Source organism: Mastacembelus armatus, chromosome 6, assembly GCF_900324485.2.
Source record: "Mastacembelus armatus chromosome 6, fMasArm1.2, whole genome shotgun sequence".
Lineage (NCBI taxonomy): Eukaryota > Metazoa > Chordata > Actinopteri > Synbranchiformes > Mastacembelidae > Mastacembelus > Mastacembelus armatus.
This window is the reverse complement of record NC_046638.1, coordinates 24,811,730-24,883,818: the sequence shown is the minus strand read 5'-3', so window position 1 is coordinate 24,883,818 and position 72,089 is coordinate 24,811,730. Positions and strand designations below refer to the sequence as shown.

At 42.2% G+C, this 72,089-nt stretch overlaps 1 protein-coding gene across 1 annotated transcript; it reads right to left on the bottom strand.

Annotated features, from left to right (window-relative positions):
• Positions 1 to 17,617: 17,617 nt before the first annotated feature.
• grm3 (glutamate receptor, metabotropic 3) lies at positions 17,618 to 44,462 on the bottom strand. Its single transcript, XM_026311140.1, has 11 exons — positions 44,145 to 44,462; positions 40,308 to 40,451; positions 35,384 to 35,653; positions 34,272 to 34,881; positions 22,493 to 22,735; positions 22,192 to 22,381; positions 21,362 to 21,671; positions 21,081 to 21,274; positions 20,607 to 20,739; positions 18,954 to 19,131; positions 17,618 to 17,704 (listed from the first exon to the last, which is right to left on the bottom strand). The coding sequence occupies exons 1-11, from the start codon at positions 44,460 to 44,462 to the stop codon at positions 17,628 to 17,630; spliced, it is 2,667 nt and encodes an 888-aa protein (XP_026166925.1). The 3' UTR covers positions 17,618 to 17,627.
• Positions 44,463 to 72,089: the final 27,627 nt, after the last annotated feature.

Here is a 72,089-nt window from a genome sequence, read left to right as displayed (position 1 = left end):
CACCTGGGTGGATACCAGAGATATTCAGAACATCTGAGAGAGATAAACACCATAGGACACAATGGTCACACCGTAATCACCACCCCACACCACTGTCATATATCAAACATTGGGAGAGGTGGATTAACACCTACTGTGATTTGAAGGCTTGAGGGATCAAAAGGAACATTTGTAAACAGTAGAGTGTCAACATGGAGAAGCGTCGGACTGCGAGCTTCCATGTAACACTCCCAAGTAATGCATCGACCAAATTATATCCCAACAACAAGATTTGGAGTTACAGGGTACAGTTAGCCAGACCGATACAGTTGGATGACATGTATGAAGTTGGGCTTTCAGAGATCCAGTACCCTGCGACGTGGCTGAGCTTCCCCAAAGATGATGCATTTGATATAGATAAGAGCCCCTAGAACCGGGAAGGAAAATACACTCACAATTCCTGTAGGACAGTGTAGACAGAATAACACAGGAATTCAACAATGTGTGCACTAGACGGAAGCACTATGTTTATAAAAATGCGCTACAATCAGATTTCACACAGAGTTCAATTATCTGGTGCTGAAGGACTGGTGCTGAAATTTAAAGGCTGGCTTGCTAGGCTACTGGGGTTTGATCCGGATGAAGCAGCCCATAGTATCCCATCCTGGGCGAGAATATTTACAGCACCACACCCCGCGGATATTCATGCAGGATTGTATAATATTTTTGTATATACAGACATTATCGAACATCAGCTAGTGGGGGACACGTGTGCACCATTACTCAGATGCGTTAATATAACAGCAGAGAAATGAGGGAAGATACACACAGTCCACTTTGACAAGGTAGACTACGCCCGTGTCCGAAAGCACCGGATCGACTGCATAAAGCTGCCGTTGAAAAACGACCAGGACGAACACGTCCAGTTTCTCTTTGGAAAGGTTATTGTGAAATTACATTTCCGCCCCGTGAGACCATGACGAGGTGCCCATACACACCCGATAACGGCGACCAACTGCTGAGATATTATCAGAATCAGGCCGGTGGCGAGTTACAAGGTTTTGCCGGTGCACACACCCAATACAGAAACGGTCTCGGCGGGTTATTCCAGAATCTCTTTAGATGGGCGGTTCCGCTGCTCAAAAACGGATTTAATCTAGCGAAACCACATTTAAAATCAGCAGCGGCTAATATCGCAGGAGATGTGATGAGTAATATTTCACGCAAGTTGATGAATGGGAGACAGGAGGGGGGTGGTGTTGCGGTGTATGCGCCTTGGGGCCTTAAACGTCCTCCTGGGGAGCCGGCTAGTCAGCTTACAGTCAGACCAAAAAGAGGCATAAAACACCGAGCGGGTCTGTCAGACGGAGCAGAAAGTCTTCAGCTGTCAAGCGGCGCAGATCAAGATCTAACAGCAGAAGCGCGACTAAAGACATATTTTAACAATGTCGCTTATTCACAGCCAGTCCGCTGAATGTGTAAAGACGGAGCTGGATCTGTTTACGGTGCCGTGTACACAGACGAGCATCGAAAAATATACATTTATTGAAATCCCCCCGGTTTCTGCGATTAACGATACGGCACCTATTGAATTTTTCATCTCATACAGTGGTGAAGATTACCTTGATCTAAATGATACTCATTTGTATTTACGCGTGAAAATCACAAATCCCGACGGGACAAACATTGGAAACGGTGTAGACGCGGGGTTTGTGAATTATCCAGGATGCACACTGTTTTCGCAGGTGGATGTGATGCTAGGTGACAGATTAGTCACCCAGGCATCAAACACATATCCTTATAGGGGCATGATTGAATGCTTAATAAATTATGGTAGGGACACACTGGAGTCCCAGTTCAGCACCGCTCTATTTGTGAAAGATACATGCGGACATATGAATAACCACACCCTGGACTGTGAAAACAGGGGCTTAGGGGCCAGAGGCCGCTATACAGAAAACAGCAGGATTGTGGAATTAATTGCACCGGTACACGTGGGCCTGTTTTTTCAGGAAAAATTCCTGCTAAACGGACTCGACATTTCCATGAAATTCATAAGGGCGAAAGACGAATTCTGCCTGATGGCCGCACCCAACACACAATTCTGTGTTAAAATCCTGAGCGCCAGTCTTTTTGTGAAAAAGGTCACACTTTCACCTCAGATCAAACTGGCACACAGCCGAGTGCTGCAGCACGCTAACGCAAAATACAGCGTCGACAGAGTGCCGCTGAAAACACACTCGATTCCTCCCAGAACCCGGGTGTGCTGGCAGGACAATCTATATTTGGGCCACATTCCTAAATTTGTCATCCTGGGATTCGTCGACAACGAAGGGTATACAGGGAGTTTCACCAGAAACCCGTTTAATTTTGAACATATGGACCTAGAGAATTTATGTCTCTATGCTGACGGTCAGGCCCACCCTTGTAAGGCATTTCAGCCACACTTTCCCCGGGGACAGTACGCGCGCGAATATTATCAGCTAATCCAGACAACCGGACGCCATCTTAAAGACAGGTCGCTGTCCATTACACGGGAAGATTTTGGTCAGGGGTACGCCCTCTTCTGCTTTAACCTGGAGCCTGATGGTGGTGGAGGGGCGAATGTGTCTTTAATCAAAACCGGAAATGTCCAACTGGAAGCGAGATTCAGGACTCCTCTGGCACGCACTGTTAACTTAATCTGTTACGCAGTCTACGATTCAGTTATTGAAGTGTCAAACAGCAGACAGGTGCTGGTAGACTATTATTGAGACATGAACACGATCGAATTGACTGGCGCTGCTAAAAAGATAATCAGAGATAGAACCTATTTTGTGGGCGTGAAGCCCTGTGATCATCTGACCAGACTCAAAATAACCACACGTCCTGCCGCGCTGATTGTAAACACCGATCCTTCCACCTTGCCAGGGGAGCACTGGCTGGCTGTATATTTGACAAGTGACTGGCGAGCATATTTTTTTGACAGCTTTGGGCACGCCCCCGACAAATTCAATCCCCATATTGGCCGGTTTCTCCTAAAAAACGCTAACGGAGTGCTTTATTCACGTAGTCAGGTTCAGGCGCCCTTCTCGGTGACCTGTGAGGAGCACTGTCTGTTTTTCCTGAGACATATCCAGAAAGGCATGAGCTACAACAAGTTTATTAAAAAATATCGCACCAACCTCGCTTGCAATGACCAGATGGTCTCAAGCTTTGTCGCTGGAATTAGACCTGCATCTGTGCACAACAAGTTTACATGTGTTCAATGTGTATTTCTGAGATGATGATAAAGATATGTTGTGTGTATACTGATTTGTGGGGTGTTTTTATTTTAACAATGAGATAAAATAAAGACCTTGTACACAGAAATACATTCAAAATGTTAGAAAATTTATTACGGGTCACATTCATCAGGTCAGAAAATATTTCAAAAATACATTCAGCAGGATAGTAAATATTTCAAAAAATACATTCAACAGGTCAGAAAATATTTCAAAAATACATTCAGCAGGATAGTAAATATTTCAAAAATACATTCAACAGGTCAGAAAACATTTCAAAAATACATTCATCAGGACAACAAATACATTCAATATGGTGGTGACATCACAAACACATCTCACATTGACAGTAGCCCTGCAAATACAGCCACAGATGACAAATACATTTAGCATGTCAGGAATTTATTACACATTCAATATGAAAAATACATTCAATATGTCAGATCATCATCATTACAAATAACAGGGCAGAATAGTCTTAAATGAGTCAGTATTGAGCCCAGGGTACAGAGGAGTGTTTGTGACGTGCAGCCCTTATGGGCCTTGGTGGTGTTGTGACAGTTCTGCTTTTCTTTTCACTGGTGTATGAGGAGCTAGATTCTAGCTCATCTTTACCTGTCTTATACTCCTGTATGACCCGTCGTGCCAGGGTGTCTGATACTGCTGATAATGGTACATTCAGATCTGCAAGTGTTTTTAGAAACTGCTCCCAACCGTGAGGAGTCAGAGACCCTGAGACACGATGGGGTGCAGTGACTCTTTAAATTAAATCATATAGGTGTGTGCCTCTGATCGTCTGATTGTTGATTCTGTCTTTACCCTGGGCTGACCATGAAAACACATCTGGTGATCTAGATAGTGCAGACATGATGTGCTCTGCATTTTTTCTCTGTCTCTTGGGAACATCTTTCAGCCCCTCGTCAGCCACCAAATCATGCACCCTGCTGTCACTCTCATCGCCAGGTGCTCTCACACTCTCATCACCACCATCACCACCTCCTGCAGAGCCTTGCATGGGAGGCAGCGACAAAGTCAACACACTCTTTTCACGCTCGCCCTGTCTCACTAGTGTGAGATACCTCTGTAGAATCGCAGCATACTTTTTGGCCTTCTCATGCACATCAAGCCCTTGGTCATATAAAACAGCAGTCATCTCCCGGTCGAGGTCATTCTGAGCAGTCTGTCTTATGTTACCGCTGGCATGGTTTTGCTTAACATCTCCAGCTGGTGATGCGGTACAAGATACATTTTCTGAGCATGCTCCATATCTATCTATTGCTGATGAGGCTGATGATTGCAGGTAAGGCGGCTCCTAACAGTGGGATGAGGAAGCCTCCTGACTGATTGATAAGCTTCCTCTTCCTGATGCCTGATAGTTTCCTGTCAGCTACAAGTCTGATTACAGATTTGCGCTTTTTCAGCTGTGTATACTGCTTGTCACTCAGAGGAATATTTCCCTTTAACACATTGAGGGCAATCTCACACAGAGCGGTAATAAAGTCCTTATCACAGCTGTTTATGATGGCACGTCATTGCCTCGGTGCTGATTTATACAGGAGCACCAACAATGGTAGATTTCTACGCATACGGTGGAACTTTCTCTTATCACGTCTGATGGTGTCAGTCTCTGTGATGACGTGCTTGTCTGATTGCTGATCAGCCACAAATGATTTAACAAGCCCTGCTAGAGACTTCTGAGTCACAGCAGATGCGTTAGCTGAATTCAGAGTTACCCCTTTACATTTCACATGTCTCCTCCCTCTCTGACTGTGGTAAGCATAGCATTTGGGTCCACCTGAGACAAACTCTGTGATAAAATCATCCTCCCCGTCATCATCAACACACAGCTCGTCTGTCAAGTCACCTAGTAAGGGCCTAGACTCGGCATCCACTAGATGTGAAAATGACAGAATCAGTATCACAGTACAGTACACGCACCTGCAACTTGTCCAATAGCTCGTATAGCATGAGTCTGGCGTGGGCAGTTGTCACAGCCCCAATAAACACATTCACATCACTGGCCCTGCCATCTCGGTCATCACTATGACGCCACTGAACCATAGCTACTTCATCAGATATGAAGCAAAACTGTCTGACATCAAAATGGTCACTAAACATGAGCTCTGTGAATCGCTCAGCCTCAGTGATCAACTCACATGTGCCCATATTGGTCCTCATGCTGAAACGCCCCCACAACGAGTTTAGCAGCAGCTTGTTACAGCTTCTTACGGCTTTATTGACCATAATCTTAGTCAGGATTTAGTCTTATACCTTCATGGGCTTCGTAGTCCCGGACATACTTCTGCTTTTCCTCCTCTGTCTTGACATTTTTGGGGTACCCAGAGGCCTCCTGTTTACATTTCAAAAAGGTTTTAACATATTCCCGAAATAACGTGTTAGTCTTTTTCGGAAAATGCCACACTTCATCAATGCTCACAAGCTGGTAGCCCGTCTCAATAGCTTTTTCAAGCTCGAAGGACACCCACGTCCCCGTCAGCTGTCTCTCACAGTCGGTGTGACTGCAGGGAGTGTCCTGATTCAGCTCCTCGCAACACTTGCGACAGAAGGGGAACATGAGCTTGTGATGGCACCTGTATGGCAAAACAGGATGGTACAGGCCTCTAGGGGGGAGAACAGTACACTTGACAAAGCCAAAATAATTTTCAATGCTGTCAAAATTGCCTACAATTATCTCGGGATGGCCAATTGGATAATCTTTCTTAGACTGAACGGTAGGATACAGGCTTGTGAAATCATAGTAATGCACTTTTTCTCCCTCTGCACACTCTGTCACATGCAAGAGCTTCATAGCATTTGTCCTCCCGCCGAATAGTGCATCCCTCGGATTCAGACACTCAGGCTTCTTGTAGTCTGCAAGAAAGGCCTTGACGTCTGGATCTGTCTGCTTTATCAGATTCCACTCACACTCCTACATCACAACCACACTGACACTGTGACGGAGCCGTAGAGCTTCAACTTTGTTGTTAAACTGTGCGTAGAGCCCTACATTATTCTCGGCAGCGGATTCTGGGAAGCATTTTATACACCTGTGATAATAGCAGCCTGCAAATTCAAAACAAGTGTTTGAGGCAGCATCAAATCCATCAATACAGTAGGAGCCAATCTTGTGTTCACCACCTCTCAGAGCATGTCTGATCACCCTCTTTTCAGAATAGGCCACGTATTCGAGCCATTGCACAGACACATCTGAGAATGCTTTATTACATTCCAGATACATCCCATCATAGGTGAGCGGCAGTGTGTCCTGAGGCAGGAAGAGCTTCTTAAAAACACCCATAAATCTTGATGCCAGAGTCGTGAATGCAAAAGGGTTAGTCTCTGTACACTGCATAAATGCTGTGCGGTAAATCTTGCAGGCCTTGCGCAATACCGCAACATTTCGACAATAATAAGCCAACTCAGCCTGCATTTTAAAAGTAGCATCTTTAACTCCATTATACCACTGCATGAATTTCACCTGCGCACTCTGAGGCATTTTGTCATACCCATAATGCTCTGGCGAGGGGTAGGGGCCTTCATAAAATTCATTTTCAACAGTGTTGAATTTGTGAGGAAAGTACCCTTTGGCCATGTCTTCAAAGCCTAAGGCGGCAGGTCTTTTAGCCAGACTCATAGGCAGAAAGTTGTATGAATCGATCCACCGCTGTCTGTAGTCCTCGTCATACATCATAATGACTTGGCTACCTTTCATGATGACTAGGGGAGTAATCCGTTGTCTCACGAGATACTCGGCACAACGTAATTGTCAAAACCTGCTGTATTATGCGCAATGAACGTATAGCTCTTGTACCTGTTGCGTCTAAACTGCCTGATACATGCTGCCACACAACCAGCACCGGTGTAGCAAAACGGGTACGGGTCAGCCTTTTCATCCATCTCCATGGCACAGACATAATTTGCTTCATGTCTCCCATCACGGTATCTGGTTTCAAAGTCATACAGGATGTATTTTTCAGGGGGTTCCTCCTCTTCCTCTTTAGGCGGCAGCGGCTGGATATAGCACTGATGCACCATGTCCCCTCTAAGAGCACCGCAGTGTCTGCACCGCGGGGCTGCATATTTGTGTCTAGGGCTCTCTCTACATATCCTGTAAATTTTTCCACACCCCTCACAATATTTAACTGTAGCGCAGGGAATCATATTGTGTTTAGGGTCAGGTAATTTGTGATTCTGGAAGCACAGCATTGATTTACAAATGCGCTTGCATACATCACATTTGATTGTGGGGCCAGGTTGTTGTTCACATGTGGTGACGCAAACATTACACCTGTGTAGGCAATTATGCAGCAAGGGTGTCTCATAAGTGTTATAACAAAGTTCACAGCATGGTGCCGGCACCATGCTGAAGACCGTCAGGTCTGGAGCGAGTGTTAACAGTAGACCCATCTGTCAGAGGAGGGTCTGAGATCAGTGAACCAGCCACAGAGGCCTGCTGCCCCTGCAGCAGGTGAGGAGGCTCTGGACCAGCATCACCACCACGAGCAACAACATCAGCATCAGCATCACCAACACGAGCAGCACCAGCGACATCAGCAACACCAGCAACAGCTTCATCATCACATTGCATACGATGATCATATGGATCCGCAGCAGGTACTAGGGTCTGCTATCCCTGCTCGTATGTAGGACTAGTGACATGCATCAGACAAGTAGGCTCTGAATCAGCATCAACAACAACATCAGCTACTTCATCATCATCATCTGCAATGTCACATACAGCCCTCTCATCGTATGCTTGCTGAACAATGACTGCAACACCAGGGACATCAGGCGACAGAGCGGTGCGTTTAGCCGCGCCGCCCTGTGGAAGAAGGCCAATTCTTCTCTTGAGCTGCACAAACTTTTGGCGTGTGTTTTCAGCCCATCTGTCAAAATCTGTGGTGCTTAATGAGGCATTGAGATATTCTGTTTTTGGTGGTGGATGGATGTTCATCATGTTCATGAACTGTGTGTTTTTGGCACGCATCTCAACAGCCCAGCGTGAGAATTGATCATGTGTCATTGCTTTCATTGTTGAGCCATTATCAGCAGCAGCAGCAGCACCGCCAAACATGTTATCACACCCTGCCATTTTTGTCTAGAGAAGTGGAATACAGAGTTTGTGCGTCTGTTATGCAGTCGGCTAACACTGGTACTGCATGCGTAACATACGATTCTAGACGTGTGAGTTTTGTGTCATTGTGCTTCACTGCAGCACAGAGATTTGACAATAGTTCTAACACTGCTTGGTTTACGAGGGCCGTGTTATCACCAGCAGGTGCTACAGCAGCAGCAGCAGAATCAATATCTAGAGCTGACACACCGCTAATCTCTGAAGCCACAGAATAAGAATCACCATCTGACTCACTATCTGATGAGGAACAAGTCTCAGAGTCACTAGTGTATGCAGAATCAGCTAGCCGCTTAAGCATAGAAATCTGTTTACCTCCCTTCCGGACTGGATCAACAGGAGTAACATTAGGCGTATACAACAGTGACCTCTCACGCACCGCCTCAGCCGGCGGTGTGGCGTCCTGACTGTACAGCAACAAATCGTCAAAGTTTATGGTATGAAAACACACAGCCACATCACCTTGAGATGAAACAGCCGCATCCTCCTGCACGCCTCGAGTTGAGTCAGATGCTGCGGAATCCTCCTGAAGATGCAGTGGCCAGGCTGTAGCGTTCTCCACCTGAGGACACGTAAACTGTGGCTCCACCTGTTGCTGCTCCAGAAAGTGTGTGGCGGATGCAGTCCCCGTAGCCCACTCCGACCCCCACAGCTCGGTCTCCTTATTGACCAGCGGTGTCACTGTAACACAAGTATCGGTCTTCTTCTGCTCCTCCTTCTTCTTCTTCTTTGCAGATCTTGCAGGGGCGGCTCTCAGTCTCTTGGCTGGATGAAAATCATCTAGATATAAACACAGACAAACTGTTTGAAAACCATTTAAAAACAGTGTTATAAACAACCCGTTTATTTAAACGTGTTGAAATGAATTTTATATCAGTCTCATACGCTCACTATCGTAATCACAGAGCTGTTTGCTTATCACACGCTCACGACACAGATTCGCCCGGGGAGCTCGTCCTTCCTCTGCAGCCCTACCGGCGCTAGCGGACGCTCAGTGACTCTCGAGCGGCTGGCTAGCACAGGGCCGCTGGGGCTTCCTCCTCCTGTCCCTCCACTCACCGAGCTCTCGACACCCGCTATATTACCAGATTGAATAAAAGATAATCAGCTACACATCCCCGATAATACAATACTATTTTTAAATATAAACCCACTGTTACGCCCCAGCCTAGGGGTTGCCAGAGCGTAACACGATTGTGGAGTTTTCCTCCAAACCTCTTCCACTCTCAACAAACACGAACTAGACGAACTGCAATTAACAAGAATATTTATTCTGTCAAAATACAGAATACAACCATCCCAATTAGGGGAAGGTGTAAGAGCCATGTAGCGGTAATATTTTAAACCACCACTAGGTGTCACTGTAAAAGATTGTTATAAAGATAGGAACCTTCCCTCACTTGGTGTGTTTCTGGAGAGAAGGTGTTCACAGTTTTTTGACCGCTTTGTTTCAATACACGCAAGGTAAATAAATGAACATATTTTTGAGCATTTAACTACCTGTGTGGATATCATCCTTTTAAGGCGCGTCAACTACATGCACCTTCCAGGATCACCAAAGCTGCCTAAAGATAAACTTGGTTTTTCCACACTTACTACAATGTTAATTTTTCTAGCCTAGAAAAACAGTCTACTAACATATAAAAAGCTCTCCGTAAAGCCAGAACTGCATACTATTCATCACTAATAGAGGAAAATAAGAACAATCCCAGGTTTCTTTTCAGCACTGTAGCCAGGCTGACAAAAAGTCACAGCTCTGTTGAGCCCAGTGTTCCCTTAGCTCTCAGCAGTGATGAATTTAGGAGTTTCTTTACAAATAAAATCACAACTATTAGAGATAAAATTCAGCAGATGCTTCCTATACCTGCAATAAATGAATCTTCTACTACAGTAGCTCTTCAATCATCTGTAGGACCTCAGTTATGTTTGGACTGCTTCTCTCCCATAGATCTCTCTGAATTTACATCAGTAGTTGCTTCATCGAAATCATCAACGTGTCTCTTAGACCCCATCCCGACTAGACTGCTTAAAGACACCCTGCCATTAATGAACTCATCTTTATTAGACTTGGTAAATTTATCTCTAGTATCAGGCTACGTACCACAGGCCTTTAAGACTGCAGTAATCAATCCCTTACTCAAAAAGCCTAGTCTTGATCCAGGAGTCTTGGCTAATTATAGACCAATATCCAACCTGCCATTTATTTCTAAAATCCTACAAAAAGCTGTTGCTAAGCAGCTATAAGACCACTTACACAGAAATGAACTATTTGAAGATTTTCAATCAGGATTTAGAGCACATCATAGTACAGAAACAACACTGTTAAAAGTTACCAACAATCTTCTCTTAGCCTCAGATAATGGACTTGTTTCGATACTTGTCCTCCTAGACCTTAGTGCAGCATTCGACACCATTGACCACAACATCTTATTACAGAGACTAGAGCATGTGATTGGTATCAGAGGAACAGCGTTAAAGTGGTTCCAAACCTATTTATCGGACAGATTCCAGTTTGTTCATGTCCATGATGAACCTTCCACACGGACAAAAGTTAGTTATGGAGTTCCACAAGGTTCTCTGCTAGGACCGGTTCTGTTCACCCTGTACATGCTTCCTTTAGGATATATCATTAGGAAGCACTCTATTAATTACCACTGCTATGCGGATGACACTCAGTTATATCTATCTATTAAACCTGTTAACACAAACCAGTTAACCAGATTTCAAGCCTGTCTAACTGACATAAAGGCTTGGATGACCAGTAACTTTTTACTTTTAAACTCGGAGAAAACAGAAGTCATTATATTTGGGCCTAAAAATCTCAGAAATAACTTTTCTAAAATTATAGCTACTCTAGATGGCATAGCCCTAGCCTCCAGCACTACTGTAAAAAACCTTGGAGTTATTTTGGACCAGGACATGTCCTTTAACTCACACATAAAACAAATTTCTAGAACTGCATACTTTCACCTGCGCAACATTTCCAAAATTAGGAACATCCTGTCTCAAAATGATGCAGAAAAACTAGTCCATGCATTTGTTTCCTCAAGGCTAGATTACTGTAACTCATTACTATCTGGATGTCCTAATATCTTAATAAAAACCCTCCAATTAATCCAGAATGCCGCAGCCAGAGTCCTGACAGGAACTAGCAAGACAGATCATATTTCTCCTATATTGGCTTCTCTTCATTGGCTCCCTGTAAAATATAGAATAGAATTTAAAATCCTTCTTCTCACATACAAATCCCTTCATAATCAAGCTCCTTCATACCTTAAAGACCTCATAGTACCATATTATCCCAATAGACCACTTCGCTCTCAGAGTGCAGGCCTACTTGTGGTTCCCAGAGTTCTCAAAAGCAGAATGGGAGGCAGAGCCTTTAGCTATCAAGCTCCTCTCCTGTGGAACCAGCTCTCAGCCTGGGTTCAGGAGGCAGACACTCTCTGTACTTTTAAGGCTAGACTTAAAACCTTCCTCTTTGACAAAGCATATAGTTAGGGCTGGCTTCAGGCAACCCTGAACCATCCCTTAGTTAGTTATGCTGCTATAGGCCTAGACTGCCTGAGGACCATCGGTGCACTGAGCTCCCCTACCCTAACCCCCCCCCCCCTCCCCCCCCCCCCCCCCTTCTCTCCCACCTCATGTATATTCCACCATTGAATGTTACTAACCTTGTGCTCTCTCTCTACCCTAGTTTGTGCTCTCTCCCTCCCTCTCTCTCTCTCTCTCTCTCTGTACCTTCTGCAGGTGTCCCTGGTCCTGGAGCTGTTTATCGCTGATGTGCAGTTACTGGCCCCACCAACTTGCAGTGTCTATTTGTTGTTTATTGTTGCTGTTCTTTTCTCTCTGCTTTATCCACTCACCCCAACCGGTCGAGGCAGATGGCCGCCCAAACTGAGCCCGGTTCTGCTGGAGGTTTTTTTTCTTCCGTTAAAGGGAGTTTTTTCCTCTCCACTGTCGCCAAGTGCTTGCTCATAAGGGAATTGTTGGGTTTTTAGTTTTAGTTTTTGTAAAGTGCCTTGAGATGATTTGTATTGTGATTTGGCGCTATACAAATAAAATTGAATTGAATTGAATTATATTTGGGCCAAACAATTTTCTAAAATTATAGCTACTCTAGATGGCATAACCCTGGCCTCCAGCACTACGGTAAAAAACCTTGGAGTTATTTTTGACCAGGACATGTCCTTTAACTCACACATAAAACAAATCTCTAGAACTGCATTCTTTCACCTGCGCAACATTTCCAAAATTAGGAACATCCTGTCTCAAAATGATGCAGAAAAACTAGTCCATGCATTTGTTACCTCAAGGCTAGATTACTGTAACTCATTACTATCTGGATGTCCCAATATCTCCATAAAAAGCCTCCAATTAATCCAGAATGCTGCAGCCAGAGTCCTGACAGGAACTAGCAAGAGAGATCATATTTCTCCTATATTGGCTTCTCGTCATTGGCTCCCTGTAAAATATAGAATAGAATTTAAAATCCTTCTTCTCACATACAAATCCCTTCATAATCAAGCTCCTTCATACCTTAAAGACCTCATAGTACCATATTATCCCAATAGACCACTTCGCTCTCAGAGTGCAGGTCTACTTGTGGTTCCCAGAGTTTCCAAAAGCAGACTGGGAGGCAGAGCCTTTAGTTATCAAGCTCCTCTCCTGTGGCTAGACTTAAAACCTTCCTCTTTGACAAAGCATATAGTTAGGGCTGCCTTCAGGCAACCCTGAACCATCCCTTAGTTATGCTGCTGTAGGCGCCTAGACTGCCCGAGGACCATCGGTGCGCTGAGCTCCCTTACCCTACCCCCCCACTTGTGTTATCGGACCTGCTCCTGGGGATCATTGTTCCACACGGACCGTAATCACTGTCACACAACGCATTTCAGAATATAAATCGGCGCTATGGCAGAGAGCAACATCGTCTGTAAAAGGCAGAAATTGTCCAAAGTTTGGGATCGTTTCAAACTTAAGAAAGATGACAACACGGTGCGATGCGTTTATTGTAAAGTAGAACTGGCGAACCAACAGCACTTCGTCAATGCTACAACCTCTGGACAGAAAGCATCCAACTGTGAACCTGACAGGCTCATAAGGTAACGCCATTTCAAGGTAACCTGTCGTTTCTGTCATGCATCACACAATAGTGTCATTGTTTAAAAACTCAAGTCTGTTTTATACGATTACTCGAATAATCTCTGGACTATTCAGTAGTATATCTTTGTCTTAATATCAAGCAGAAATTGGGTATCTAAGAATCTGCAGATTAACCTGCAGCCAACCTATTAAACGTACAAGCTGCCCATGTATTTAATAGGGAATGGCTGTACATTGATGTTATTTGTGTAATGGTCACAACTTACCACTAGAGGGAGATCTTCACTAGGCTACAAAAAGAAGTCAATATCCAGTTCTGCAAAAGCAGAACTATAGGAATGACATGCAACGAACAAAGAGAAAAACAGGAATGAGCTGTGTATATTTATTATCTAAGGCTGAAAAGCATTTCACTGTACATTATTTTCATTAACTGAATAAACAAGTCTGACATGGACCTTTTTTTTTCTGCAAAAAATCCTCGTACCCACTACATACTGTCAGACTGCAGCCAGTAAATGACAGAAACTACCAATGGACACTGCTATGCTTCTTATCTGTCTCTTTTCTTGCTATGTGTTTCTTTCTTTAGATCATTCTCACTTCAAGCAGTACATTGTCCTAAAGCACATGGTCCTAAGGCAGGAGCACTCCACTAGATGGTTTAATTGGAGTGTTGTCACTTGGGGAGAACATTAGGCAGGAGTGTTAGAGACATCTTTCAACATTTGCCAGCTAATGCCTATGAATAGAGGCTGTGTTTGTGGAAATGTTGATGAAGAGCCGATAATGTTACAGAAGAGACAAATCTATCTACATTTGCGGTGAATATTCAGATTATTGCCACGATTTATAGACTGCACACAGGCAGGTTGAACTACAGACTGGAGGAAGAAACACCAGTTGTTTGGTTATTGCTATTTATTATGGTCATCACAGCCACGTACCATGAACACAGAATTACTGCTTTATGATTGGCCAATTCCAGAGTTCAGCTCAAACTCAGCTTTGTTTTGCTGGAGAGATCTTGTCTTGTTTTAAAGCCTCGAGGCCAAGGACACATTCTGTTATATGGTGGAGCCTACAGCACAGAAACCATTGTAGAGCACATGGCAGTTGGCAGAGGCTGAATAGTGGAGGAATGTCCATAGCGGACGGCTTGCTGTTTGAAAGGGATATTCATGAGTAAAGCCAATTAAGAAAGCTTCCAGAGAGAGATACTGGGTACACAAGATGATAAACTGAGTATAATGTGATGTGTTTCAAAGTGCTCCATATTCTTACTTCTGAATCCCATTTTTACTTTCCCATGTACTCTCAAACTCCTTTGTCTACGTTCCCCTTATCCCATTTGTGACCTCTATAATTCAGCGCTTCAGTGTAAGTGTGGGTTACCAGTCTGGGGGTCTGGTCTTGGCTGAGTCAAAGTCAGCAGCAAGTTTCACACATGAAGTGGAGATGGGGAAAACAAAAGTGCCAGGGGAAAGATTGAAGGGGTGAGGGCAGGTTGAGAAGGAGAGGGTCAGAGGAAGAGTGTGAGACTGTTGTCTGAGACTAGTCCCTGGACTAAATGAGAGAAGAATCAGGGTTAAGTGCGCTATTTGTGTAGCCATTAAAAGCTGAGAGTAGAGTACTGGGTCTTGCTGAGCCAAATCTCATCAGTCACTGCCAATTTGAATCAGAACCAGTAACCCGTCTCTTTATTTCCCTTCCCTCGCCCTCTCCTCATCCCTCCTCCCACCCACCCCTCCATGCAGGCAAACAGACATTCTTGGAACGGATGTGGTGCTGGTTGTCTGTAGCAACCTGCCATGCGGGATGTATCTTGTGGGAGCAGGACCACTGAGTGAATGGCTAAGCCTTCTGCTAACAAAGAGTGTGAATCTCTGAGATGCTTTGAGCTGCCATAGAAGTGCTGTGACTTCTGGTGCTTTACATAATCCAGCAGCAGCTCCCTTCTGCTCTGCCACATCACTTTCTCCTCCTGCTCTCTGCACCTAGCTCACACGCCTAATGTAGGTCGGCTCGCCTTGGCACTGCTTCTAAAATGCTTTCAGTCTATCATTCAGTGTGATAGTCTCAGGATGCTGTTGGAGAGCAGCTGTGCAAAGGTGTAGACTGGTCAAGAGATGAATGATTAGCAGTTCTTTCTGTACCAACTACATTCAATTCAATTAAATTTATATGAATTTTCACATGGAGAAAGTTGATTAAAAAGCCTTGTCTGGGTCTGATCACATATTTTATTAGAAATATCAAGTATAACAGTCACATTTTATTTTAGACCGCATATGTAACCATTAAGGATCAGTGTATAATTTCCTACCATCCTAAATGCAATGCAGAAAAGGACACTCTTAAAAAATTAAATATACTGTTATGCTGAGTTTGACCACTAATTTCAGCTATTTACGCAGGTTTTCTTTAATTTTCTTACTTTTATTCTTCATACATGTCACGCAGCAAGAGAGTATGTCACGTTTCCAGACACAAACAGAATATGATGGGAATTGTTGTTTTGATAAATGTTATGTACCTTATGCATCTGAATTCTACTCTAGCATCTCATTGTTAGCTGGGCTGTGCCAGCAGCTGACATTGTTCGCTCTGCCTTCTCATGAGCCTCTCTGGGACTGCTGAAGCCAGCTGCTCCACCGTGCCTCTCAACATCAACACATTTACCACAGATATGTAAACTGCACACTTCAATAAGTTCATGAGTCAGTGACGCCATCTTAATCGTACATGAGCTTCTCTTACCTCCATTCTTTTATTGGAGCTACTAAACTGTAAAAGAAATGTAAATGATGTGTATCTATCCATTTCATTTTGTTAATGTCAGAATGAAGGGGGGTAGAGAAAGTCATTTTAACCTAAGCATTCCTAAGAGCCATTGTTTCAACAGGTAAATGACAATCAATGACAGAAGGCTTGATGGGGAATAAAACTAACTGGCATAGTGCCAATTTTACCTTTTACCAAAGGATTTGCAAATGGTAATGTAAAACTGATGGCTTACAACGCCTACCTGGAGCACTATCAAACATACATTAAGGCACATAGCCATATTCAAAACATCATTATATCTATAGGGAACAAGTTACCACTTGTCTTGTAGTTGGAAAAATTTAACGTGTTCAGTGAAGTCATCAGTTTTCCATCATTAAAACTGATGTCATTTAAATACAAATTTATAATCGCCAGCTCACAAACCCATTTGATTTTGTTGGCAGAGTGTTTTGTATGGACAGTTATGAGGCAAAAGATTTGAACCCTGTTATTAGTTATTAGTATTAATCCATTACAGCAGTCCTTTAAAGAAACAGCCATATTGCTTTTATGAACACATGGAACGATGGCCGTTTAGATAAATCCCTTAGATAAAGGGTTTCTATGATTAGAAATACAAAAATGAACATTTGTATAAAAAAACAACAAATGGGTTCCTTAGCACATCTATCAAGATGTGAATAAGCAACTTCTCAAAATTGTATAGTTAAATATGAGTTTTTGTCTCTTCCAGCTGTTTCAGCTTATCCAGTTTGTCCACATTCACTCAAGGGTTACAAGACTTGTCATTGTTGTGCTGTTTGAACCAGTAGAATCAGGAGAATAATATACAAATGTACAGATACGCAATAGAAATGCATACATAATTATTACAATGAAACCTACAAAAAATCATGAGAATAAAAAGTTTGTGGGATATTGCAAGTGAGGCAAGCAGAGTCACAAATGTGCATCCAGACTGAGGGACACACACCCTCCTACCATAATTAAGCACATGTCTATTTACACTGCATCATAACAAAGCTATCAAAAACAAAGGCTCCAAAAATTCCTCCTAAAAACTTTTTTTTGTTCTTTTGTTTCTCTACTTACAACAATGTCAATTCCATGTATGTACATCCCTAGAAAATAATTTAATTATAGTTACACACTTTCTACACTTGTGAAACAATACATTTCTAGTCCACAAGGAAGGTTGTTGCGTGTGTATGTCTGTACATACAGTATATATAGGTGTGTTTTCATGTGTGAGTGCATATAGTGTGTGTGTGTACAAGGTGGGGAACTAGGGTTGAAGGTGATAAAGTTCATGGATTGGCTAACAGTCGCAGGGGCCGATTTAGAGAGTGGAGTGGATGTGGTCACAGAGAAGAAGTAGTGGAGTCGACAATTTCTCTCCCGTTGCAGACGGTAGGGACGTAGTGGGCGCTGACAGAAGCTGGGAAAACATGGAAAACGAAGGTAGAAAGGAGACAATTACACACTAAAACAGTTATCAAACACTTTGATGTCAAAGGGATAAAAAATGTCTCTTTAAAACTAAAAACAAAGCAATTATTTGCTTTGCTATTGTGGTGTGTGATGAAGGAAGGAGTGAGGACCCAAATGCAGGACACAGGCAGGTTTATTTCCCCTGGATCATCCAGGGCTCAGGCAAAACACAAAATGTTCTCCGCCGTTCGGTGGGCAGGCAGACAACAGGCAACACAAGATATGTCCGCCGCTTGGCGGGCAGGCAGACAGGGAAACAGGGACGCTCTCCACACTTTGCATTAGCACATTAACATTAGCAATGCTGCGGCGGAAAACAAAGGAAAGCCGGGAACATAAATAGGCAGAAACTCAGGACACAGGGGAACGTAATCTTACTAATGAAGAACGAAACACAAAGCTACCTGGGATTAATACAAACAGAAACTGGAACACAGGAAACTGACCAAAATAAGAGACAAACAGGAAACAGAAACCTCGGGGCCTAACAGTTATTACTACATTATACCATTACATTTAACGCTTACATTTAAAGATAATTTGAAACCACGTTCCAAGAAGGTTAAACAGTATCAGATAATCATAATAGAGAACTCTACATCGGTGAGTGAGAGATGAAAATCAGCCTGAAGTTAGTAATGAAAGTAGTAACGAACAGATTTAATAGAGCAGCATTTTACAACACAGAGTAACCATAAATGATTATTAGAAATGAGCACCATCTTTATGTTTCACACACAATGCAGATTCAGTGTTTACAGTGCAACAGCAATGAATGCCACAATGACAGACTCCCACTTCCTCCCCTCAAACACATACATATGTGTTTGAGGGGAGGAAGTGGGAGTGATGCTAATGCAACCTAATAACAACAAGAAGCTATTTAATGTTAAACGTTCAGAAAAGCTACAGCTAAAGTAAAATGTGAGTGGGGCTATAAATACAGATTCTATGTAATGGTAATAAATATGGTATCACTGAGATTTTACAAGTCATTTGGGAAAACGAAACTGCAATTGCATCTTCATGCATAGGGTTAAAAATTCATATGAGTGCATCAATCCATTTAAGTCCGAAAACGTCAGAGTGTTTTAGCATTATGAGATGTTTCAAAACGCTTTCATAGGAACTAACATGAAAATTCAGATCCTGGTTCCTCGTGGAACAATGTTACGAGGTAATTGCATGTAACCTACCGTGAGATGCGTATGTGGGGGCAGCCCCGCTGACACTGAAGCGATTTAGGTTAAGCCTGTGGCTGGTCACGTTTTTCTGAGGCTGGAACATGATGATATGAACCTTGGGAGCAAACATACAGCCCAGGACCACAAAGCCACTCAGGCTGACTGAGATACACATTGTAGTGGTCTGAACCTAGAGAGGAAAGAAGGGGAAAATGAGGAGACAGTAATTAGTAGCCAGACTTTGATGGATAAATCTTACACTAATGTAGTTCAAAGTAACTGCTGTTTAGTGCTCATTAGATAGTAATAACCTATGATAATGAACATTTTTCAAAGGCAGTCTCTAAATCAGTATTAAAAATGCTTTACAGGAAATAAAACCATAACAAAATTAGCCTATTTGATAAATGGTCAATAAATACAGAGGATAATAATGCTGAAGGTAATCATCCAACCTCTATACATGCACAGAGCTAATAAGGCCTGTAACATGAGAGTATAACTCTTTACTGGCACACTTTGTTCCTTTGCAACATAGCAGAGGATAACAATTACAGGATGGATCAATAAAAGGCTTAATCAACGCAGACCACTGAGGCCAAACTTAACAGTGTTGTATCTCAGCGGCTGGTTTAACTCTGTCTCTGTGATTTATTGTATTAAATCAATGCTAAATACAATTTCATCTACTCCTGATTCTGGTTCACAGGTCTCAGGGTCTGTGGTGTAGCATATTAGTAATCAACCCTTCAACATGTCCTTGTGTATTTATACACAAGTAGTTGACAGTGGGTAGTGTGTGAGTGGGTAGTTGTGTATGTTGGTGATGCCCAGTGATGCAGCCCCGGCATCATCACTTTTCTCTCATGCCCTTTGATGCACTGCGCAGTGTGTGTTTTTGCAAATGTGTGCTCAAGGTATGTGTGAATGCTTAAGATTTGTATGGATCAAGCGAACACTCACTCCCCTTTGCTGTTAAATCTGGACATGTGTCAGCAGTTTCACGGAGCCTATTTGTCATCCTAGCACTGCAGAGCTGGGACATTTGCCAGCAGGAATGTTTGACTCACCAATACACCTGTGTAGTCACTGTTTTTTGACATGTGTGCTTGTCTTAGTCACGTTTAGGGGGCAAAAAAAAAAAAAAAAAAAAAAAAAAATTCACTTTGGGACAAAAGCATATTCTCAGAAGGTCAGTTCTCAATTTTTTTTTAACATTTTGGGAAATATGCTAATTTGCTTTTTTGCAGACTACTCTCATGTCTACATGCTAAATATAAAGCCGGAGCCAAAAGCCAGCTAATTTAGTTTGGCTTGGTACGTAATAGGTACCAGAGAGCTAATTGCTTTTTGCAAAATTAAGTTTTTATATGGATTAAACAAACTAGATACGATGCATTAAGTGCTAGTGAATCGATGTTAGTACATAGGGACAGTGTTCAGCCTTTATGATAAGCTACGTTAGCAGTAATTCATATACAGCATATAGACATGAGACTGGTATAAACCTTTTTATTCTTCAGAAAATATGTTTGCATGTTTGTCAAAATGTCAAACTTTTTATTTAGGTTTAGGGTAACATTTAGTTAAATTGGGGAAATTCACACTGTCCAACTGAAAAAAATGAAAAGTGTGTGTACTTGTATGTGTTTGTGTTAAAAATACCCTGTAATCACTTGATGTAACATAAAAGATGGGAAGAAAAGCCAGCCAGATTATACAGGTGGTGTACATGGTGAATCCAATGAACTTGGCCTCGTTGAAGTTCTCGGGGCACTTCCTGGTCTTGAAGGCATACCTATAAGGAGAGAAACGTGTTTCTGATGAGACACAAACCAGGCGGAAAAACACTGATGCCTACTCTATCAACGTTGTTTAAATAGTGTTGCTTTGAAAAAACAAGATTTGAAGAGAAACTCCTGTAATTTCCTGAAACTAAGAGTCCAGCCCAACTGTTGAGCACATGTAAGATTTTAGTTTTGAGTCTGAAAAACTTTTTTTCTAGGTGTACATTAAAACATGACAAGAAAACACAGTGAGAAAAGTGTGTCTGTATTAGGAAATGGTATGTTGATGGAAAATGAGTGGTATGCTGGTAAGGGATGGGGGTCACTGACACTTTACTTATGACACACTTACACAGTACACAGGATGACCAGGAGCACGTCATATCCCAGTGACAGCAGCATGCTGGAGTCGCGTACATTACACTTGAGGATGACAGTTTGCCGTCGCTCTGGCAACGTGAAGCGCCGTGTGCCGGGAACCTCGAGCAGCAGCCACACTGACACCATCACTAACTGGACAGAGATTAGACTCAGACAGATGAACACCTGAAAAAGAAGGCAAGAGGAAGGTAAGGTCATCAAGATCCCAGTCTGTGTCCATTTATCCACCTGACTGCTGCTTCAATCATTCACCTGAGAGGAAGGGCTAATGAAGCGTGGCCTTGCTGCACCCGTTCCATCTTTCACGCCATTGAAAATCCTCGCGATTCTGTTGGTTTTGGTGAAAAGGGCAGAGTAGCAGACAGCAAACGATGTGCCTAGGCCGAGGCGCCGCAGGGCACAGATAGCAGGAGAGGGTTTGGCCAAGAAGAGGAAAGTCATGGCGTAGGACATGAAAACTCCTGAGAGGAGGATGTAACACAGCTCCCTGCCTGACGCTTTCACCAATGGCGTGTTGTTGTGTCGGATAAACACCCAGAACACCAGGCCAGTGCACATAAACCTGAGGACAAGACGTTTGAGGAGGTCACAACAACTTTATAGGGGTTTTTAAGCTGGATTAGTAATGCTGGGCTGTATCTGACAAAATATATGAAAATTATCAGAAATTTGTCTAATACAAATATACACCCATATCATTGTTATTTCCATTGTTTAAGCCATAATACTAATGTAAAATATTCTTTTTGGACAGTATGAATGTAAGACTTCATTTTCTTTATTTATGGCTATGTTCCAGCAAATAAAAATACTAATACATTCCTCACACTTTTGTTTTTGTGTTTTTTGGTTTTTAGAAGGGCTCCCCTCAAACAAAACAACCTCTTTAAATGCAGATTATTGTTCTTATGAAAGTTTTTCCATCATATGGGATTCAGCATCTAAAGCTGGACAGGCCTGCTGTTATGGCTCCAAAACAGCGACTGGACACCGACTGACTGGGGGATTGGTCAATTCACTTCTGCCGACCCAACATCCAAATAAACTGGTACCTGACATGAGGTTGACCTTTTATTACTCACCCTACACAGGCAATAGTAATAGGACCAATGGCCCAGGCATCTTCCCACATAATATAGTCCTCAGGAAGGTCATAACAGGATGTCAGGTCATCAGTGGGCCACTGGCCAGGAGCGCATGGTGAGCAAGTGAACTCATCAGCCAGGTATTCATGGGGTTCACATGCTGTACAGATCCAACAGCAGTATTCACCTAGGAAACAGGAGTATGAACAGCAGATTTTTTTCAGTTTTTCAAAAGGCTGCAAAGGGCTTGATGCTTCGTTACTTTGACAAAAAACATAGTTGAAATGATTTCTCTTACCTGCCTGCATTTTCTTCATCTCATTGCGTTCGCAGGGGTCGCTGCACTGTGAGGTGGGTACCACTTCTCTGGGCCAGTGGATCAGATCGCTGCTCAGACTGAGACTCTCTGCCCATTCACCTACTGGCACGTAACTGTAACGGTCGCCAGAACGCTGGTAACTGAAGATGTTGTATCGGCCCATGCCGTCCCCGTGGGAATCAAACTTTACTATTGTCTCACTGCCTGGAGGAGAGAAAGGGGCTACAGGGTATGAGAAGAGACAAAGAAAGAAAAAGAAACCGATGAATAGAAAAAGGAGATTAACGCTAAATGTCTCATTGATGTCTCCTAAAAGCAGCAGTGAGGACAGAGACAATAAGCCGTGGTCAGTTAAGCCTTAGGGGTCCAGAACAGACAGTGAAGGGCATTGCAATAGTGTTTTCGTTACTGAAGACCAGGCACTTTCGAAAGTATTTGCTAAGAGGCTATAAATGCCTTGTATACTTGGTGATGTCTGTGTGTATCAATGGGCTGCCATCCTTGCCTAAGGTCACATAGGGAGGAAAATGCTGCTCTAAATTCTGATCTGACAAAGTTTATTACCAAGTGCATCATTAACAAACTGCCCATAAAATCATATAGGCATGAAGACAGAGGACTAAATCCCTGGGCAGTGCTATGGCTACCCACACACTGATAGAATTAGCCTCTGGGTCTCTTATGTGAGGGAGGTACACTGCTGAAACTGCCAAATTGGTTTGTATACAAGTTGTTATGAAAGGATTACCATCTACCCTGAGGATGTGGGAACAGAAGAGATTGTAAAATTGGCAGTATGCTTGATAGCATTTGAAAAAAAAGAGAAGAAATGCGTATATGGTCTAGGAAAAAACTTCTTTGTTACAGGCAGTGTGTCGAACCTGATGGTGCTGACACTGGTGGTTTTGACAGAAAGTGTATGTCACTCCTATTGTGGCATTTCTGTCCTTAAAGTGAAGCAATCTCACACACTGTACAGATCTGTGGGTTAGATGCTGCTGCTTCCCCTGTCAAATGATGATGTGGCTGGGGATAGGCCCGGGTACACTGGGTTTATGAAGCGTCACTCTTCAGCCCATAACAAGGCTCTTTTTAGTGCATATCAACACTGATGACTGTACAGGTCTGCCTTCCTCATATGTCTGTGTCACTGTGTAACTAAAGAAGAACTCATTGACTGAATTCTTTCTGCAAACAGCTTGGGATCAGTGGGATGAATTAGAATACAGACTGCCAATAAGCTTAATGCTTGAAATGTGTGTGGAAGCACCATTAGGTTTACAGAGTAATGGTTAAGGTATTGCTTTGAGCTCTCTGGGAGGCTCTGCTGGCGGAACCACAGCTCTGACCCTGCTGTTAGTGATGTGAGTGTGTATGTGCGTATGAGGGCTAAAGCTGTGCTATTGTTGTGAAAGCTCAATGTGCTCAGAGAAGAATGGTGTGTCAGGTGGCAGCAGAGGGGGTTAGGGTTTATGAAATCCATAAATCACAGAGACAGCACAAAGCTCTATCTTTCTTCTGTCTCTGTCACAGGAAATTCTAACTGTCAAGCTGTCTTTAGATTTTGGGACTAAATGTTAATGTGACAGCTAAATGAAAATGATTTCAATAAGGCGGTGTTGATAATATCTTTGGCAAAAGGATATGAATCTATTATATTGCAAGTTGGCAGATAATAAAGTCTACTAATAACAGTGAGCAGTATAACAAACCAGGTTTCCTCCTAGACACCCATACACACTCACAGACTCACTTTCCCACTAGCTAATTATCATAACTGCACCTTATTAGGACCTTGGATGTCTACTGAAGCCTAATTATCTCTATGTGGTAATTACATATAATACAGACTAAGAGGCAACAACAGACCCATTTGAGGGCGTTGTGTTGTCCTTGATGTCTTTCTCACAGATCAAATTCAGAGAGCAGTCTGGACTGGTGATTCTTCTCTATAACCCACATCGTGACCTTGCTGATGTGACAGAGCGGCTTATCAGGAAAGTGTATGAGGGTGCAAGTTAGAGCTGACGAAGGCCAACAAGACTTGTGTGGTGCCAGCAGAGAGCTGAGACAGGCAGCCCTGGTCCTTGACTGATGGACACCATTTTCTCCTCAACATTGTCCCAGGCAAAAATTAAAAGTCTGGTAAGGTCTGAGTTCTTGTGGCTGAAGGATTCTGGTTTTGTCTAAACATGACCAAGTGGGTATGGCCACACTACCAGTAATTTGAGCCAGTCCTTGTACTAAGTGCTAACATTAACATAGTCACAATGCCAAAACTAACAAGCTGATGTTTAGCAGGTACAATGTTTACCATATTGTTAGCATGTTAATACTTGTGAATTAGTACTAAATATTAAGTACAGCTCAGGTTGATGGGAACATCAGTAGTTTTTATATTTGGTCAAAAATCAAAGTAGAATATCTGACCAAATTTACTTTTTTAATGATTGACTGATTAATCAAAACCTGAGGTACACTAAAATGTTCCTGACAGCAACATCAGTCCCAGAATGCCAAATTTGATGGCACCATTGAATGTTACTAACCTTGTGCTCTCTCTCTCCCCTAGTTTGTGCTCTCTCCCTCCCTCTCTCTCTCTCTCTCTCTCTCTCTCTGTACCTTCTGCAGGTGTCCCTGGTCCTGGAGCTGTATATAGCTGATGTGCAGTTACTGGCCCCACCAACTTGCAGTGTCTATTTGTTGTTTATTGTTGCTGTTCTTTTCTCTCTGCTTTATCCACTCACCCCAACCGGTCGAGGCAGATGGCCGCCCAAACTGAGCCCGGTTCTGCTGGAGGTTTTTTTCTTCCGTTAAAGGGAGTTTTTTCCTCTCCACTGTCGCCAAGTGCTTGCTCATAAGGGAATTGTTGGGTTTTTAGTTTTAGTTTTTGTAAAGTGCCTTGAGATGATTTGTATTGTGATTTGGCGCTATACAAATAAAATTGAATTGAATTGAATTGAATCCATTCAATAGTTGATGGTCAGGACAACTCAAAAGTCATTAGGTTTCATCCTCAATTCAATTCAGTTTTATTTGTATAGCGCCAAATCACAATACAAATCAGATGATCAAGGCACTTTACAAAAACAAAAAAAACCCCCAACAAATCCCTTATGAGCAAGCACTTGGCGACAGTGGAGAGGAAAAACTCCCTTCAACGGAAGAAAAAACCTCCAGCAGAACCGGGCTCAGTTTGGGTGGCCATCTGCCTCAACCAGTTGGGGTGAGTGGATAGAGAGAGAGCACAAGGTTAGTGACATTCAGTGGTGGAATATACATGTGAGGGAGGGAGGAGAGGAAGAGAGGGGAAAGGAAGGGAGGGGAGGGTTAGGGTAGGGAAGCTCCATGCACCGATGGTCCTCGGGCAGTCTAGGCCTATAGCAGCATAACTAAGGGATGGTTCAGGGTTACCTCTAGCCCTAACTGTACACTTTGTCAAAAAGGAAGGTTTTAAGTCTAGTCTTAAAAGTACAGAGTGTCTGCCTCCTGAACCCAGACTGGAAGCTGGTTCCACTGGAGAGGAGCTTGATAGCTAAAGACTCTGCCTCCCATTCTGCTTTTGGAAACTCTGGGAACCACAAGTAGACCTGCACTCTGAGAGTGAAGTGGAGGATATATTAGGATAATATGGTACTAAGAGGTCTTTAAGGTATGAAGGAGCTTGATCATGAAGGGATTTGTATGCCGGAAACTCGCAAGAGAGATGATCTCTCTTGCGAGTTCCTGTCAGGACTCTGGCTGTAGCATTCTGGATTAACTGGAGGATTTTTATGGAGATACTGGGACAAGATAGATAGTAATAGTAACAGATAGTAATGAGTTACAGTAATCTAGCCTTGAGGTAACAAATGCATGGACTAGTTTTTCTGCGTCATTTTGAGACAGGATGTTCCTAATTTTGGCAATGTTGCGCAGGTGAAAGAAGACAGTTCTAGAGATTTGTTTAATGTGTGAGTTAAAGGACATGTCCTGGTCAAAAATAATTCCAAAGTGTTTCACAGTAGTGCTGGAGGCCAGGCCTATGCCATCTAAAGTAGCTATAATTTTAGAAAAGTTATTTCTGAGGTTTTTAGGCCCAAATACAATGACTTCTGTTTTCTCCGAGTTTAAAAGTAAAAAGTTACTGGTCATCCAGGCCTTTATGTCAGTTAGAGAGGCTTGAAGTCTGGTTAACTGGTTTGTGTTAACAGGTTTCATAGACAGATACACCTGAGTGTCATCTGCATAGCAGTGGTAATTAATAAAGTGCTTCCTAATAACATTGCCGAAGGGAAACATGTACAGGGTGAACAGAATCGGTCCTAGCACAGAGCCTTGTGGAACTCCATAACTAACTTTTGTGCGTGTGGAAGGTTCATTATGGACATGAACAAACTGGAATCTGTTTGATAGATAGGATTAGAACCATTTTAATGCTGTTCCTCTGATACCAGTCACATGCTCCAATCTCTGTAATAAGATGTTGTGGTCAATAGTGTCGAATGCAGCACTAAGGTCTAGGAGGACAAGTATAGAAACAAGTCCATTATCTGAGGCTAAGAGAAGATCATTTGTGACTTTTAACAGTGCTGTTTCTGTACTATGATGTGCTCTAAATCCTGATTGAAAATCTTCAAATAGTTCATTCCTGATAGTTGCTTAGCACCACTTTTTCTAGGATTTTAGAAATAAATGATAGGTTGGATATTGGTCTATAATTAGCCAAGACTCCTGGATCAAGACTAGGCTTTTTGAGTAAGGGTTTGATTACTGCAGTCTTAAAGGCCTGTGGTACATAGCCTGATACTAGAGATAAATTTACTAAGTCTAATAAAGATGAGTTCATTAATGGCAGGGTGTCTTTAAGCAGTCTAGTCGGGATGGGGTCTAAGAGACATGTTGATGATTTCGATGAAGCAACTACTGATGTAAATTCAGAGAGATCTATGGGAGAGAAGCAGTCTAAATATAACTGAGGTCTTACAGATGATTCAAGAGCTACTGTAGTAGAAGATTCATTTATTGCAGGTATAGGAAGCATCTGCTGAATTTTATCTCTAATAGTTAAGTAGTTAATAGTGATTTTATTTGTAAAGAAACTCAAAGTCATCACTGCTGAGAGCTAAGGGAACACTGGGCTCAACAGAGCTGTGACTTTTTGTCAGCCTGGCTACAGTGCTGAAAAGAAACCTGGGATTGTTCTTATTTTCCTCTATTAGTGATGAATTGTATGCAGTTCTGGCTTTAGGGAGAGCTTTTTTATATGTTAATAGACTGTTAATAGACAGGCTAAATAAAATTCCTCTAAATTTGTGGAACACCACTTCCTTTCCAGCCTTCGTGATGCCTGCTTTAAGGTATGAATATATAAATTATACCATGGGGCTACTCTCCTCTGATTGACTAACTTCTTTTTCAGAGGGGCCACAGTATCAAGCGTTTCATGCAGTGAGGCTACAGCACTGTCAACAACATGATCAATTTAGTTGGGAGTGGGATTGAGGCAGCTGCCCTACACTATGTTTATACTTGGCATAGATGTAAATAAAGATGGAATCATTTTCTTAAATTTATTAACAGCGTTGTCAGATAAACATCTGCTGTAGTGGAATTTTCTTCCGAATGCTGCATGATCCATCATCTTAAATTCAAAAGTTATTAAAGAATGATCTGACAAAATAGGATTTGGGGGAAAAACTATTAAATGTTCAATTTCGATGCCATAGGTCAGAACAAGGTCAAGGGTGTGATTGAAACAGTGGGTGGGCTTATTAACATTTTGAGTGAAACCAATTGAATCTAATATTGAATTAAATGCAGTGCTGAGACATCTACATGAATGTTAAAATCTCCCACTATAATGAGTTTATCTGAAATAAGCACTAAATCAAACAGGAAGTCAGGGAATTCAGTTAAAAACTCTGAGTAAGGGACAGGTAGACGGTACACAATGACAAGTAGAACTGGTTTTTGTGTTTTCCAGTTTGGATGTGAGAGACTAAGAGTGAGGCTCTCAAATGAGTTATAACTTTTCTGAGGATGAAAGTTTAATAATAAGTTTGAGTGGAAGATTGCTGCTACTCCTCCACCTCGACCTGTGCTTCGGGGAACATGACAATTTTTATGACTGAGGGGGGTTGATTCATTCAGACTGACATATTCAGTCAGTTATCAGTTATCAAATCATTTACTAAGAGATTTAGATGAAAGAGACCTAATATTTAATAATCCACATCTGACTGTTCTGTTTTTCTGTTCAATAAGAGGAGTGGTCTTAATTTTTATTAGGTTTTTATGAATAACTCCTCTTCTGTTAACATCCGATTTATTTGATTTATATGTTCGAGGGCAGACACAATCTCTATGAGGTTTGAGGGGGGTGACGGCTCTAAAGAAACTGCAGAGAGGCTCTGCATCCCGGTCCCCACTCTGGATTGTCAGGCTTTAAGTTGGCTAATAAACTCGGCCAAATTTCTAGAGATGAGAGCTGCACCATTCAAGGTGGGATGGATTCCGTCCCTCACTTACCAGCCCGAGTTTTCCCCAGAAAGTGTCCTAATTGTCTATGAAGCCCACATCGTTTGCTGGACACCACCTAGACACCACCTAAGAACCACGACATGCGGCTAAACATGTCGTCGCTGGTCAGATTGTGTAGGGGTCCAGAGAAAACTACGGAGTCCGACATTAATTTGGCAAAGTTACACACCGACTGAACATTAATTTTAGTGACCTCCGATTGGCATAATCGGGTGTCACTGCTGCCGAAATTGAATAACAATTTTTCCATATTTACGATTAGCCTTAGCCAGCAGCTTCAGATTTGACTGATGTCGCCCGCTCTGGCCCCAGGAATACATTTGACTATGGTCGCTGGTGTCTCCAGTTTCACGTTTCTGACTATGGAATCGCCAATTATCAGAGTCGGTTTCTCAGCGGGTGTTTCGCTGGGCGTGGAAAAACTATTAGAAACGTGAACAGGCAGGTGATGAGCCGTGGGCTTCTGCTTAGGAATATGTTTCCGTCGGACCGTCACCCAGGCTAAATCTCCGGGCTGTTCCGGAGCTGCCCTTGAACCGCTAACAGACCCTGAGCCTGAGCTCGGTGGCTCCACACCTGCTAACGGGGCTAGGCTAGCTGGCTTTTGTTCAAAGGTGTGGAGCCGCGCTTCCACATCAGTGATCCTCGTCTCCAAAGCTACCAGAGTCTTACACTTATTACAAGTATCATTATCACTAAAGGAGGCAGAGGAATAACTAAACATGTGCACACAGAGCAGGAGAGAGAGAGAGAGAGGGAAAAGCCATGTTACTAGCTAGCTAAGCTAACTGGAAGGCTAACAAACGCTAGGTCTGGAAATAGCAATAAATACCAGTCAAAATAGAAAGGTACTTGACTAGTAGTGGTTAATGAATTGTTTAGTTAGTTTTTAGGTGTGTTAGACTATACCTAGTCTGTTGCTAATATGTAGACGAACTATACAGCACGACACGCTTGCAATAGAAAGTGATTCACTTACTCGGAAACAGTTCCTCTGTCAAATCCTGAAGGACCCATGTTTGTCTGTGCAAAATGTGATTCTGATATATTTTGTAGATGTTATGTAAACAATAGAGAATCACCAACATCAATCGGATTCATCCACTGGGAACAATGAATATTTGTATCAAATTTAACAGTAATCCATCCGATGCTTCATTAGATATTTCTGTCTGAATCAAAGTGGTGAACAAACTGATTGCCATTCACAAAGTGACATTTGGCTAAAAATCATTAGAATTTCGTCAGATGAACACAGGTGGGGAAGAGCACTTAAAGTAAGTTTGCCCCTCGGCTATGTATGTGTGATGTAACTTTGATGAGCCATAAACTGAACCAGTTTGATCATCTGAAGATATGAATGTGGTGCCTGCTTCCTAACAGCTGTCATGTTTTACCCAGGCAGCACTGAGACATAACCTAAGACATAAAAACAGTGATTATTGATCTGTGTCATCTCATCTATACAGAACTTCCTGCTGGCTTAGTCCAGTCCAGCTGAGACCAAGGGTCAGGTCAGCTACTACTGGCACTACCCAAGACTTTCCTTACCTTCTCACTCACAATCTCTTTGAGAGATTTCATTACAGTGTAAAGCAAAATCTGCTCTTCATCTTCAAGATTGCAGTTTTTCAAACAAATCTAAAAAATAACACCATGTAAAATCAAATAAAGTTAGAGTAGGCGAGACTAACTCCATTATATCAGAGCCTCACCAGACCCCTAATTTTTGTGAGACACTTCCTAACTTGAGAAATACCTTATTATAATGGCTTAATTAGAAGCAGGGTGAAAACAGGCTTTTCATTCAGAAGCTGAGAAATTAATTATGTTCTCGGCCATGTCGTGCTAAAGCAAACCCCAAAGGGGATTGTGGGTATTAAAGGAAGGGAGCGAGAGAGAGAGAGAGAGAGAGAGAGAGGGGAGGTGAGGGGCTTTGTTGGAATAAGTAGGAATAAGTAATCTGAAAGTGGAGAGACATACAGACTCATAGGGATAGGAGGAATCTTTCCTTTGTGTGTGTGTGTGTGTGTGTGAGAGACAAAATTCAAAAGCTGGCTGTTGATTAGATGTTGAAGACCTTATGAATCTGTGGCCCATAGAATGCGAAGGGACACACACACTTCCATGTTCATATACAGTAATGGGCACAGGGATGCACTTGCACGTCACAAACGCACATACAGACAGATCACATTAGCTGTATTTGTTCTCCCTGTACATTTGGTCCCCCACTGCCTGGACCACGGAGCAACAGGCCACAGGGGAATAGAGGACAGATAGGGAGGAGAAAAGGAAGTCTACAACAAGAGAGAGAAACATATTGGAGGAAAGGTGTAGCAGCTGAGAGCTGAGGCTTGACTGAAAGAAAAGTGGTGAGATAGAGGAGACAAAAGAAAGAAACGGCAGGCCAAAAGCAGAAGGTGCTGGGAAGTAGGATGAGCTGAGAGACAAGATAAGGGCAAAGAAAGAAGAGACGTGACAAGGGGAGAAGAATACGAGAAAAAAGAAGAGATAGGAAAACAGAAAAGCAAGAAACTGATGTGACGGCAGCAGAGATACAGGTGGATAGAGGAAAGCCTTTACATGGAGGAATCGATAAAAAAAAAGGTGAAGGATAGATGGAGGGGTGGGCAAAGTGATAGAATGGAGAAACAGACTGGTGCAGAGAGGCGGAGGAGGCAGGAGAGCAACCTTGTGAAGTCTGAGTGGGATGTGATGTTTTTGAATGTAGAGAGTAGAACACTTTCTCAGTGAGAAAGGAGACAGGGATATAGAAAGAGTGATGAAGAGTGAGAGAGAGAAATCGAGAGACATAGAGTGAAGAGAAAATTATGTAGAGAAGGAATGAAGGTTGTTCTCGAGCATTGAAACATTGCAGTAAGCTCTCTGCTCAATATGGCCCTGAAGGCACACCGCCTCTGCTAACACAGACATATCACACACACACACACACACACACGCACACATTCATGCACACGCATACACAGCACAGAGAAAGGGGAATATCACATCTATCACCAGTATTTGAACAGAAGACTGTATGCATGTGTATATACTGATCTGTTTGCTGCAGATTGGGGTGGTGGGTGGGTGGGAATTGAATGATGGCTTTGAGAAGTGTGTGGGCTGGGGGTGTCTGCAATTTCAAACTGATAAAAAGAAAACCAAGCATTTCAAGCTGCCTCTTTGTAAAAAAAAAAAAAGCTGTTTGTGTATGTATCTTTTACGTGTTTGTGCATGTTTTGTGTTCAGAGATGAGGCAAGGCCTTCTCAATGTGCTGCCGTGTCTGTTACTAGTTGGCAGGAAGCAGTTCCCATGATCTACCAGATCACTTCAGTGATCGGCAATAGTGTCGGCTTCATTACCATAGCAACTAGCTAGATGAGATTCGATGAAGAGACTGGTGTATGAAAACCCTCTCCTAACCACACAACATACTGCCTGAGTGGATCCCATACCCTGTCAGTACCACACAACAAAACAGAACTATCACAGTTATCACAGCGCACCCTATTTTCAGTGTAAAGTTACAAACATTACATTAATTCAGCCTGTTTAGATGCATAAAGATATAGGTGAGGAAACTCTGATGCCAGGTAAAGAGCAGGTTTGAATAAGAGAAGGAGACATGAGAGTGATAGGGAGCGCAGAATAGTGTTGATTTTTTTGTATGCTACAGTTCAGACTGAAAGCACTGCGGATGGTGATGCTGCAGTATTTATACCCCACATTCAACCTCAGCTAACCTCAGCTCCTTCCTTGCATACTGTAGATGGAAAGACATATATGTACAGTACAGACAGTAAGTCATTCAGAGCTCACCAACAACTCAAAACTAACATTGCCACAATACCCGGTTTAACCTTCGAGATCCTTGGCATCGTATGGACACAGATTCCTTCAGTGCAGTGTTTACCAGTACAGCTGTTTACCTGCTGTCACTATCACCACTGACGCTGTGAAGAACTCAAGATTCATGTACATGTGGTTACACTTGATGCATAATATAGACATGAGCTTCCTGTACATAACAGCCGTAGTGAAAGAAGCGAGTGGGAGAAGGGAATGATGATCATAGAGATGAAACAAAGTCACAGTGGGATTTATACCTACTCTTCTCTGCTCTCCTCACTTATACCACAGAATTTTAAAACTTTTTTCTGTCAATCTGCATATGTACTCCTGCCCCTTTCCCTATACATCCTATAAGGCAGTGGATATCATCTATGCCCACTGGAGGCTGCAGCTGCAATTGCTGTGGCAATTTCCTCTCTCTCTCTATCTTACTCACACAGTTTCTCTCGCTCTTTCCTTCTTCCTGTCTCTTTCCTCTCTGACAGAAATGCTCCAAGTCTTTTGATTTGTAGCAGAAATGAAGATGAGTAATTTCAAAGAGAATCCTCTTCTTCTGCTGATGCGTGCTGTCCCACTCTGGCATTGCCTCAGTGCTCACTTGTTCCTTCTCCACCTGTTTTTCTGTCTTACTAGCTTGTTGCCTTACCCCAAACTCTCTTTTCTCATTTTAGTCTGCCTGTCAGTCTTATCTGTAAGCTTTCTCCCTCCCTTTCGTCCTCCATCAATCCCTCCTGCTTGCTCTCCCCAGCGTCCCGTGGCAAAGCTGCCGTGTTAGTGCTATTTGTCTGGCTGTTTGATGTGTGCTCCTGGTCACGGTTGGTGGAGGAATAAGAACCTCTAAACCTGTGTCAGTCCCCGAGACATAGCAGTTTATTTATAACGCTTCCTTTGTACGCAATCTGTCAGTCAAGCCAATCCTGTCTCTTCTCTCCCAACTCTATAGAGACTGACAGACAGACAGGCAGCCTGCTATAGGAGCTATTATAACACACAATCTCATTAGTGCAAGAGAGAAAAATATGACTGACGGATTAACTGAAGCTGTCTTTCCTCAAAGCAACTTTGGAATGTCGTATCAATTACGCATGGGTAATAGGTGTCATTGGCAGGCTCTGACAATACATAGCAATTAGGAGGATTTGTTTCAGTGCTTTTTATGTTCTGTGGCTTGGCTGCTTTGGCTAAGGAAAGGGACAGCATCCCTGTGTTGTTCATGACAGGACTGTAAACTAGGCACAGCACTCACTCAAGTCTATTTCTTGCTATCTCTCCCCTTTCCTCCCCTACTTCCTCTCCAGCACTCACTACTTTTCACTCTTCATCCACCTTGAACACCTTATCTTAGACTTTTTCCTTGCCATGCTCTAACTCTCTTACCTGTGAAGCTGACATTAAGGATGTAATCCCTGTACAGTCGGCGTCCATCCAAGGCCTTCATGCTGTCGCACAGCTTTGTGGTGTTGAAGCACAGGCTACGTTGCATATTATGAAGGGCATGAGCCATAGCATACACTGCGTTTACCACAAACATTATCTTTGACTCTGGTTCAAAGTTACTTTTGTCCATTGACAAGTCCTTGTTACATGGCGGGAGAGGTGTCTCTGGCAATCCGACACCCGTACCTCCTCCGCCACCTAAAGAGCACTGGAACCGCTGTTCCCAGAATTCCCTGTACCAGGGATTGCGATGGTTTTTCACTGGGTTCAGAGAGAGGAAATAACGGTTAAATTCTGGCACAGGATTGGCTGCCAGTTCAAGTGTGATGGCTCCTTCAGCAGTAACCTCATTTCCTTTGACAATGCTTTCCTGTGCACCCCAACCATCGCTGGCCACCCAGATGAAGGAGGTGTTAAGCCTGGCAGCAGCTGCCAGCAGCTCTCTTGCATCGTCACTTCGCAGGAAGAGGACGGCAACACGGGCATTTGGCTTCTGGAGGAGCTGACGGATTACTGCTTCATAGGACTTCTTAGCATTGGAACGCCCCACCTGGATAGAAAGGGGGACATTAATGTGACTTAGCAGAGACACTCAAATATGAATAGACATATAAATATGGATGCAGTTCATGTATTTATTAATTACCATCATTCAAAGGAAGAAACAAGCAAAGAATTCTGCAGTTCAGTCACAGACCAATATGCACCTCAGTTACAAATGAGATGAAAAATGTGACTGTGAAAGTGTTGCACCCAGAATGAGTTTTTGGAGATAAGCTTTCATTTTCTGGTTCACAACCGATAACAGTGTAATATAAACCCCATTTGTATATAAGACAAGATAAGACATGGAGACAAACTTGTATAAGCTCACAATTTTAGCACCCTGTTCACAGTTAGTGGAGCAGCTTCAGGCCATACATCAGTGTGACACTGCAGATTAAAGTTCTGGCTTCTTGGTATTTGGCTTGGAGCAGTGGTTGCTCATATTTATATTCATGCAGATTGGACCACAGAAATAAACTCTTATTTGGCTCAATGCAATGCGCTACCTTCTCTGAAGTGGCAATACAGATGTTCCTCATGCGTGCTTCTTGCTCGAAGGCCTCTATACCGGTTTCACCATAATCACCTTCCGATGCTACGGTTGACACATATGTCCAGTTGAAGAACCGGAGGATCTCAGCCATGGCTTTGGCTTGGTAGAAGTCAGGGGGGACGGTGCGGGCAAAGTAATCATAGCGTGTCTTATCACTGAGCTTGGCACTTGTTGACGCATAGCTTATCTGAGGGATCTGGAAGAGCCTGAGAAGATTGGCAACCTGAGGGTACAGGGACACAAAATAAGACATTATTAAGGTCTAAAATAATCCCAAAATTAAACTCACAACTTTCTTAATGACTTTTAGGAAATGTATTGATTACATGATAACAGCACATGGAGAGATGATATGATAAAGTAGTAATTTGCTAATGATTTTGAGGATTTTGAAAGCACATGGTATAACTGATGTGTGGGACTACGTTAAACTGAAGAATGAATGTAGTCAAGCTACTACTTATGCTGTTTACTATGCAAGTGTTTTGAGAGGTGGCATCAACACAGCCAATTACTGTACAATTAATTTAATGGGGCATTTGATAGAAATATACAAACACACACACACAGCAGGAAACTCTGATATATTTAGAATTTGTGGTGAACCATCTTAAAAATATAATAACAGACTAGAGATAACTAGAAATAATATAAATAAATTAATACAGAAATAATCCTTTCTGTGGTATCTCCGTACCAGATGGTACCATAAATGTGCCAACTCCTTGGATTGTTTGAAAGAAATGAAGATAACGTTCAGAATTTAGGCCTTGTCTTGACACTGCTGTGTTCAACTTTTTAAAATGATGAACCTGTTTATTTATAGTATATGATCACTACTAAGTATTATATACAATAAAATTAAAGAACATGAAACAGTGTTTTAAGCTGTTGGGAGCTCCAGTCTCTAAAATGGTCCAATGGGGCAGAGGAAGGCTTAAAAAAAATAAACATCAGTGTTGTAGCTGGCTAAAGATTCAAAAGGATTATCAGTCCACAAAGAAAATAATATGTGTACATGTAATATCATAACATGTCAAATAAAATATTAATTGCAACTACAGCTATTTAAGGACATGCATGTTGTGTTTGTTTTTTTTTTTTTTTGTTTCAACTGTGGACTGTAGTAGACAGCACATATACAGTGGGTACGGAAAGTATTCAGACCCCTTTTAAATTTTTCACTCTTTGTGTCATTGCAGCCATTTGCCAAAATCAAAAAAGTTCATTTTATTTCTCCCACTCAGCACCCCATCTTGACAGAAAAAAACAGAAATGTAGAAATTTTTGCAAATTTATTAAAAAAGAAAAACTGAAATATCACATGGTCATAAGTAGGTCATAAGGATCCTCTGCCATTCTTCCTTGCAGATCCTCTCCAGTTCTGTCAGGTTGGATGGTGAACGTTGGTGGACAGCCATTTTCAGGTCTCTCCAGAGATGCTCAATTGGGTTTAGGTCAGGGCTCTGGCTGGGCCAGTCAAGAACAGTCACAGAGTTGTTCCGAAGCCACTCCTTTGTTATTTTAGCTGTGTGCTTAGGGTTATTGTCCTGTTGAAAAGTGAACCTTCAGCCCAGTCTGAGGTCCTGAGCACTCTGGAAGAGGTTTTCTTCCAGGATATCTCTGTACTTGGCCGCATTCATCTTTCCTTCAATTGCAACCAGTCGTCCTGTCCCTGCAGCTGAAAAACACCCCCACAACATGATGCTCCCACCACCATGTTTCACTGTAAGGATTGTATTGGACAGGTGATGAGCAGTGCCTGGTTTTCTCCACACATACCGCTTAGAATTAACGCCAAAAAGTTCAATCTTGGTCTCATCAGACCAGAGAATCTTATTTCTCATAGTCTTGGAGTCCTTCATGTGTTTTTTGGCAAACTCTATGCAGGCTTTCATGTGTCTTGCACTGAGGAGAGGCTTCCGTTGGGCCACTCTGCCATAAAGCCCCGACTGGTGGAGGGCTGCAGTGATAGTTGACTTTGTGGAACTTTCTCCCACTTCCCTACTGCATCTCTGGAGCTCAGCCACAGTGATCTTTGGGTTCTTCTTTACCTCTTTCACCAAGGCTCTTCTCCCACGATTGCTCAGTTTGGCTGGACGGCCAGGTCTAGGAAGAGTTCTGGTCGTCCCAGAATTTTTCCATTTGAGGATTATGGAGGCCACTGTGCTCTTAGGAACCTTGAGTGCTGCAGAAATTCTTTTGTAACCTTGGCCAGATCTGTGCCTTGCCACAATTCTGTCTCTGAGCTCCTTGGGCAGTTCCTTCAACCTCATGATTCTCATTTGCTCTGACATGCACTGTGAGCTGTAAGGTCTTATATAGACAGGTATGTGCCTTTCCTAATCAAGTCCAATCAGTTTAATTAAACACAGCTGGACTCCAATGAAGGAGCAGAACCATCTCAAGGAGGATCAGAAGAAATGGACAGCATGTGAGTTAAATATGAGTGTCACTGCAAAGGGTCTGAATACTTATGACCATGTGATATTTCAGTTTTTCTTTTTTAATAAATTTGCAAAAATTTCTACATTTCTGTTTTTTTCTGTCAAGATGGGGTGCTGAGTGTATATTAATGAGAAATAAAATGAACTTTTTTGATTTTGGCAAATGGCTGCAATGACACAAAGAGTGAAAAGTGAAAACTTTAAAGGGGTCTGAATACTTTCTGTACCCACTGTATATGTCAAGCTCTTCAGTCAAGCAGGCAATGAAGGTTTAATCCCAAATAATGGGCACAGTCAGAAAAACTTGGACCCACAAAAATAATTGGAATGATTAATAAATAATAAATAAATAAATATATTTTTTTATTGAAGGAAAAATTACAAAACATTTAGGAGGCTGTGTTCTGATAGCAATGGCTTCATGCATAATGTGATTATTTGAAGATAAAACACAGAGAAGCAAGTGTGGACATACGCACATGCACAGTGCTTACATTCCTGTCACACACACACACACACACGCAGACACACACAGAAGTTCAATAAATCACCAACTCATGTATTAGTGATGGACATCATCTGGGGTCTATTGATGTCCATTTAATATTCCCTTTTACTGTTGATTGGGGTTTGGTCATGTTCTCTTCATTACAATTTCAGTCACAGATACTAACACATACACTGAAAATATAATTGCTACACATACTCATGCCCACAAAGACATGTTGCGCATGTTAAACATGCACACAGGCAAATAAATACAAAATGCAGCCATTCATTTCTTGTCTCAGTTTAATCCTTTTAGACTGCGTCAGTCTGGGCTTTTCTATATCTCATTCATAGTTCTGTTGAGCTGTTTTGACAACATGTCAGAATCTCATTAGACAAATAATGTAGAGATTAGGGAACAAGCTCACGTACTACACATACACTGATGCTCATGAGGACACCTGCACTGATACACACTCACATGGATGGCAGCTTAGAGCATGTTTTTATAGTTTTAAGATGGCAGTTGACTTAAATGTCAGGGAAGGTCACGCTGCAAAATGTAACAGCATTTCTCCATTACCTGCCACTGAACAATGACCACGGCGAGCTACGAGGCCTGTCTATAGGGACACGGAGAGTTTACTCTGTTAGTGAGAGCTGCTCCCTTCTTATGAGGAGATGGAGGCAGAGTATGGGATTGGCTGAATATGAGAGTGGAGAAAAAAATGAAAGCAAAGGAAATAAATGGTGCGGTGGGGGGGGGGGGGGGGGGGGGGGGGGGTTGTTCTGTCTGGAATGCAACTCACACACATACATACTTGTTTTTCTATCTTTGTGAGGACACTCATAGACATAATGCATTCCCTAGACCCTGACCCTAACCATCACAAACAAGTTTTAACCCTCAAACAAGAGTGTGAAAGTGAGGATATTCTTCCGGTCCTTTGTCAAAAACGTCCTCACTTTCATAGAAATATGCTCAAAATGGTACTTACAAAGATAGAAGTACAATTATACACACACATCCATCAAGACACACACACATAAAGGATGGGAGGAATGATGCCTGCCAACCATTTGGGTTTAGATGTACCTGGTTGAAGATAAAATAATTCCCTATTACTTAATTTTAAAACAACAGACAGACTGGTCAAGTAGAGAAGCAGGAAGGAGATCACAGGGCAGAGCTCAGTTTGGGTCTCGCATTCAGTGCTGCACCCAGAAGAGACAGGTAACACAACAGCAATGGCAACAAAAGGAAACAAAGATGGGCTGCAAGAAAACAAGGGATAATTATGTGTGATGAAGGAATAGAGACAAGGCAGATGTGTTAACAATGGCTGCACCCAGATGCAGAAGGAAGTGAGGAAGGGGCTGAGGTCAGCATATGCTGAGTCTCCCCAAATAGCCTGGAGGGATGCCTCTGAATGCATATAAAGGGAAAAAAGAAGTAAGCAGTGATGAGAAGGAAGACAGCACAGATTTAAGAGAATTGAAAAAAAGAAATATATTAAATGGGAGAAGAAGAGAGGGTGAGAAAGAGAAGACAGAGACGGTTGCAGAGATTAGGGATTTAAGGACTGATACGAGGAGGCTTTTGTGCAGTCACAGAGGAGTAAGGCAGAAGGAGGTTTTATGCTAAAATATGCAAATCACCCAGTTCTGTGACAAGAGCTACAAGAGCTGGGGAAACACATGGGAACGCACCAACGAAATTTGATTCTAAGAAGCAATTACACAGATAACACGCACACACACACACACACACACGCATACATGCAGACACACCAGCACTGCCATGTCACTGGAAGTCAACCTTCGTGGATTTGGCCATTGGAATGTGTGCATGAATGAGTTAAAGAGAAATTAGCAAAAAGTAGATGATGATGGTGAAATATGTTTGTCTAAATATTCCTCTGCATGCTGTATGTGTGGTACCTGTATGGACACACTACTGAAAGACCCTCCGATGACTCCAGCGATTGCGAGTGGGCTGTCATCCTGCAAAGCGTAAGATCCGTCAGGACAGATGAACTCTGTGTCGTCCACCTTGGTGAGGGAGGCTCTTACAAACTCCAGAGCCTATGCAACACAAACACATAGATATTTTATATTGAATCTATATCATTAGTATGCGGACAAACAGTCAGTGAACCTGCACCTATTTGGGGAACCTTTATGTCAAGAATCCAGAGTTTATACAGTCAGTTAGAGAGCTATGTAGAAATTCACAAGATGCGTTATCACTAAGTAGCTCAAGAATAAAATACCATTTGCTGAAGATGGGTATTTCTCTCTCTCTCGCTCTACATACATAAAAAAAAAAAAAATTCCCGTCTCACCCCTATGGGTGGTGTGTGTCTTCCTCAATCTCGGGCCCTCTACCAGAGGCCTGGGAGTTTGAGGGTTCTTCGCAGTATCTTAGCTGTTCCTAGCACTGCGCTCTTCTGGACTGAGATCTCTGATGTTGTTCCTGGGATCTGTTGGAGCCACTCTCCCAGTTTGGGGGTCACAGCCCCGAGGGTGCCGATTACCACGGGGACCACTGTTGCCTTCACCTTCCACATCCTTTCTAGCTCTTCTTTAAGCCCTTGGTATTTCTCCAGCTTCTCGTGTTCCTTCTTTCTGATGTTGCTGTCACTTGGGATCGCTACATCTACCACTACGGCTTTCTTCTGTTGTTTGTCCACCACTACTATGTCCGGTTGGTTAGCCATCACCTGTTTGTTGGTCTGTATCTGGAAGTCCCACAGGATCTTAGCTCGGTCATTCTCCCTCACCTTTGGAGGCGTGTCCCATTTTGACCTTGGGACCTCCAGCCCATACTCGGCACAGATGTTCCTGTACACTATGCCGGCCACTTGGTTAGGCGTTCCATGTACGCTCTGCCTGCTAGCATCTTACAACCTGCTGTTATGTGCTGGATTGTCTCAGGGGCATCTTTGCACAGCCTACACCTGGGGTCCTGCCTGGTGTGGTAGACCCCAGCCTCTATCGATCTTGTGCTCAGGGCCTGTTCTTGTGCTGCTACAATCAGTGCCTCTGTGCTGTCTTTCAGTCCAGCTTTTTCCAGCCACTGGTAGGACTTTTTGATATCAGCCACTTCTTGTATCTGTTGGTGGTACATGCCGTGCAGGGGTTTGTCCTGCCATGATGGTTCTTGCTCTTCTTCCTCTGCATCGGGCTTCTGTTGCCTGAGATATTCACTAAGTATTCCATCGCTTGGGGCCATCTTCCTGATGTACTCATGGATCTTGGTTGTTTCATCGTGGATGGTGGCTCTGACGCTCACCAGTCCCCGGCCTCCTTCCTTCCTCTTAGCGTACAGTCTCAGGATGCTGGATTTGGGGAGAAGTCCTCCATGCATTGTGAAGAGCTTCCTTGTCTTGACATCAGTGGCTTCTATGTCCTCTCTTGGCCAGCTTATTATGCCAGCGGGGTATCTGATGACCGGCAGGGCATAGGTGTTGATGGCTTGGACCTTGTTCTTCCCATTTAGCTGACTTCTTAGGACTTGCCTTACTCTCTGTAGGTATTTGGCTGTGGCTGCTTTCCTTGCGGCTTCTTCCTGGTTCCCATTTGCCTGTAAGATTCCAAGGTACTTGTAGCTGCCCTCAACATCAGCTATGCTGCTTCTGGGAGTTCAACTCCTTCAGTCCTGACAACCTTCCCTCTCTTTGTTATCATTCGACCACACTTGTCCAGTCCGAATGACATTCCAATGTTGTTGCTGTATATCCTGGTGGTGTGGATCAGTGAGTCGATGTCTCGCTCAGTCCTGGCATACAGCTTGATGTCATCCATGTACAGGAGGTGGCTGATGGTTGCCCCATTTCGCAGTCGGTATCCGAAGCCAGTCTTAGTGATGATCTGGCTGAGGGGGTTCAGGCCTATGCAGAACAGCAGCGGGGACAGAGCATCTCCTTGGTAGATGCCGCACTTGATGGAGACTTGTGCTATCGGCTTGAGGTTGGCTACTAGGGTTGTTTTCCACAGTCCCATTGAGTTCCTTATGAAGGTTCTTAGGGTCCTATTGATGTTGTACAGTTCCAGGCATTCCAGGATCCATGTGTGAGGCATTGAGTCGTAGGCTTTCTTGAAGTCAATCCAGGCGGTGCACAGGTTGGTCTGCCTGGTCTTACAGTCTCGAGCGACCGCTTTATCCACCAGTAGTTGATGTTTTGCTCCAGCATCCTGCAAATCCAGCATCCTGAGACTGTACACCAAGAGGAAGGAAGGAGGCCGGGGACTGGTGAGCGTCAGAGCCACCATCCAAGATGAAACAACCAAGATCCATGAGTACATCAGGAAGATGGCCCCAAGCGATGGAATACTTAGTGAATATCTCAGGCAACAGAAGCCCGATGCAGAGGAAGAAGAGCAAGAACCATCATGGCAGGACAAACCCCTGCACGGCATGTACCACCAACAGATACAAGAAATGGCTGATATCAAAAAGTCCTACCAGCGGCTGGAAAAAGCTGGACTGAAAGACAGCACAGAGGCACTGATCGTAGCAGCACAAGAACAGGCCCTGAGCACAAGATCGATAGAGGCTGGGGTCTACCACACCAGGCAGGACCCCAGGTGTAGGCTGTGCAAAGATGCCCCTGAGACAATCCAGCACATAACAGCAGGTTGTAAGATGCTAGCAGGCAGAGCGTACATGGAACGCCATAACCAAGTGGCCTGCATAATGTACAGGAACATCTGTACTGAGTATGGGCTGGAGGTCCCAAGGTCAAAATGGGACACACCTCCAAACGTGAAGGAGAATGACCGAGCTAAGATCCTGTGGGACTTCCAGATATAGACAGACAAACTGTTGATGGCTAACTAACCGAACATAGTAGTGGTGGACAAACAGCAGAAGAAGGCCGTAGTGGTAGATGTAGCAATCCCAAGTGATAGCAACATCAGAAAGAAGGAACATGAGAAGCATGAGAAATACCAAGGGCTGAAAGAAGAACTAGAAAAGATGTGGAAGATAAAAGCAACAGTGGTCCCCGTGGTAATCGGCACCCTTGGGGCTGTGACCCCCAAAGTGGGAGAGTGGCTCCATATATATATATATATATATATATATATATATATATATATATATATATATATGGTTCATTTCCCTCATCCTGAATAGCTGCAATCTTTATTTCTCATCAAGTGATTGCTGTTATCATCTGAGGCAAGCTCCTTTACCCTGAGCAGATAAAATAAAATTTCATAGTTCATTTACTCTGCTTTAACAGAATATTACCTTTTAATGAGACCTTATGGTCTTACTCAATTTAAAATGAAAACATTGCACTTCTTAGTTCTGATATCAAAACTTGGGCACAACTTTTCAAATATGAAGCAAAAGTTCAACTTGTCACAGAGAACAAACAGCAAATTAAACAAACTAACTGAACTGTGCAGTATCTAAAGGTCGTTTTAGCATTCATGGGTAAAATCAGATACAACCCACCATTCTCTCAAACACAAAATGCTGAAACTCAGCTATCATTTTCGTTGATCTACTAGTAAGTAAGTAAACAATATCTTGTGAAAATGAAAGCTAATGTGATTTGATTGCCATATCTAAAATTACCCACTCTGAATTTGACAGTGTCAAAAAATGACCTCAGCTTAAATTGAGAAAAGCCTTCCTTTGACAGACAGGTATATATATATATATATATATATATATATACATACATACATACATTCATATATACTGGCTGGAATCATGTATGACAGGAAACATTCAGTTTATATCTTGTGACTATACTCACACACCTGCTCCAGTGCATATGTATCTCTGGAGCAGGTGTCCAGGATGTGGACCCCAAGTGAGACCCCAGGCAGCAAAGTGTTGTCCATATTGATTCTGTCTATGGCAAACAGCATGGCCTCAAGTCTCTGGATCCCTCTGTCCTCATTCACACGGCCACACTCCTCCATCCCAGCACCTTTCTCGTGCACAGGGAACAGGCCACCAAGCACCAGGTCGCCCTCGATGCGGATCTCTCGGCGGGACTGGGGTGGGTCTCCGACTGACAGAAAGACACCCCGACACATCATGACCAAGACTAGAGTGGGAGCACGGGTCAACATGCTGGGCTCAGGGAGGACTGGATTGTCAAAATGTGGGGAGAACTTTTACAGAAAGTGAAACACAGGGAGGTGTGGGGCTGAGGGTGAAGGTCAGGGGTTGAGGGGTTAAGGGTGAGGTCAGTACAGCGTGCGGCGAGGTGGAGTCAATTGGCCGTGAGGTGGAGTCAAGTGGCCGTGAATGGTCGAGTTGGTTTGTGGCCCATGAAACAGTCAGGGAGAGCTGCAATGGACCACACATGGAGGGCCACACCATCTGGACATCACTCCTGCTTGGAGAAGAGAGGAGAGGGCAAGTCATGAGTCAAATCAGTCCACTTGCTACAGGACAAATTACAAGGCTGTCAGGAGCTGCACAGTGAGATACTTGTAAATATTACAATAAAGTATGAATACAAATAGCTCTTTAGTGTAGTTTTAGGACACTATTAATAGGGGCTCAAAGTTGTTTCTGCTTCACAGCCAAAGCCGGGCTATCACTAAAATGGACATGGAATTGTTTTTGGAGATTGCACCTCAATCTAGTCTTTCCTTTCAGCCCCCTATAAACTTTCTTTTTCTGAGTGTGTGTGTGTGTGTGTGTGTGTGTGTGTGAGTGTGTTTGCCCCTGGTTGTATAAGGATAAACCAGCTTAGATGGCTGGTTGATACATGAGCCCAGCCTTCTCATGCCACAGATCAGAAAAGCTTCTCTAATCTGATCTCTGTTCCAACAATTCTCTGCTCGTCCATGAGTTTATGCCCCTAAGTGTGTGTGTATTTCTGTGTGTTTGGGTGAGCAATATGTCTGTGTGTGTGTGGGTATTATCAGATTTATTGCTCCCTCTCTTCGCTGCATAATTACAGTGTGAGGGCTGAATGCATTTTACCATGAAAGAAGCTAACTGACAACAATGAGGCCAACAACAGCTGATGCTGCATATCACCAACTCAATTACTGTACAGCTATCGCTCTGTGTTGACTGCTTTATAACCTAACATTTTCCACCTCCACTTTTCTAAAAGACAGTCTACAGACAAAATTAAGTGTCTGATCTTAATTTTAATGGTGGCCACAGTTGTGATTGATCCTTTTCCCTCAATAAGGAAGTTCTGTAGTTCTGCTAACTGGGTTATCATGAAGAGGTGGAGTTAGGATAACTTGTTGGATCAGTTTATAGCCATGCTAGTCATTGCTTCAGGAAGGCAATGGAGAAACTCTAATAACTTAATCTCTTTATCTCACAGCACAAGACCTACTTTTCTTTTAAAGTACATGTGCAACTATGATTTTACCATTAGTTATTGCTTTAATATCTAATACTAATTATCAAGTGACAAACTGCTTGAGAGAGTTGCAAAACTTGTGCCAGACCAATCATGCGGATCAAGTGATCTGCTGTGGCGATCAATGGAAGAAAAAAAATCAATTGACAAACTGCTGAAGGTGATAGGCACTAAACATGCTTAGCATCAGGATGTTAGTACTGTCATTCACTACCATGCTTTGTTGTGACTCACTAAGTAATGGACACTTGTAGTAAAGTGGGATTTTTAGCTGAAAGTAGCGCGCATGCCACACACATATACATTACACACCCATTCAAATCGCGGACAAGCAATGTACGGTGGTGCATTATATAATAAAAGTGAGTGATTTGGTATCATCATGCATTTGTATCTGAGTAACTGGATAATGATATGACATTAACATCATGGATCATGGGCCATTGCATTTACAAACAGTGATAATATGCATTCTCAATATTTTGATTATGCTACTATTGGGAATCATCTCAACATGATGCATCTCAGGTTACTTTCCTACAAAAAAGAGTAGGTATTTTCTAGAATAATGAAAAAGGCATCTAGTCTTTCTAGGCAAAAAGGCTCTAGTCTTTTTCTGTTTGTATCCTTTTAACAACTTAGCTAATGCAAATTCACTAAAAGCTCCATTCTTTTAAATTCCATCTCCCATGTCTCCCTTACAGTTCCAGTCCAGTTCCAGAGGTAAGACAGGAGGTTGATGTTTAAACTATGAAAATCAATATAGACCAAGGAGCAAGCTTGTAGGGAAATTTCTGTTGATTGCTGCCATTTCTGGTCTAAACATTGGTTTGTCTGTGTGTGTGTGTGAGAGAGATTGTGCATGAAAGAGAATGCATGTGTGTATTCCTCCCCTCTTTGTTGGGCAGGTAGGAGGATGAAAGCTTCTCTCAGATGCAGGCAGCTCAAATTTTTCTGCAGGCAGCTGGCATACCTTTACCACTCTGCTCTGTCATATGACACACGTATAGACAAACACACACTAAGACACACACACACTCACACAGAAACACACCCCTCTGCTTCTCTGAGAATTTGACCTAAAAGCAGACTATTTTCTGTTTTAGCTCTCTCAACTAACAAAGATTTTAATGTGTATTCAGGAACCATACTGAGTCTCATAAAATCTGGATACACGATGAATGTGTGATAAATGGATAGTCGAACCACAAGTAAGATTTGTGCGTGTGGTTAATACTGTACCCCAATATGGTCCATGTTGAGTTTGCTTAAAGAAGTCAAAATCCTACAGGAGGCTGCCTGACATATATAGATAGAGTGCATGATTAAACTTAATGCCTGTTTTTGACCAAGGACATTGCTGATGTCTGTGAAAGATTTACATGAAGTCTCCAAGCTGTCATACTAGCTAGATGTGTATGTCCCTAGTGTGTGTGCCAGTGCTTGTGCAAAAAAAGCAGATCCACTTTGAATGATTTCCAGTGTTCCCCTAAAGTAGCTGGAGTTCCTGGAAATAAACTCCTTAAATGAACTTACCTGAGAGGCCATGTTCAAAATAACAAATAGATGAACTTTGTAATGAACATCACAACAAGGCTGCAAATGTGGCTGCACATATTTTACAAGCACATACTCATCGATGTGTGTGCTGCAAAACATAAAGCTGTATATTTATGGTGCTGACACTAACAGTTTTGCTGTGTCTTACTTTGACAGCATACTTTAATGTTATTGGCAACTCCTGAAGTCAATTTCAACGAAATGTGCCAAATAATATCTCCCAGCAATTTTACACTGCTCTCATGGTGTCCACTGAAATTGAATGTTTGCTTCATTATAACCTCTTGGAAAGTGCCCAAACCCAGCTGACAGCCTCAAGAGCACAGCAGACACTGTGAATGTATCATTGTTTTGTCCCTTCATCTTATTACGGAGAGTATCATGAAGGAACCTAAAATACATGTCAGTACACTTGAATATATCAATTGCATTTTAACTGTCAAGATATTTCTGCATGTTAGAGCCTCTTCATTAGAAAGTAAATAAACTACTGTCAGTTATTCACAACTTGCTTCAGATTAATGAATGCATGCTTTCTCTCTTGTCAGGCAACCACTAACTACACATCATGTCACTTCATGGCATAAGGAAATCAGCTGAGACTCTGAACGTCCTGAAGACACATATACAACACGGTGAAGATATATTCTTGTTTTGTCACAGCAACATTATCATTTATGAATATTCAGTCTGAAGAAACAACATAAGTCAGAAGCATTAAGAAGATGAGAAGTTTTTGGAATTAGCATACAAACACAATTCATTCACAAGCTGTGAAGTAAAATTGTCATAGCTTCTTGCATTTAAAGATTTCCATATTGTGGCCAACTCTCAAACCTAAAATGCAGTAGCTTCTCACAATGCAAACAATTTTCTACCAAGGCCAAGTAGCCTGTTGTTGTTGTTGTTGTTGTTTTTATTTGTGGCTTTGTTGCTGAGACGAAGGTGAAAATATCAATATCACTCTCATATCCATCTAATGTGAAGCTGTTGCCTGCAGCTTGGTGTATATACAAAACCCATCTACCAACACCTCATTATAAACATGTTACATGTTTATTGAATCATTACAACATTAACATGTAAAAATGGCAATTTCGGGTTGTGTGGAATTCATTTGTGAGACTATTTTTTGGCTGGGGTGCACAAGAACAAGGAGTAATAAACTACTTAACTATATCATAAACTATATCATCATAAGGCATTAAATCTCTTACCTGAATAAAGAAGGATAAGTTCAGATGGCAGCTGGTACATGGCAAAATCCCCCCGACACCTATTAAGGAGAGATGTGGCACATACATAAGGTGAGTAAACGACCTGGTTGTCAATACAAGAAAAGGAAAGAGTATCAGTCAATGGAGGAGGCTGACTACTGGCCCTTCTCTCAGGGAGCTATGATGCAGAGTAACATCTGACAGACAACCCCATTTCGCCTTTGACCCTGCTCAAATCGGAAGTCACTGAGCAGGCTGCATGCACACCCCCTCTGTTGCTTTTTTGTTTCTGCCATGGCATCACCCTCACATCCTGTCTTCTTCCCTTCATCTCTCTATCTCCTGCTCCACTCTCCCTATTTATTTCCACCTCGCTTACACCCTGTACAGCCCTCACTCTCCCCTAACAGGCAGGGCTGCTGTGGATGACACGCATCCCACTGGGAGCAACCATGCAGCGTCGATGGACCGCAGCTCACTGAGAGCAGTGATAGCCTACAACCATGCTCGGTGTATGTGTGTCTTCTGTTTTCTTTTCTCTGTGTGTGTGAACGTCTCTGTTGTGTGTCACAGAACCACTGCTGCATCAGTGATGTGAGACACTGTATGGGCATGACTTGTGCTATTTATTTATTTATTTTTTGGAGTAAGAGGTGGGAGATGGGGTATCAGAAGCTTTGTCATTACAGAACAACAGATCCCTTATTAGCCCAGCACACTGGCAGAGGTTTATCATTGCTTTGTGTGTTTCTTGCTCTTTCCATTTACGTCTTTTCTGACTCTCACTTTTTTATTTTTTGGCAATTAAGGCCCAGTAAGTACAGTGCAACTCATTAGTGCTCAGGGAATGTGAACTGTGTGTGTAGACCTTTTCAAAATGTGTGAAAAGTGTGTTACTTTTATTCTTACAACAATTAAGAATGTGTGCATGTGTGTGCAGACATGGTGTCCCAGACTTCTGACAGTCTAACGGGTGCAATGGGCTGTGACCATTAATTATTTACAAAGTGCATTTTAGGAAAGAAAGACTGATGATCCATAAATAGGACAGAAAGACAAAACACAAGAACAAGCCATGATGCACGTCACTCCTTTCTTTTACAGCAAACACGTTAATATGGTATAAAAACGTGCAAAGCGTCATTCACAAACACAAAAATTTACTGAGATTCAAAATCGATTAAATCAATTCTGCTCAAGTGAAAGCTCCTATCGAGTTCAGTGATGTGTAGTGTGTGTGTGGGGGGTGTTGGAGAAATGGGTGTTAAGCGGCGATGACTAACTTGGGTTAAGTCCATGGTTATCACCATTCAACAATAAAAATCAATAATCAGATATTCTGATCTCAAATGACTATTGATGTTTCATTCATACAGCCACATAGAAACCAGTATTCATGCTCCTGTATTGATGAATCAGTTAATTCTGTCACCTACATTAAGCCCTAATGTTAAGGTTATGTTGGAGACATAAAAATTGATTCCTGGAACAGCCTAAATTGAAAAGCTTTAACACACAACCATTGATCTTTGCTTAACAACAAAGCTGCAGTTCTAAGCATGCAATTAACAAGCTGTTATATGGTGCAATAGATAAAGAAGTGCTTTTACAATGAAAATAGGATTAACCCACAAAAGAAGTAATGTACTTCAGGGGCACACAGACTAACCTGTGTTCTTGTGTGCAATGAGTACTCCAAAAGATTCTCCATTAAAAGAGCTTTTAACCTGAGCACCACACAAACACTATGGTGGTAGTTCAGCATTGTGAAGTACTTTACACTGGGGCTGCAACGAATGCTCGAAAAAACTGCTCGGGGCAAATTCTTTGCCTCGGGGATTCGTTTAATTTCTATCACTTGCGTTATCGGACCTGCTCCTGGGGATCATTGTTCCACACGGACCGTAATCACTGTCGTACAACGCATTTTAGTATAAATCTCGGCGGTATGGCAGAGAGCGACATCGTCCGTAAAAGGCAGAAAATGTCCAAAGTTTGGGATCGTTTCAAACTTAAAAAAGATGACAACACGGTGTCATGCGTTTATTGTAAAGTAGAACTGGCGAACAACAATAGCACTTCGTCAATGCTTCAACCTCTGGACAGAAAGCATGAACCAGACAGGCTCACACGATAACGTCATTTCAAGATAACCTGTCGTTTCTGTCATGCATCACACAATAATGTCATTGTTTAAAAACATAAAAGTCGGTTTTATCTGTTTATTCGAATAATAATTCATAATAAGAATACTTATTCTTATTAAGACCTTATGTAATCGGGTCATATATTCCCTTTGTTATAATTACACAAAATCTGTTCTTATTCCCAAATATTTCTATAACTGATTGTCAGGACCTCCTAACCTGCTTTTGTTGATAAAGTTTGAGTTCAAAGCCCCTCCTTATTCATTTCTTCTTCTGTGGTACCCCCCTATAAATTCTGGACGCTCACTTCCCCTTTCTGTACAATTCTCCTGTGGGAGAGGTGGGTGCCATTTTCTCAGTTCAATTAACATCGTAATGTATCCTGTTGTTTCTTATTGTTTTTCATTTATTTTAGATAATCCTCACCATCCTTATGTTTGTTACTACCTGTTGATATGAATGTGTTGGCACATGAGCGCTTATAAAGCTACTTGTAATAGACGAGTGTTGGTAGCTTAAAAGCTACGGTGCTAACTCCCGTCCTGTCTCTTTATATTTATTTGTGGAGGAGCTGGAGCGGGAGAATATTTACATGGAGGGTTTTTTTTTTCTTTTTTTCTTGTCAGGTCTGTCTACGTGTACATTAATTGTATTTCATGTCAAATGTGTAAATGCCCTTTTGTACAATTCTCCTGTGGGAGAGGAGCTGGAGCAGGCAGAATATTTACATGGAGGTTTCTCTGTTTTTTCTTTTTATTGTCAGAAAATAAATGGAGATCGCATCCAAACGTGATCCTAGTGTCACCATGGTCACTTCATCACAACGCAGAAACCCACCGGTCACAGTTATTCAATATGTTCATTATTCCTGTAGCAAGCCCAACTTCAGGTGTTGATATTGCAATTCCAAATCAGTCAGATAAGTACTGAGGCTAGCACATTTGAGTGCTATATCTTGTTTATATTATTGAAATCATTACAATAACAATTGCTGCAAGCTATTTCAGTTTTACCTTTTCATTTACAGAGAGAGAAACGACGTACATTTACACTGAGTCATACTTCCATTTTACAATGGAAGGCTCCAGAAATGGCTTGAAATATGAGGACTGACTGTGAAACTGCTAAAAAACTATAATTTTGATTTAGTTTTAACTTAATTTTTTCATAATTTATTTTCATGTGTCAATAAAAAAAATGCTGCTTATGGTATCTCACATATGAGAATATGCTTTTCTCTGTTATTGCAAATTGAAAATGTTTGGGTTGCACGAAACAATATGAAGACAGCAAGGGCTCTGAGTAATTGTGACTGATATTGTTTTATGTTTTCCCAGCATTTTATAGACCAAGATAAAACAATAATAGTAAGAAATAACTAGGATTATAGTGTACAAATAATTATTAGTGCAAGCCTGGTCAGTTTTCTCTGTCTTCATAGACCATACAGTGGGTTTTTCCTGAGTTCTGGTGGTTTGCAACTCTTCTGACATGGTTGGACTAAAAATGGCTATTCAGTCTAAAAACAGACCAACGATGGGAAATGTGTGAATGCATTCATCAGATCTGCATTTCATCACTGTAAAAGGTAGTGGGCTTGTCAGAGGGAGAATTACTCCTCTATGGATGGTATCTATCAAATTAACTGTCATGTAATGTCCCTGGGAGTCGTCATGGAGCATCAGTCAACCTTGCCATCGCACGTGTTGCTGCATCTTCTTAATTCATGTTCCCACCTTGCCAGTCTATCATCACTGCGTCAATACATGAGGTGCACAAAACATGACTGTGGACAGATAGAGACCAATGCACAGTATGGACCACAGTGTACCACTGACAATTAAATAAATAAATGGAATTGGTTTGGACTGAGTCTCAATACATTTAGGTGGAAATATCATTGGCCTGTTCTGGTTGTTTCAGGTTAGGTGGTCTTGTATGCAAGGCATTTACTGCAGGCATACCCTCACTAATTATTGGAATTTAAATTATTAACTTAATTATTTAAAGTATTAACTTTTAACTTGCAGATTATTCCCACTGTCATTCAACAGTCTGTTCTAGGGGAGTTTAAAGCGCTGTGGTTCATCTGTAAAAGTGAAAGGTGTTATTTGGTATGTGGGAAGATGTTTTTGATTAATTGCAGTACATGTTATAAAGCAAACAAGGCATTCATTTTAATTTGTTGTATGTTTGTGTACATCATAATATTTCTCCATATATATCATTTAGCAGGTCATGACTGAGAAAAAAGCAGAGTCAATTAAACATTTTACCAGAGACAAAGGGTTGTATTAAATTACAAAAGCAATACTTTTGTACTAGTACTTGTTTCTACAGTACTACAGAATGGAGAAGCCAAACACTGGATCTGGACAGAGAATCGTGTTTTGTTTTAAAGGTGTACCTACTAATGTCATCATGACCACATAATGATTTGAACTGAACAGATTACCTTTAAAATGCATGGGAACTATGTCATTTAATGTTAAAAAATCATATTTGTTAATGTGTAGCCCTTGTGTGTGTTATTTCTTCTGATTAATAACATATGTGGTATGCAGCAATGACTTCTTTTTCTTTTGAATGTGAACATCAACTATCAGAAGAGTTTATTCCTATCGGATATTGTTTGTGTCTCGAGTCATGGACCATGTCAGTGGTTAACAAAAAAAAAGTATTTCAATTGCAGTGACTCAAACACTTACTCTTTCCCTAAAACTAATTCTAACCTTAACCCTAAAACTAAGTCTTAACCCTCAGACAGGAGTCTGACAAACTGAGGACAGGCCAGATGTCCAACTTTGCCAAAATGTCCCCGTTCAGATGCAATTATGCTCAAAATGGTCCTCACAGAGATAGAAATGCAAATACATACAGTTAGCTGCCTACATGTAGAGAAATTTACACACACATACAAACACTCAGGGTATGAGGCAGTGAAAGGGCAGTGGGATGTACAGCTGTGATGGAGAGTCTTGGAGAGAGAACAGACTCTTTAATAAATGATGACCTTGAGGAGGGAAGCTGTGTGTGTGTGTGTGTGGTTACACTGTGAGGACCATGCTGACTTTTATACGATGAAAGGACATTTTAGTCAGTCCCCACTTGCTGACATACCTTCAAAGGACTGTCTGAGGGTTAAAACTTGGTTTTGAGTTAGGGTTAAAATTATGGTTGGATTAGGGGTGTCATGGTACGAGGCTGTTGTGTCAACGAGCGTCCTCGTGTAAATGTGTGGCTCAGTGTGCGTTGTGAATGTCGTTGCTGATCAGAGGTGATCTGTGGGAAGCAGTAATTTCTAGACACTTCTTCACACAACGCTTTAGGAAATGTGCAGCAGAGCAATAGTAGTTTTACAAACACTTAAAACTTAAAAGATTCAGGAGTCTTCAAGAGTAGAAGCGCTTAGTTTATGATATTAATCTGAATTTGTTACTGACGTTCAGCAGTGTCATGGCTTAATCACTATCCCATACATGTTGTCTAGGCTAATCTGTTTTTGAGGAAGACCATGAAGATCTGTTGCTACATGTAAAACCCTATGGGCAATGTCAGGCTAGCAGGTATTTTCCAGAGGGTTTAAAGCTAGATTTTGTGTTACCTACCTGTTTTATTAGTGTGTTAGACTTCTCTTGACTCTACTGAGATTTGAGCCCATGTTTCCACCCCGTTGTCTTCAGCTTTGATGAACATAAAACCAGAAAGAGAAAGAATAAACTGAAAGGGTAAAGAAAATCAGTCATTCAGTTTTATAATGTATTTATTGTAACAAGTATAGGGTTTAGTGAATGTATGCTTTGTACTATAATATATATTTTACAGAGTGTGAAATCAGTCATGTTACTGAATTCAGCACCATGGGCAGCAGCATTAAAAAGCTCTCACAGTATCTTCCATGAGTAGTAGAAGACAGGTTAGGCATCACCCAGGCCATGATTTGCTGTGTGTCATTGTGTCCATACAGATTTAATGCACTATCTTGTTTTATCAGATTGATAAAACTACAGCCGATCCTTGAATGGCCACATCACCATATTATAACAATTACAATATGCCATCTCCATCAAGTAAGCCACGAAAAATAAATCTGTTACTTCCAGAAACAGACTCTCCTCAGGTCAAGATATGTAAACTGAAGCACTTTATGTAGAAATGCAAAATATATTTTGGTAAGGTCTTCTCATACCACTGATTTACCATTAAGTACTCCACCCAAAACCTTTTGAAATATCAAATACTCTCCCCATGAACGCATACAAGGTTTCTGTTAACGGTTTATAGTTTTCTCCGTCATGGATTATGGTTCCTGTAGTTGGCTGGAATCTGTTTGTTAAAATCAATTATAAAAGTGGAAATTCAGTAAATGCTTAAAATCACTTCCTGCCTGTCCAGCTCATGAGCAGGTGTGTGTCAGACATTTCTATGGTTAGGGTTAGGTTAGGACAGGGTTAGCATAATACTTTTCCTCACTTTGAGATCAGGTCAGTGTTGGAATTCACGGCCATTGGCATTAATCTTTGCTGTCTATACCTGCCACTGTGTGCAATGAAAGAAAAAGCAACTTTTTATAGCTACTTTTCAAGCTTGCGTGTGTTTTATACTCAAAAGATAGATTTTGCACACAGTATCACTTGATTGATTTCCATCCAGTGAGCTGCCTTCCGCAGAAACATCTGGCCTTTACACAGACATTTACTTTATTTTTTACTTTTTGTATCTTATCTCTGTGTGAAGTCAAATAGACATCACTGAGCGTTTCTTGCTGATGTTAAAGCAGATCAGCAGGTTCATTTTAAACAAAACAAAGTTAAAGTTGTCTGATTTATCACATTGCTAAACAGAATTAAACATAAAATCACAGCAAACTGTCAGAAAAACCCTTAAACGCATCAAAAACGCATCAGTAGTGCCTGTACACTCAAAATCCATGTCACAACATTCACATATCCCCACATAACTCTTCTGTCAATTCATGTCTAGTAAAACTACAGGACATCACTTTCTTTCTCTAGACAGTGTGTTAGTACACTGAGGTTCTGTGCTGCATGCAGAGCAGAGAAAGGTGCTGTGTATTATTTCAAGATAAGGCCATGTGCACACACACACAGACATACACACAGAGATGCACAAACACAACTCATGTATGCACATGTATTTACCAGCACAGAAATACTGAAACTCAAGGCCGAATCCATTCACTGAGGGACAGTGGTGTTTTTACTCGCGCATACAGATACACATTCTCCTAGCCATACATACACATGCAAATACATCTGTGAAGAAGCATGTAAGCATGTCCTTAGGGTTTTACAAGGCCACCAAATGCACAGCCACACTTCTCAAGCCCTCTGCAGCTGATCCTCCAGTGCACACAAACACACCTTCACTGATGTCCAAACTCTACATATTGTAACTGTAAATGAACCGATGTATGAAATTACGCTTAAATGTGTAATTGTGCAACAAGTTACATCCACACTTGAGCACAAATACATGCATTCTGCATTTTTCACATAATAAACATATCACATATCACTAAATATACAAATATTTAGAATCATAAAATATATATCCAATATTACTCTGTGAATGTGTCATTGTCACACACAGACACACATGCATGTAAACACACCACATGCTGATCTACTACAGAAAAAAGCCATGCATATTTTACATTTATTAAATGATTTCATTCCCTACAGCCACAATATGTATTTTTAGTGTCTACTCTCAGACATTAAAGTTTCTCAACTATCTGGAGTACAGGTATGTCAAAGGTTTGTTCTTTCACTCCTCTCTGATAGGGCACATAAAGAAAAAGACCTTATTCAAAATGTTCATTGTTATTCCTGTAGCAAGCCCATCTTCAGGTGTTGATATTGCAATTCCAAATCAGTCAGAGATAAGTACTGAGGCTAGCACATTTGGGTGCTATATCTTGTTTATATTATTGCAATCATTGCAATAACAATTGCTGCAAGCTATTTCAGTTTTACCTTTTCATTTACAGAGAGAGAAACGACGTACATTAACACTAACCCAAAGTTCCCATATGTATTGGCTAGGAAATAAGTGAACATTATGTAGAAAAGGAAAGGTCGCTGTGTGCTCACTGCTGGGTGTTAAAAAGACACACCTGCTCTGCAGGAATACACATCACGGGCCTTCAAAATGTTTACAATGTTGAGATATATTCATCTTTAACTAAGTCCGAGTTGTATTACACCTGAAGGCTCGACTGTCAGTGAAAAATGCCCAACCGCAAACGCATCAGCAAGACTCTGTGTCTAAAGTCTGTACGTGATGGACATATCGATCTTGCTGTATCAGTGGTATAGGACATGCCCCCGTGGTGTTTAGCGGTTGTTTAGAGGCGCACGGAAAGTCATTTCGCTGGTAAACAGTGACCGGATGATTAGAAGAGCCACCTGTACGCCTGTTTCCAGAGATGCACTACCCGCCCATTTTTCCCCAGGAAGCCTAAAGCCTTACAGTGGTTCGCTCTGTCGAAACCCAAATAAGTTCTCCACTCATCGTTAAAATACGCAACTGCAGATGTCCTACTCTTTATTTCACCTTCTGTAGGTTATCTTTATCATGCATCTACTGCACAGATAAGCAGGCAGTGTTTTTTTCTTTACCACATCCCCGCGATCAGTAGGAGCATCTGATAAAAAATAATATATAGGAGTCACGGTTATGCAGCACAACAGGGTGTTTAAATCCTGCGCAAAGTTCAAGGCAAATTGCTCCTTACTGTAGGATTGGCTGACGCGCTCGAACGGTCCCAGACTGACAATTGTTCACTGCACCCTGTCGCCTAACCCGTCATGTAAGCCTGCAACATATTTGCTCACCAGTGTCATCATGTAATATTAAATTTGACCTACCTTGGCGTCTTGCATCCTTCAAAGGCTGCGCACAAATCTTTAGCTGCTGGAAGTTTGACTTAGTCTACTCCTGTTCCCTCGGAGGAGTCGCACTGAGAGGAGAGGATGGGCGCCACTGCTTTGCGCGCCAGCGCCGTGAGTGTGTGCGTGTTTGCGCGCGCGCGCGTGTGGGGATTGAGAGAGAGAGAGAGATAGAGAGAGACGCGGATAGCTGTAGCCCCGTGCCAAAGGATGCTTCAGTCTCCTAGCAACAACAATCGATCTGGCAAAGAGACATTTTTATTGGGTAAAAACAAAACTTCACCCCCCCCAACACGTTTACCAGAACAACAACTGAGTGAAGAGAGACATGCTATGCTTCCAGATGAATGTTTTACATGTGTTTACATGTGTTACATGTGCAGAATGACGTACAGACCCGGATTAATATTCAGCCATGCATCCTTTTAACCTGATGCAAAACATATGACTTAAAGAGATTCACATCACGTTTTATGTATTTCACGTTAGCTTCATCAATGTTTTAGTACATTATTACACTGATGTCAGCAGCAAAGAAGAGCTGGGAGATCTGGCATTTGCTGCAGTTGTAGAGATATGGCACATCCAGACCTAGAGATCTTCAGAGTTGTGAGCAGATATATTCATCTGAAGTCCACACAATAACATGGTGCATGATGTATGGAAACCACAAGTTATATGTCTGAGCCTCCCTTCCTCTATTTTTTATCCTGAAAACAGAAGCAGTGGCACAGTGTTTGTGTAAGTGCATGCACACATGCATCTGAGCAACTTATTTCTATGATTATGCACATGGAGTCATTAGAATGCAAGTATGCAAGTGTGTTCCTATTGAACAGAAAATCCTCTTCACGCATGATTGAGTCGCAGAGCATCCTCTCTTCACTCAACACAAACACACACAAATGCACACTACACGCAGAGAAGCGCTCAGTCTAGAGGCCTGATTTCTGTATTGTAAAGTTAGTCAAGTGCATAGAGGTACACTGGCTGAGGACTTGCTTAAAGCAGTTTTTTGATTGCAGCTACAGGCCACAGCATGTTGTTTTTCCTGTTTTATATGCTAATGTACACTCTCTGTACTTTTAAGGCTAGACTTAAAACCTTCCTCTTTGACAAAGCATATAGTTAGGGCTGGCTTCAGGCAACCCTGAACCATCCCTTAGTTATGCTGCTATAGGCCTAGACTGCCCGAGGACCATCGGTGCACTAAGCTCCCCTGCCCTAACCCTAACACTCCCTTCCCTTCCCATCTCTTTCTCTCCTCCCCCCTCACATGTATATTCCACCATTGAATGTCACTAACCTTGTGCTCTCTCTCTCCCTTAGTTTGTGCTCTCTCCCTCTCTCTCTGTTCTCTCTCTGTACGTTCTGCAGGTGTCCCTGGTCCTGGAGCTGTATATCGCTGATGTGCAGTTACTGGTCCCACCAACTTGCAGTGTCTATTTGTTGTTTATTGTTGCTGTTCTTTTCTCTCTCCTCTATCCACTCACCCCAACCAATCGAGGCAGATGTCCGCCCAAACTGAGCCCGGTTCTGCTGGAGGTTTTTTCTTCCGTTAAAGGGAGTTTTTCCTCTCCACTGTTGCCAAGTGCTTGCTCATAAGGGATTTGTTGGGTTTTTAGTTGAATTGAAATTGAATTGAATTAATGTATGATGACAGAAAGCTGAAGTTTCTGACTGCTTCATATGTTTTCTCTGTATTTATGGTGTGACACCATATGGCTGAAGAAAACTGTCAATGAGTTTCAGATAGTTGAAGATTGATTAGTTGAATGAAGATGTTAGGATAAGAACATTCACTTTTCACCCCTGTGACACACATGAATCCACGGGTCTGAGGTGGGATATGAACACACACACACACACACACACACACACACACACACACCCACACACCAGTACCCAATGTCAGCCACAGCTTTCCCGGACCTCCTCCCTCATCCCTGCCGTTCTAACTCAGAGATGCTGGCTGCACTAATAAAAGCCTCATTGTCTGCATGGCATGCATATATGCAGAAAGCCCAGAAAGACAGCTTTGTCCCGTAAGGGTCCCTCAGTGAGACAGCTTTGTACCCATACACCGAGGAACAGCACAGCTGAAAAGCAATAATGCAAAAACGAAAGCAAGAAAAAGGGAAGTAAAAATAAGTGAATGTGCAAAACCCTGTAGATACCACTGTGATAGATGGTAAATATGGGCTAGTTGAACCAGTGTATGAAACCATCTACAGTCATTAAGCCCTGCAAGTGTGTGTGGTTGTGTGTGTGTGTGTGTGTGTGTGTGTGTGTGTGTGTGTGCGTGCGCACGCGCATTGTGCAAGAATTTACCATTTTGCCTTATCGGAGTAAACTGCTCTAGCTCTTGCAGCAGGAAGTGGCTCCACTGGGATTATGTTTCCTTCGTCTTTGATTCCCCACAGATTGTTTGTGTCCCTGTGCTAATAAAATTAGCCATGCTTCATTTCCCATGGTCTTCTGTCCTGTCTTGGCCTTGTGATGGATGGAGCTTCACACAGAGGAGTAAATGTGCTTAGAAGTGTGCCCAGTATTGGTCAGACAATGGGGTTACTTACAACCACAAGATTTCATTTGCTTTGTTCACTGTGCTGACACAAATGACCTAGGGACTCGTTTTTTTATAAGTCTTAGTCAATAAATAAGTCATATTCTTGTATTTTGAATAAGTTAAAGGGGTAAATATTTGGTTAATGTGAGGAGAGTGTGTGTGTGTTTGTGCCCTAGACCAGATTTAGGGCCACATAAAATACTTAAAATATACATAAATACATAAAATACTTGATAAATACTGTAGTTATTTCAACTAATTATGGCTTGTCTAGGAAGGGACAGAATCCTCAATTTGCTTTCATTGTATTTGCATTAGGTACAAGCTAAAATTGTTTTCCTTACGTGTGGTTTGGTTTTAAGGTTTAAGTGTTCTTTAGATACATTTCCCTGGGCATGGGAGAGTTGTAGTCTCAGGGGACCAGCTAGCAGCATGACAACACTGGCCACAGTCCTTTTTTTCAATATAATTTTTGAAAGCATAATACTTTTCATGCCTCTTTAAGAACCATACAGAGAGTAGACTGAATCACACTGTACACTGGGCCCTGTAAAGCTTTTATAAAACTCCTGCAGCATTCCTGCAGAAATACAGTGTGTCAATGTTAAATCTGGCATAGATCTGGACCAAGTATATCATAAAGAATAACTCTATTCTGTACAGATTATAGGACTAGCAGAGACATCGTGGTTTGATGTTCCACAAAAATCTACTCATATGTAGATGGAAATTGAAAACAATGGTTATATTTGGAAATGAAGTATGACACATATCAGATTTGCCCTGAATGTGTTTTAGATGGCTAGGTAAAAACATGAGTGTGTATGAATGTGACTGTCATATGGTTTGTAATGTCAGGCTGTTGATGGCTCCTGATAGGGGGTTGGTCTCTAATTATCATGGTTACAGAGGCATGGCCAACAGACTGCAGCCCACACACTTCACAGAACGTGCACTGACCCGACTCATGTTCGTCTGTTTGCCACACACACATACACAAGTTGTTTTTATTGCTTGTGGGGACTTTACATTGTAAAGACTTTACTCTAACCCTTTAGCCATAACTACTACTCGCCCAACCCTAACCCTTACCCTGACCTTAAAACCAAGTCATAACCTCATAATTCAATGATTTACACTGAATCAGCATTTGGGCCCATCAAGGAAAGCTAAGCCCCTACAATTTACTACTTGTTGGAAATAAATATTGAGTGAGCCATCTGCCCAGGGTGTTTTACATCCAAGAATATTTGCTGCAATGTACGCTCAGATGGATAAAATGTTATTTGTGATTGATCATGTTATTGTAACATGAGGTCATTGTTTAATTAGTTTAGTTATGTACAAAATATCTTTAGATATTTTAAACCCCAAAATAAAATACAAATAACTCATACAATGAATCAGAAAGTCCATTGAAAAGCTTTTTTCATTACAAAAAATAGTTTTTGGAAAATAGGAAGATAATATGCATTTTCACATTTTTTATATTTCATCTCAAGAGGTGTTTTCTGAGAATTGCTCAATAGTAAATCTCACTTACTGTAAACAGCAGAGAACGGTATTACTTGTGACAGCAAATGCAACATCCTTTGGATGAATGGGAATTAACAAAATGTGGCTGCAACTTATTATAAGCAATGTGCTGGTGAAAAAAAAAAATCTACATTTTAATTTGTGAGAATCAACAAATCAAATGGCAACAATGAGCATTAATTGATGTGTTTCTCTTTAATTACATTTAAGATTACATATGTAAATGCGGTGTGTTTGTACTACACACGTGCACAATCAGACCATGTACAGCATCTGACTGGGCTTCTCCTTGGAGCTTTCTCACCACGATCACAATTCATTAGTAATTGACCACAGCAGCCTCACTCATTAAACATTAACAGGCTACTGGTGAATAATTGATTAATAATATGAGGCTATCTGCAGCAGCATTCTGACAATAAGAGTGCATGGATAAGACGAAGAAGAGATCATATCATTGCCATGCTAAGACCCTCACACACAACCTGATATACACACCTACTGATACACAGGCAGGATCCTTCACTGGTTATTTCATTAACTCACTGGTCAAGTGCTGACATCTTTAAGCAGAGAATACACACAACAAATTTCAATAACATTTTGGCCCACGAGTGCTATGTATTTATTACCTCACTATGATGTAGATATAGAAGAATAATGAATATTGTCACCAACTTTGTGTGCCTAAAGATTTTAGGCAGTCTTAGTTTAGAGCTAGTGTTGATTGTTTCAAATGGCTGATGTGGTATCTCATTTTAGGCAGAGCTCTAACCCATTTTATTTGAGCAAACACTGCAGTTTGTGGGCTTGGAGTGTGTGTGTGTGTGTGTGTGTGTGGGGGGGGGTATTTATGAGAAAGTGCAGCTATATTGTATGTCAAATTGGAGATGGCAAAAAAAGGAAAAAGAAAAATGATAATGTAGGGTGTGGGACAGGGCTTCGACACATCAGATCAAAAATATACTATATGATCATCAGTTTTTTTTAATGTATTTTGGTAAGAACCACTTTAAAATGTATCGTAGGTAAATATAGAACATACACACAGAATAAGCTTCATTTTGGAGCTTTCCTGGTGTTTTTCAGGGCCAATCAGTGCTCGGTATCAAATTGGCCGATTCTAATGACATTAAATTGTTTTGGCCCTAAAAAGCCTTGAAGCATCCCCAGAGATGGAGATTCTCACTTAAAATGATTAGACAGTGTCATTAAGTTTATCTATCATTACGTTGATTGGATGTTCAAAAGAAACAAGGCCAGTTTCAGGTGTAAGAATAATAAAATGTTTTCACTTGATTTAATGTACAGAATGAAATCCTGCTGAATGTTCTCAGTAGTTGTGTGTGCTGATGTAGGATTATTTTGTGTAATTTGTTGGACACTGTAGCAGTGCTGTTAACTGTATTTTTTGCAAAATATTACTATACATTCTCCCTGGACTGTGGGTTAATATTGGATCTCAAACACACACACAGAATACAGTGCACATTTTCAAACACACATACACACAGTGCTTACTCTGACACCCACAGAGTGAAAATTAGGATAATGACAGTCATCTAGGAGCGAAAATAAGGACTGGATGTCTCCTTACTGGAGTCAGGCTGAGATAGTGTGAGCTCATCAGAGAGAACAGAGTGAGATATGTCCACTGTCAGTGCTGATCATATACACTGGGACCTGGCAGGGGCCAGTCACAAAGGTGCTCTTGATGAATAGGAGGCAGGCTCACCCCTTTAAATCAACTAATGGTGTGTGTGTGTGTGTGTGTGTGTGTGTGTGTGTGTGTGTGTGTGTGTGTATGTATGGGTGTGCGTGTGCGCGCGCGCGCTCATGCAGTGCACACCGCACAAATGTGCCTTGTCTGTCATGTCTCCTGACACTCAGAGCTGTTAAGCAGGCAGACCAGTTCATTATAACATGTTTTAATATTTAATTTTGCGATTTGATAAAAAATGATGTTTCATTAATGAGGAGATCCATCCCTGGATATCAAGAGTCATCCAAACCAGGGCAGCAAATCAAACATGTTTCATCCTTATTATGGTACCATTTGCTCAAAGATGTTGTTTTCTACTCTTCCACATATTTTTAGCTTATCTTTTAATCACTATTATCCAGCTTGAGGTTTTGTTTTATGTTTCTGCATTTATGCTTTAAATAGAACAGAAATCATTTTATCCCTGTCCATTAATCTCCCATTTGGTTAATTATCACAGTTGCTAATTACAAACCTCTCAACTGAAGTAGATCTCCTCGGCTTGTTCCTTCCCATATTTTTTCCCCTCCATTCCCTCTCCATTATTTTTACGTTGCAATTCACAACATGGCAGCATAAAGACACAGTTGCACAGAAAACTTTAAATATAGAGGAAGTTTAATTGTGATCAGTTGACTGAAAAATATCTCAGAACATGGCCAAAACAGAGGAGAGCTTCAGTCCGAAGCAGACAGTGGGTGAATCTGTAGCTCTGCCATTAGATTAAAGTATATGTTTTGACAGGTTCTGGCTATGTATCCCTGGCCATCGATGCTGCTATTGCTGCCCCTGCCAGTCGCTCCATGGTTGCTCTGAGAGAGGTGCTTTGAAGAGCTGTCCAGGTGAGGAATTTGGCAATGGCTTTCATGACACAGAGTGCCCTTCAGGGACTCAAATTTCCCTGCGTTATTACTCAAATCTGCACTGAAATAACACACGGACACATATATATACACACACAAACACATACATAGCTTTCTATGCATTCTCACGATCCTGTATGCACAGAGCATATGTGCACGCCCTTTCAGGTACAGACACATCCACACAGTCAGCCCTTTCACATATTAAAATAGTTGGATGAAACAAAAAAAAGTGGAAGACTATTGCTCTGGCATGAAACCTTCCCTTGGTACCATTTCAAACACAGAAGGAAAGAAAAACAAACTTAAGTGCTTTAACAGTTTATTTTTCTCTCTGGACTTCAGCTCTTTTCTCAGTCCACCTCTTTTTGTTTCCTCTTCTCATCTTCTTTTAATTTCACCTCCCCTTTTCTCATCAGTGAAAACATAGCTAGACTACAGATGAGACCATATGTTCCTCTGTGCGTGTTGTGTGTGTGTGTGTGTGTGTGTGTGTGCATGTGTGCATGTGTAATTATGTGTATCTAATTATGTGTGGTGCTCTATTTGAAGGCATTGTGGAGAGGCAATTGTGTTGCAGTGAAAAGTGAACTCATCACTTGACAGATCCTAGGAGATGCTTCCAAAATGCATGTTGATTCTAAAAGCTGTTGCCGTTGCTGATGGTACCTCACAGAGCAATGCTGTGTTTTCCTTTGCTCCCATGCAGTGCATTTCTGTCTATTTGTGAGTGGAGAGGAACTTAGTAATCCTTTTTAGCCTCAGTTCTAGATGAGCTCAGAATCATATAAAGTCCTCCTGAAATTAGGGGAGATACTGGGTCTTGACCAAACATCAGAAGATTTTCTCAGACAGAATGCAATGCAGATAATAAAATAATAATATTAATAAAAACAGTTTAATGTCATCACGCTGGGCCATTTATCAGACTGATCTTTGGCTTCATGCTGTTAAGAAGGGAACTTTTCAGCTGCATAAGCAAACTCTGCATTTGGTACGGTGATACAAATGGCCCTTGCAGCTTCTTTTAAACTATTTCATGCTCCCCTGTACCCTACCCTATATTTACTACTCTATATGTGTGTGAATAATTTCACATGATTTCACTGGTGACAAAGTACATATGGCCCAGAATGTTTTCGGTCATGTGCGTATGTGTGACTGTGTCCTTGGGACAGATGTCTTACTTGTGAGATTTTTTTTTCATTTCTGGTGTGTGTGTAATGTTTTCATATGTGGGGTGAATGGATATGTGTGATCTGTTGCGTAGAGCCTTGGGGGTACAATTTCGAATCACAGCCTTGAGGTGGCCTCTTTTCTGATCAAGTTAAATAAGCCAGTGACTGTGGTGCACCAGGTGAACCAATGTGAATAGATTATAACATGATTTATTGGCTGCCAGGCACTGATATTGGGCTTAAATGTTGACTAGCCAGTAAATTATGCGCCAGTGACCTAAGCAAATATTTCTGATTTGCTGGTCTTTGTTTGATGATGCCATGAAAAATCGTCAAATTACACTTGTTTTTCCAGGTAAAAGAAAAATACACCTTCTTCTTTTTCTTCTAACTTAATCAGTCGAAGTAGCAAGTGGACGATTTATAGTACAAGCTGAGTTCATGCTGGCGCAGTTTGTAAGTGCAGATCTAAAGTCAGCTTCATGTCTAAATTAGAGCACTCAGTAGCATCACATTGTAAATGACTCTTAATGAGTTTCTCAGCCTTTATTTTCTGCACAGTTAGGCAGCCCTATGGCAGTACTGAGATGTCATCCACTCCTGCTGGGGATAATATCCTCCAACCACCATGATGACACTGCCACCAGTAATTCACATACACATAGGTAATTGCATGCTCCAGGCTAAGTTCACTGTTAGATATGGAAGGAGAGCTCCTCCAGCATAACACAAAGAGGAATAACATAATTCTGTCAGAAGGTACTTGACAATGCGAAACACATGAATTACACCTTAAGAGCACAATATGTGATGGTGCATGTGTGTATTCACTATATGGCATTTTAAACCCATGTGTGTCTTCTTTGTCATTTGTGTCACATTACATTTTTAAAAACTGTATGCTATTATACGCTATTCCAGAGAAGGTGCACATGCATTAAAGTAGATCATCAATTTTAGTGTGTGTGGTGTGTGTGTATGCATGACTCAATACTGAATATGATATCTCTCTTTAAGACTTCCATGCAAAACACCCCAAATCCTCATGTATGCTGCTAAACTAAAAAAAATACAAACAAAAAAAAAATTCATGCTCGGTTTTGCATTTTTATCAAACTGCTGGCAGCATCTGTGAGGGAGAATTAGAGCTCTGTTAGCCGAGTATGTGGGGCAGCATACATTAATCAAAACAATATTGTGTGGAGTGTCAGATTCTCATATTGCATTTAAATAAACAAGTAGAACAGAGTATGCATCAAAATGATGTAGCATAAAGCATAGATGAGCTCAGACAACAACTGTGCCAAAAATGCTGGAGAGCAGTTGCAGGCAGGTGACCAGCCATTCAAAGAGCAAGGACTGTAAGTGAGAATAAGATTGATAAGAAAACACAGCTATAACTTTATCTTCTACAGGTCAGTCTGACAACTCTTATTGCTTATGTCTGAGGATGTTCATCTTCTGATGTTTTTGTGTCTTGTCAGTATAAAAAAGAGTTTCTTAAACTATGTCTATATAAAAAGGGCAGGAGCTGGACTGTGAATAGTGGTGAGCGTCGATCTAAAAAGGCTGCTAAGTATATGATGAATGGAGCATCACGACAACTATGTGCAATCGGGGGGTGTTGCATTATGTCTTACAGCTAATCTTCTTACGATGCTGCTTAGCTGGGCAAAGAGGGAAGAAACGCATAAAACAATCTGAATGAGGTTGTTCATCTGTCTGCTGGTGTGTCTGTGTCAGTTTTGATTTTGTCGTAGCTTGTCCATCTGTCCTTGACTAGCATCCATACACAGTCCCATTGCCTGGACCTATCCAGGACTTTTTTATGTGGCTTGACTGTTCAGTGTGTTCCATCAGCCTCACTGATGCTGTGCGTCTGGGTAGACATTGTTAGCATACATACTAAAACTAAAATCCCCACCTGTAATTAATCTTACAGAGGAGGTGGGGAATAAAACTATTATGGTTTCCTTTTGTTTCATGTATTTAGTGACTTTGCTTTTGTTGTAATGCTTGATGATTTTCACCGGTGTTTAGTTCTCTTGTCACTGTTCCAACCATACTCACCTGTTCCTTTCAGCTCAGTTCGTCAGTCTGTATTTAGGCCACATACCCACTCTCACTCATGGGCACCGTTTTTCCAGCCATTTACTCGTGTCCTCAGTTCGTTCTTTATCATTTGTGCTGTTTTGCAGTCTTGTTAACAAAGTATAAGCAAACTCTGGGTCCATCGCTTGTTTCAACCTACTTTGTGGAAAGATAATTTCACTGTGCTTTTTTGTAATTTAACTTATTGCTCAAACAGCATTTTAACCATGGAGAAATAATGGGAAATGGTTTTTAATGGACCAGGATATTCCAAAGGGCAAAGACTATGGAAAAAGCCAAAAGCTTCTCAGGAAGGCATAGGGGAGTTGAAAGGGGGGCAATCTTCTCTGAGTTGTACCTCAAACTCAAATCTTAACGCACAGACATCAAACACATTTAGTGTGATACTGAATAGTGAATGAATAATATCAATGAATAAATGTCTTGCACATCTTCAGGTTGTTGCCCGATCCCTGTCAGCATTGCACAGTGAGTTTAGAAGATATGTTATAGGCAATTATGGCTCTGGCATAAAAACTGTTCTTGAGTCTGTTTGTTTATATTTTCTTTGACCTAAAGCGTCAGTCTGAGGGTGGGAGGTGTCCGGGGTGAGATGGATCTCTGACTGAGAATTCTATGTTTTCCTGAGACAGCTGGAACTATACGGGTGTCATGTAGGGGAGTGCTGTTTCTGATCTGTTTCCAGGTAAGTGAATCACTTCCTATTGCAAGCGTGTTGTCCTGTATAGTTACAGTATACAGATTAGCAACAGACCAGGTATAGTCTAACACACCTAAAAACTAACTAAACTCTCTAAACAATTCATTAACTGCTACACCTTCCGGTATGTTGAAAAGTCAGACCTTGTGACTTTCACCCGAGTCCATTGATGGAGGGTTAAAAGAAGACGGAGCGAAAGTTATGAATCGGCACACTGGTTTATTGTAAAAATACAGAGACGTCTCTGGAGATCAACTCACACATGCAGGCAGAGAGATCTGAACTATAGGTGGAAACTATACCATGTATATACTGTTGACCACCACCCTTCCATACCAGTACTTTTCCACCAAAAGGAATTTAGTCTATTACCATATATGGAGTTGTTATTCCCTTGTTGTCTTTTATGTGTTCTGGGTGGTGGTTGCTGAGCAAGCTAAGGCCAGTTACTTCCTTTATCTTATATGAAGTCCCCATAGGTGCGTCTGCATTTCCACAAGTCCCCCTTTTGGGCTCTCCTAAGAGCCCATCCAAACAAATTGGAATTTTTGCTATCCCTCTCTTGATCACCTTTAGGAGATCACATCTCTCGGAGCTGTACCCCGTCTGAGTCATCACTGTTGTCATCTGAGCCCTGGGCCAATAAGGGCATTAGAACTTTCGGGTCGTGTTTCTCTAAAGTAGACGATATGAGTCTAACTGCGAGGGAACGCAGGCATGGAATGAAGCAGCACCCACAGGTGACCAGGATCCCCACAAACACAGCAATAGAAACTAATACAGACATAATGAGGTTTTTCAACTGACCAAACACAAAACAACAATCATTACAGTCCGGGTCGTAAGGACCCCCAATACCTTCCCAACTCCAAACATCTCCGTTTTAACTCCCCAGTTGTTAAATAAACTATCTAACAATGGCTAAGCCTACACAATAAACTAAATAAATCAACGGCTACAACTACCACTCAAAATCACAACCAACAATCCCTCAACGTTGCCTCCCTCTGCGCTCTGATTTGTCGGCTGGAGGCTTGGCACACCTCTTGCTGGAGAGGGGCGCTGCTTTCACCCCCTCCTCTTTAGGCCTGTGTTCCTCTTTTCTTCGGACTGAGGGTAGACTACCTCAGTACCTAGACCCAAACCTCGGGGATTATTCTGCCCCTTCGTGAGGAGGGTCCTTCTCTGCCTCAGCTGAGACCGAGGTATGTTGTTGCAGGACCTCCTGGACCTTGGTCAAAGATCTGGATGGCGGTTCTCCTGGTGCACACTGCGACCAGTGGTACCAGGTGTCCCCTTTCCCCTTTAACCTTTTCCCTGTTCTCTCTGTCACCTGGTAGGGTCCTGTCCACCGCGGCTCTGCCCACTTCCTTTTGATGACCTTCAGCAGCACCCAGTCGACATCGGGTGGAGTTTGTGTTCCGTCGCCCTGCTGGTCCGCCACCCGATGTGAGAAAGCTGAAACGAGAGCTTGCAGAAAGTTAAAATATGCTTTGGCTGACAGACCCTCATTCTCTGCAATGGTTACTGGGCTAGTGGTGTGGGGCCCTGGAAAAGGTCTCCCTTTTTGGAGTTCGAAAGGGGTAAACCCAGTGGATTGGTTAACAGAACAGCATATGGACATGAGTGCCAATGGCAATGCATCAATCCAGTTCAATTTGGTCTGTGCACAGATTTTTGCCAATTTGGTTTTTACAGTTTGATTCATCCTTTCCACCTTTCCTTGAGACTGTGGATGATACACCGTTCCAAACCCATGTTTCAACCCCATCATGGCCTCCACCCTCTGCAAATCCTGATTCTTGAAATGTGTCCCATTATCTGACCTAATTTTCTCTGGGAAGCCATGGTTGGGGATGTAATAATTTATCAGGCATTTAATAACCGTTTTACTGTCTTCCCTCTTGGCGGGCCACGCTTCTGGCCACCCTGAATACGCATCCACACACATCAGTACGTACCTGTACCCTCGAACGGTGGTGCCCATGTCTGTGAAATCAATGACAATCTCTCGTCTAGGCCTGGTGACGAGTGGAAACCTACCGATCTCTGGTTTCACTGTCGGTCTGGTGTTGTACTTAGTGCAGATGTCACATTCCCTGACCAGCTCTTTGGCCATATCTTTGAGATATGGATGCCACCAATGCTCTAGGTTCTTCAACATCTGGCGTATCCCAACATGCCCCACCCCGTGAGCTTCCAAGAGGGCTGTCCTCCTAATTCCGGGAGGAAGTATGGGATGACCATCCGGCCCCCTCCACAATCCTTCTACCTCAGTAGCCCCTCTCTCTTTCCAAAGACTTCTCTCCTGTGGGGATGCCCCCTTTTGCAGTCTCTTGAGTTCCTCCAAGTTCGGTCTTTCTTTAATCTCTTGTGTTACCTCCAGCAGCATTAATTTAACTTGGTATCCCGCTGCTTCCTTGGCTGCTTGGTCTGCAGCCCAGTTTCCTTTTGCCGTAGGGCTGTTGGACTGATCGTTTCCCTTGCACTTGATCACTGCCACAGCTAGCGGTTCCAACAGGGCATCTCATCTCTGAAACAGCAGCCATCCGAATAAAGGTCTTGTGCGTCCTGCAGTGGCGTGGCCTGCAGATCTGGGTGCACTTTTTCCTCGCACCTGTGGGCCTGTCCCGTCCCAATCCTGTCTGCCATGTTAATACCTTCATGTGTATATGAGATATGTGGTTCCTCCAAAATCCTGCTCAGCCTTTGTTGTCTGAGGGAGGAGAGTGTGAATATCTGGGAATTGACATAAGCCACCACACTGTGAGTGGTGAGCACCCTAAGTGGGTGTCCCATGACAATGTGGGCTGTCTTCTGTAAGATCCTCGCCACTGCTGCAGCATGCTGTGTGCAGGCATGGTGTCTTCTTTCCATGGTGTCCAATGCAGTACTTGTGAACATCAACACTCTCCTGACTCTCCCTTTTTTCTGGAACAGGACGCCGTTGGCAACTGCGTCCTTTACAGAAACATCCAAAAAGAAGGACTGAGTATAGTCAGGAATGGCCAGATCTGCGGCCGTGGCCAGAGCTTGCTTGAGGGAGATGAAGTTCCGTTCTGCCTCAGTCGTCCAAACGAGCGGTGCTGAAAGATTCCGCATGCCCTGTTCCTTGACTAGCTGTCGAAGTGGAGTGGTAAGGCTGGTATAGTCGGGAATGTAAGAGCGGCTGTAGCCCGTGAGCCCCAGAAAGGAGAGCATATCTTTGACCAGTACCGGCCGAGGGTGGTGCAGGATGGTAGACCTGTGAGCAGGTGATAATCTCGCCCCTGCTTGCGAGATCAGTCGGCCCAAAAAGGCAACTTGTTTGCGGCACACTTGTAGTTTAGATTTGCTGACCTTAAAGCCCCTCTCGGCTAGATGACGCAGCACGGACTCCGTGGCCTGGAGACAGGTCGAGACGGAGGGTGTGGCGAGCAGAAGTTCATCAACATACTGGATTAAGGTGGTGCCTTCTGGCAAAGTGCAGGAATGTAGCACCTGTTTCAAAACCTGATTGAAAATACCGGGTGAGAGAGCAAAGCCCTGAGGGAGTCTGGTGTACCTGAGCTGGCGTCCCCAATAAGTGAAAGAGAAAATGTCACGACACTCCTCTGCCAACGGGAGGCAGAAGAAGGCATTGGCCGGATCAATACAAGAAAATCAAATCTGGCTAGGATCCAGGTTAGCCAGAGCCACACATGGTTTGGGAACCGGAACGGTAGAAGTCACTAATATATCATTGATGGCCCTAAGATCATGTGCCATACAGAATTTACCTGTACCCTTTTTCTCAACCGGTAGAATGGGTGTGTTCCACCGTGACGA

Bases quoted from the DNA above. Each gene is read 5' to 3' on its own strand.
- grm3 (XM_026311140.1), bottom strand. From the start codon at position 44,462: ATGTTGACCCGTGCTCCCACTCTAGTCTTGGTCATGATGTGTCGGGGT. The intron at 34,882-35,383 runs GTAGCGCATTGC...CTTTCTATCCAG, and splicing joins GTATTGCCACTTCAGAGAAG to GTGGGGCGTTCCAATGCTAA. The intron at 22,382-22,492 runs GTAAGAGAAATC...CCTGTTTCCTAG, and splicing joins GATGAAGAAAATGCAGGCAG to GTGAATACTGCTGTTGGATC.